At 42.6% G+C, this 72,089-nt stretch overlaps 1 protein-coding gene, 1 long non-coding RNA gene and 1 pseudogene across 2 annotated transcripts; all 3 read left to right on the plus strand.

Annotated features, from left to right (window-relative positions):
• Positions 1-24,870: 24,870 nt before the first annotated feature.
• On the plus strand, positions 24,871-25,559 carry LOC120838224 (annotated as a pseudogene).
• Positions 25,560-38,137: 12,578 nt separating this feature from the next.
• LOC8040822 (pupal cuticle protein G1A) lies at positions 38,138-41,163 on the plus strand. The gene is made up of 3 exons (XM_040208048.3): positions 38,138-38,298; positions 39,491-40,442; positions 41,056-41,163. Coding segments are annotated over exons 1-3 (963 nt in total). The 5' UTR covers positions 38,138-38,289; the 3' UTR covers positions 41,058-41,163.
• Positions 41,164-56,173: 15,010 nt separating this feature from the next.
• On the plus strand, positions 56,174-57,218 carry LOC115309811. Its single transcript, XR_005715052.1, has 4 exons — positions 56,174-56,194; positions 56,316-56,372; positions 56,508-56,562; positions 57,179-57,218. It is a non-coding gene; the product is annotated as an uncharacterized LOC115309811 (long non-coding RNA).
• The last annotated feature ends 14,871 nt before the right edge of the window (positions 57,219-72,089 follow it).

Here is a 72,089-nt window from a genome sequence, read left to right on the forward strand (position 1 = left end):
TTAATTTATACGTTCGAACTTTGTGCACATCTCCAAAATATGAAGAAAAAAAATTGATGTTCGCGACTAAGGTGACAGTACAGTGCCAAAATGCCACGGTATTACATCGCAACAACTGCCGAAAGGATGTGATTGAAATTCCAACAGCAAAATTGTACCGTTTCGCTATGCAAACGAAGCTCTACGACACGTTGGCATCGCAAACAAAGTATGCGAGATACACTGTTTTACGTTATGGTCAGATATTATGGATTAATTTAAGAATTATAGAAATCTTGGATTGATTGTACTCGAAAACGTTGAACAACGTCCATCAGATTTGATTGCAATGTTGAAAAACAACAATTTAAAAAGAGTTGACATACAATCCGTAAATTGGATTCCGTATTTACCTAATCAATTTTACGAGTTTGCATTTGTGGTCAAAATTGGCTAACCGACAAAGCCTTGTGCGACATCATCTATAAACTACCTAATTTAATATGTTTGGAAATCGAAGATGGCTCTAAATTAACGGCTGATGTAGTGAAAATCATATTAAGGAAATGTAGAGATTTGGAACATCTCTATATCGACGCATGCAAAGAAATTAACGACATCGCACTATTTAATTTAGCGAAATCATCTTTACCTATTAAAAGCATATGTCTCATAAGTAATACACCCTTTAGACAGATTGCATTCCAATCTTTAATTCAAAATCAACCAAATATTTTATATGCAAACTGTAACGTGCTATAATTTAATTAAGACGTTGAAACATATCAGGATGATAGACAATATTTTATTTTGTACATTCGAAAATACGAATTCAAAGCAAACATTCTTCAGTTTGGTATAAAACATCCCAACTGAAATTTTACATTCTTCATTTTTCGCATTCATTCCTATATATGTAAAACAATCGTCGACGTTTCCAACTTGAATTATGACCAACCGACGCAACCTGCTGTAAGACGCTACGAAATACCATATTTCTTCTTTGCTAACTTGTGCAACAACGTTGATGTGAAGAGTCTCTAAGTTAGGACAGTGTGTATGAATTTCTTTGAGTGTGTCAAAACCCAGGTCTTTAGTTCCTAGTGAGGTGAAGAAATTTGAATCGCCCACTCAACGATCGAAGTAAGATGTGCATAACACGGTCATCGATGAAGTAGCACCTGTCTATGCTAAGAATACATAGCTGATCCATTGTAGTCAAAAGGATTGCTGCGTCCATTGTCATCACATTCGAAAGGACAGAAAACGACAAAGTTTGTAGTTGAGGAAATCTATCGACTATAAAAGCAATGTCCTTAGCTGATAGATTTGGGAGGTCCGTCAACTTAAGCGCTTTGGCGTCTTCTCATAGGTAAGGGATCCAGGCGATAGAGTCGATATCGATTCTCTTGATACACCAATCATACTTGCGTTAAGTTCCATTTTGACGTGATATAAAAACCTACTGTTCAAGTAACTCCCTTACATACCACAAAAATAAAATGGCTCCGCTGTTTATTTTAATATTAACACTATCAATATGCGAGGGTTATTTTATACACGATGCGTACGTCAACGTTTTGGTGGTTGAATTTTCCGACACACAGGAACTCCTGTCATACCCAGAGCTTTTCAGAACAAGGCCAAACTGTTAAACTTTTTTTTCTAATTCTTTCCAATTGATTCATCATATACGATATCCTTGTGACGTTTTACGAGGTCACAATTTAAAAATATCTTGCTTATGGTTCTATCAGATTCATAATCGATTAAAACGATATCTGAGCATAGTATGCAGTACTTCCGTTAAAGCAATATCTGAAATTTTACATCGTTTTTCATTAGCATCTAACATAGCGAACAATACGGCATCCTTAATAAAATCTCTATCCGATCGCTACCTGCAATGTTATTCATACGACGAAGTAAACGCGTGTCAAGAATTATCTCAATCACTTAATATTACTAGTTGTGAAGACTTATCATTGAAAGCTACTGGAGGTAGAGTGCTCCTTCCTTGCCCATTATTCGTGAATAATACGAGAAAGACTCTGAGCGAAAAGGAAACGTTAGATTGTCGCAAATGGATTAATAATTTATACGAGATACACACGGCAGAGTGTGGATCTGGTGTAATGCAGGAAATAGACGACTGGTTTACCATGGCCGGTAAAAATAAGAACTCACTTGAACGTTATAATCGTCACATTAGAAATTTCGAACTTGAATTGAGTAGATTAGAAGTGGAACTAACCGAAAATAGAACACGTTTATTGCATAATAGTATAAATAATATACCAACGATTAGCTTTATTGGTAGTAAGCAAAACTTTCAAAACAACACGCATATGAGTGCCGTTATCTTACAACAAAGGGAATATTCGCAAAAAGTAAATGAAACCCTACACGACACTTGGTTTCAAACCACTAAAAACATAGCTGAGGAAGCAAATAAGTCTTTATTCCATTCTATAATTCAAGAAGAACGCTATAAAATATTACTACACTTTTACAACAGTACGAATTCGCAATTAAATTGGACAACAGCAAATAATTTAATACGCGAACAAGAGCAGGCACTACCTAGTAGAGATAAATGTACACAGACTATAGCGATGCTTACTGATATATCGAGAAACATTTCATCGCAGTGCGTCTTAGACGAAAGAACTAAAATATATATAGAGGAATGTGAAAGGGAAATAAATTTAAACCGAGACATTTTACATAACAGTATAACACACAGTTTGGCAAATTATACTCAATTAAAAAAATGCAATCATGACTTTAAAGTTTGTAAGTTAGATCTAAAGAGAGTGGCATTTTCATGTAGTGAATGTCACGTAGTTAGCAAAAACTTACATTCTGAATTTGTTTTATCAAACATGAAACTAGATTTATGCAGCACAACAATATTTGAAGCGTGTCACAAAGACACATCCTGTCAAGAATGTTATGTCAAATTGCAGAATATTTACGATGAAAAATACGCTTTACACGAAAATTTACATTCCTGTAATGTCTTGACTAAAGATTATCAAATTTTGAATCGTAAACAAGCTCTTGAATTGGAAGATTTAAATGCCAATTGTGAAGATGTAGTGCGTTATAAGCAAATGTTTCTGGAGTTAAATAAAGTACGCTCAACTAAGCAGCTGGAAATTGACAATGTTACTTGTGATACGAAAATAAAGTGAAGCATTAATCAGGTCTGCAAAGATATACAACAAAAACTTTGATCTCGTGTTTGGTTTAGCACAAACCGTTCAAGAAGAAGATTGTGCCAACGAAATTACTAAAAACGTGACTTTGGCAGAGTTGTATGCACCATCCCTAGAAAATTTGTGTTCTACAGCGAAATGTAGAGCAAACATTTTTCAATGTGACGTGCAACGAGCTGATTGGTGTTTACAATACATGTCTACCAATTTACCCCCGGCGAGTATAGACGTACTGCGCTATTTTAATGTAACTAGAACATCAGTCACCCCTCCTTCATGTGAAAATACTATCAGTAGATTGAATGAGAGCAATCACGTCATGCGTTTACTCACTTATAGATTTTTTGGTCGCGAGGAAAAATACGTCGGTGAAACATTTAATGCATTGGATATTTGTAGAAGCTACCTTGCTAGAGATGCCACGAATATTCAACCGAGGAACAGTAAACATACAAATAAGCCGCAGGATACCCCATATCTACCACTACCAGAATTGCCACAAGTCGTAGATACCCCCGATAGTGATAGTTTGAATGCACTCATTTTTAAAAAGAATCTAGGAAAATGTCAACAAACAGTGAAGGAGTTAGAACTAAGCAACACAGCGTTACTTAATCTAAGTGACATAATTCTAAGGAAGTGGGATGTTGTTACGGATCCGTTAGACTTTACGGAAAACGAAAGGAATATATTGAATGAAAATAATAAGGCTAAAATTAAAATTTCGATCGAAACACCGTCGTATTACGACAAAATTATACATTGGTTTAAAGAAATAATATATGTTTTTGTTGGAATAGCAGTTACGTTTATAATTTTTATCTTGACGGGTAATGCGGTATTGTCAAAACGAAAGAAAAACAATGATGAGTCCACCGATAACAAGTAAATTAATATTGCAGTATATTTCTCGTGGTTAAGGATGGCCAAGCTTTAGGAAGGTCATCGTTGTAGTCGTCGTCGTCGTCGTCGTCGTCGTTTTCATTCTTCTTCGTTTCGATTCGTTGTTTTTCCGCTTTCAAGAGCCTCGTTTCTTCGACCAATTCATATAGCCCATGCCACCAAGCGTACTCACAGATCCAAACAACGTGCCACCTACAGAATAAACTACCTTCTCCAAAGCCGCCGGATCTAAGTTCAAAGTCTTTGCAGTAGATTCAAAAAAGGTGCCGGGAGTCCAATTGTTACAGAGGCGTTTCAAATAACTTTCTGTGTGATTCTTCATTTGAATCTCAATAATTTTCTGAACAGCATTCAATATAATTAGACGGTTTTCTTCAACCGTAGAATGTAACGCAGTTTTCCAAATAGTATCGTTTAAAAAAAAACATCGAATGTACAATTATGAACAGCATGCAATAAAGATTGTGTCATATCGTCAGTCGATTGTGATGAGTCGTACTCTAAATCCATTTCGCCTGCATAACAATGATCTATAATATCGCGTGCCTTGTATGTGTTGTTGTTCGCCAGTTCTACTTCTGTGGCACATTTTTCTATATACGATGCGTATTTATTGTCACACGACGTCTCGAAAGCATCTATTTTATCAATACAATAATTCAAATTCGATTTAACTATATCTAATTCTTTTTCGTATTCGGATATTTGATCACCAAAATTGATGTTATCATACAATCTACTTATACTACACCTGTTTGCGCGTGTTTTTTCTGAAATACTTTTTCGTTTCTTTTTTTTCTCTCCCTTTTGTTTGCATTCTACTTTTTAGCAATATAGATGATGTCTTTCCCGTGCTATAATGAATATGTCAGATGCTAGTGTCTACGTTTATGTTTGTTCTTCCCTGGGCTGCTGTGGGGGGCGGAGGCTAGTCAAGCAGCGTGTCAGTTGCTTTTTTCTCTGCCTCCTTTCTCTGATTCAGGGATCAATAAAGAATTTGATTTAATTTGATTTGATTACTTCATTCTATCCGATTCGATCGCGCTTTGTAAATCGAATCTAACATTTATCGGAATGTTTATTTTTTCTATGTGTATCAATTTATATGATAACATCATCCACGATTCTAATAAGGATGTGTACCGCTTTGACATGTCTAAAATTTATTTCATCATGTACTTTACGCATATATGTAATTTTATTCGTAGTTAAATCTATTTGACTAAATTTATTCTTTGTTATGAGTAATTCGCATTCAATTTTGGCGTTCATTTTAGTGGATTCTACTGATGCATTGCAATGGTTTAATCAAGTTTGTACGAGGCTTTTTTGAGTTTCTACATCTCTTAATAAATCTTCAACCTCTCCTCATAGTGTACTAATTGTCTCTGCAGAAGAATCGTATTGAAGATTAGTGAGATTTAAAAGGGATTGTTTAAGCTCGCTCGTTCCAAAAGACCACGGTTTACCGCCACTATTCTTCCCAACAGACTGGCGTTCAAGGTCTATGGTAGTTTCTAAATTGGCAGTGTTGGTGTTCTCGTTAAAGAGATCGTTTTTATATTTTGTGAGATTACCCTCCACTTTGCTTAACTCTTCGCTGCGAGGTTTACATTCTCTCAGATAATTTTAGACACCTTGAAGCCTATGTTACATGTATCTAGGTTGTTTGTGATAACAACGGTACTATTTTCACACACTTCTAGCCCTTTGGTCGTGGCATTATATTGTTTTTTCAGAAACACTATTTCGTTGTCAGAAGTCTTCTTTGTTGTATCGACTCATTACTTTCTCGAGTTATATTGTGTGCACATTCTTCGCGTAATGTCTTTATATTTAAATCACATTGGTTAGTAAATGATGTGTTACAACTCGTATAATTATCATTTAATAAGTTAGTACATCGTAATCGCTCTGCCGTTGTGGTATTCGTAAAGTTATCATTGAGTGTCTTAGTAAAATTAACGGTTAAATTAAATGTACTATTTTTAATTGCGGTCGCTAAATCTAACTTGTGCCGACTCGATTCTTGTGTAATTAGATGTAACCTCAGATCTTACATTCGTTTTGCGGACATTTACTGTGTTTGTGTAATTCGTTTTGTATTTGTTTTTTTCCTGTGTATAGTTTGCAACAAGTGTCGAATTGCACAAATTTAATAAAGTCGTGTAGTTTCGACTTAAATTATTTTTGCAATAATTTCGTTCGATTGTGTAATTGGAAAGCCAAAAATTTTTGGTATTTGTGTAATTGGCAAGAATATTTTCCTTCATTTCCTGCTGCTTTCGGTAAAATTATTGACTAGTTTAACATTACACACACGGTCTTCTGGAATTCGATTTGCGATAATTGTAGAATTACATTCCTCTAAAAGACGTATTGCAGATTCTCGTGCTGAACAATTATTCATTTCTGCATACATTTGTTTAGCAATGGGGGCCATTTTAACTTCATTTTCATATCTATTCCTCAACCATTTATTTTTTTACAATAAGTCCAATTCTTTCTCTCTAACCTCCTTTTTTTACTTTTTCGCGACAAAGATCCTGAATATTTGGATGTGTTTTTGCTACCACAACTTCCCAATGTTTCTCGATGTTTGTTATATTGTATTGACATTCTAAATTTAAATCGTTATATAAATCGATAGCATTTTGGATATTCTGAGTGTAATTACTTTTTAAATTTATAATTGTACTTTTTAAACTTCTGTGACCCTGTTATATACAATGTTAAGATCTGAATTGCATGTTGTTCTCATAAGTTCTTTTGAATCACTACAATTTTGCCTCAGTTCATTTTTCTCAAATGTACATTTGCCTTTGATATTTTGTTTTTCAGCAGTATAATTGAAATCTACGTCTATCAAGCGCTTCTGATAGAGCTCGAGACTTTGTGTAAGGTTTAAACAATCGCATACTGGAAGTGGCTTTTTCTTTGCATAAATTTAAAGATAAAACGCAATTTTTTTTTCGTTGTAACTAGTATCTATCCAAAGATTGCAAGTACTAGCCATCTCCGTCGTTATCAAATATGATGCAGCCAATATCGTTCTACGCGTTACCTTTGCAGATAGTGTACGATATAATACATCTAGTTGCTCAAACCTTAATCTACTTCTAAGGTATTTCGTATATAAATTGAGTATCATCGATTTCAATTCCATAACTTCAGCAGACGCATTTTGGCTTAATACGTCCACCAATTTAATACCTGCTGTGTTATCGCGATTTATTTTTTTTGCTACAACTGTCGTGACGACTCTATTTATTGGAGCCGCAGTAACTACATTCGTCGATATACAGCGTGGAGCCCAAATATCTGCATGTTTAACCTGATCTATGCGACTGGGATATGGGGGGATGTTTCCCCGTCTGTGAAGATCCGAGTCTAAAGCACATTTGTTTGAATTACAACATTTTGTATATTCATCTAACCTAGCTTCATGTTTATATTCTACGAATCTATTTAAATTCGCTATAAATGTTGTAAATACTGGTGAACAGTCTTGTTTAAAGTCTCCAGTAGAGAAGTAACAGAATGTCTGCCAATGTGGAACATATTGACTTTTATGCCACCCTCGTGAATAATGTAACATTGATAAAGTCGTTGGTGTCATTGCTACGCTATACAGATGACTTACCCATGTAGCACAACTCGCTGGTTTGGGAATGGGGCGGTACCGGTCTGCCGGCAAGATCCTACTGGCCCGACGCTGGAAACGCCCCGTGGGGCGACAACGGGCCAGTAAGATTGCCAGTCACTGGCCAGCGACTGGGACTGACTGGGACGCCCGGCACTGGGCGTCCCAGTGAGTTCCCGGGATGCTGCCAGCACAAACCCCCAGCGTAGTACCAGTAATACGGTAAGATACCAGCAAGACCCCAGGCTAGCGGCCTCAAGCCATACAGTTCCCGGTCTTTTTTCCCAGCGAGTTCCCGGGCTGCTGCCAGCACAAATCCCCGGCATAGTACCAGCAGTACTGCAAGATACCAGCAAGACCCCAGGCTAGCGGGCTAAAACCATACAGTTCACGGTCTTGTTTTCCATGCTAACATTTGGTTTTGTGTGCAATTCACACCTGAATACACTCTAAAAAAAAGGGTGTCATGGGGTACACCCATAGGGGGTGTAAGTGCTTGTCACATATACTACACCCTTTGGGGGAATACATGTGCACCCCAAATATGGGAGTACGTGTACACCCATTGGTGTGGTGCACATGTACACCTTTTTCTACAGAAATCTCACTCCAAGGGAACACAGGTGCACCCCATTCAATGGTGTACGGCTACACCTCTTTTTACACCCAATGAGATGAAAGGGAACACAGATGCACCCCATTCGATGGTGTACCATTGCACCGCTCCATACACCCGCCTCACTCAAAGGGAACACAGATGCACCCCGCTCAATAGTGTACCATTACTCCCCTTTCTACACCTACTGCTCTCAAAGGGAACACAGGAGCACCCCGTTCAATAGTGTACTGTTACACCTCTTTCTACACTCACTGAATTCGGAGAGAACACAGATTCACCCGATTCAAACGTGCATGGTCACACCACTTTATGCACCCGTTTCATAAATTCATAAAACTATTTAAGACATCAAGGAAAACAGTAAAAAATGTATGCGCCCCGGTGATTGCAAAAAGGCAGGAAAACGGACACACGGTATTGTTTTCAAATCTCATAGAAGTTTATTAGACTCTCCATTTCGTAAACAAGTACAAACTTGCAAGCAATCCGTCATATCTGAAGACGTACAAAGAAGCTGTTACACAACTGAAATGATTACTAAGCAAACAAGAACCGGGGGTGACACTTTGGTAGTGTCCATTCTGCTAGCAGCCGGTAAAATTATTTCCACAAAATTCCACCGGCAGTCGCCATTAATTCATCGAACGACGCTTTGTCGACAGCTCAGATTAGCTTTTCTATATTAGCTTCTCTCCTTTCTTTTCTTGTAATGAGCCGCCCCAGAATGTATCCGCGAAGTGACGTGTATGAGTGGCACCGGTGGGTTAACATTTTCGTAATGAGCCGCCGCAGACTCTCGTCACGAAGTAGCGCGAACGGGTGGGCTGGGTTGGTGAGCACGCGCCTCAGAGATACACGCGCGACAAAATGTCCCTACAGCGTGCATTTTGCGTAACGAGTGAAGGACAGTTCACACTCTTGCGACCGAGTTAGACCGAGAGAGACCAGACCGGTTTTTAAGCCTCTTGCGACTTCTTAGGACCAGCTTCGCTGCATCGCATCCGGTCCTAAGAAGTCGCAAAAGGCTAAAAAAACCGGTCTGGTCTCTCTCGGTCGAAGTCGGTCGCAACAGTGTGAACGGGCCTTGACGATGAAACGTTAAGGCCCGTTCACACTCTTGCGACCGAGTACGACTGAGAAATACCAGACCGGTTTTTAAGCCTCCAGCGATCTCTTAGGACCAGCTCGGCAGCATCGCATCCGGTCCTAAGAAGTCGCAAAATGCTTAAAAGCCGGTCTGGTCTCTCTCGGTCTTACTCGGTCGCAAGAGTGTGAACGGCGCTTTAGTGTCGATGAAACGTGTCTACAAAACGTGTATCGGCAAAAACGTGTTTTCACAAAACGCCACGAGAATAAGAAAATCAGTATTCTATCTGCGGTTGTCACATGATTGTAGTCAGCTAATGGCAGGCGACTGCCGATAGAATTTCGGGGAAATTATTTTCCCGGCTGCTAGAAAATAGACACTGCCTAATTCTAGAAGTAATCCGGAACGGAACGGTCAATTGTTGCAAAGGGGTAGGTTGCAGAGAACTTACGATGAAAACGCCGGACTCGAAATATGTAATCCAAAATATATGTCGACACGGGCACTGCAGAACAGCACAAACACAAAAACGAAAGAAAAGGGGTCCGTGAAGATGCAACACAATGTAGCAGAAGCAGTAGTTCGCCGAACCGAACACTAAACTCATCACAAGAATTCCTTGGGCTTTCTGAAGAACTCGCTTGTTGCCGATATACTCGTAGGACTTTTCAAACACTAAAAATCTTGGCACACTCGAATACTTTGTCGCGGACGAAATCTACGGCAGCCCCGCTGGTCGGCACAAGAAACTAGGCCGGGAAGCACCGAGATCAAAAAAAGATACTAAGTCATCCGTGAAACCTTTACCTTCTTCCATGCTTTAACCTTATGGAGAGAAAAAAAAAAAAGAAAGGAGTATGAAAATTGCAGCTCTTTCAAGGCCAAAGGGGGGTGCCCCCGCAAAGGCTTATCTTCAGGGGCAACCCAACAATGAACACAACGAAAGGATTTGTCACTTATAGCTAGGGTTCCGCGTTTTCGGTTTCTATTTTTCCGAAATTCGGCGTACTTTTTTCGGTGTTTATTTGAAAAACGAATTTTCGGTTTTTTTCGGCGTATATTTATGCCCACAAAAGTTTATCGGCTTTTTTCGGTGAATATAAAATAAACACCAACCGACCCTGGATCAGATGATCCTTCTAGCTCTGATATTTGTGATCACTCAAAGAATAACAGCACCGATACACTGAAGAATAAATGGACACTTTATTTGGCAAATGTGTGCAACTGTAAAAGAAACAAGAAAAAAAAAACAAAAAAAAAAAACTCAGAAGTACATACAAGTCAGATACAAAGCCTATGCTAAAAAAAAAAAACATGGAACTTCACCTTCTGTGCATCAGGATTATGTGATCTTATTATAGTGCACACACGTGTACCTTAGCTTTTCCAGGTTCTCCTCGTTGATCCGGACTCTTGTTTCCTGTTAATATGAACCTGAGCTTTGAGAATGCTCACTCAACGCTAACACTGGCCACTGGCAGGCTGATGAGATGAAGCACTGCCTGAGCCCAAATCGCCCAATCAACCAATTGTGACCGCCAAAAGAGACATGCTGCGACGTTTTGAAGCGCAACACAATATGCAGAGCTTCCACGAAGTCAGTCTTCCTTACAACGAGTTCGAAAACACGCTCGTACATGGCGAAGTCATTACGCATTTCAGGCTTCACGTTCCGATCGATGATGCGCACATTAAACCAAAACGTCGTGATGGCATAAGTGTATCCTATACATTCGGACACGTTTCGATAGACACTGTCGTTCCACTTTTTTTGCCACGGCTCTGCGGTACGACTGGAAGGTCAAAGTGACCTTTTCCGGTTAAAACTGAATTTTAGAAAATGAATTCGATGTACTTTTATCGGTTTAAACCGAAAATTACGAACCTAAAAACTGACCTTTTTCGGTTAAAACCGAATTTCCAAAAATGGATTCGGCGTACTTTTATCGGTTTTTATCGGTTTAAACCGAAAACTCCGAACCCTACTTATAGCTCTTGAAAGTTCGACCCAAAGTTAATAGTGCAGTGGATGCTATCCGTGGCCTTGGCCTTCAGGCAGGTGCCGTGCTCTGCCTTATCTCTAGCTTGGAGACTATAGTCACGTGATACTACCCGGAGACCAAATTGGCCTAAAACAAGCATAGCGCCCACTCTACTGTCAATACCGAGTGAACGGGATAGCTCCATACTTCCTAAGAAACTGCCAAACCCAACAAGTGACCCCCAAAGGGGAATCCAAGCACAAGCTGATCGGGACGCGCGGCTAGCGTGGGGGTGCACTTGTACACCTAGAGGTTTTTAAGGGAGAGGAGGATGCTCATTGTCGGTGTACAAGTACACTGGCTGGGAAACGCAGGGTGCATCTTTTAGGAAAAGGGTGCATGTGCGCCCGATGCACCCGACTACACCCTTTTTTCTTAGAGTGTAGGAATGATGTAGTTTATAACAAGGGTTATTTTAACACGTAATGTGTGTAAACAATAAATGAAACATACAAAATTGTTACCGTCATTGTTTATTGTCAGTTGCAGCGAAGCTACAGTCGGCTGGTAATCATGCGCTTGTCGCCAGAGGAGTGCGCTGAATGAAAGAGGCTGCATGTCACGGGCCTAGGAAATTTTCTTCACACTTCTCATGCAGCTTGTGATGCAAGTCGACCATGCACCCGAGAAGGCAAGTCCTTCATTACAGCACCTGTAAAGAGAATCGACACCACAGTAGAATGACAGGGTAAATCAATACCAGCTGGACGTGACAATCCAGAAATTCCAAACTGGGGTGAGGGGCATGAGACAAGCAGCCCATGTAAAAGGAAATTTTTTTGTAGCTAATGCAGTAATTGTCTTTATTTTATTTTCAATCTGGAAACTATATCAAAACAAGAATCCCTAAGGGACACACCTGTAACAACACACTGGATGACCAAGGGGCGAAAATGGTCCAGTTATCTCATAATCAAGGTCAGCTATTTGTATGAAAAAGGCACACTTCAGAGAAAGGCTTGTGGAAATCATCTATTTTAATTCAAAAGGGCCTGTGGAGAGACGGGCGAGCTTGGCAGAGTAGTTGGCATGTTGTTTAACACTGACGTTTGTTACGATAGGTGTGCAGTCCCCGATATCCACATTCAGCATTTTTAGGTAAACATAGCAATTCATTAGCATTACTGAGGCAATGACAAATCATATCCTTGACATATACAGCTCACCGTTGTACACATACTAATGAGATTGGGTAGACACAGGTAAACATGTAATGCATTGCAGAGTATGACACCCCGGTTCCCACATAATGGCAACTTGACGACTAAAAGTCATCTGCAGACTTCATGAAATAAAAAATAGCGACTTACACAAAAACTAGTATATATTATCAGCGTCCACCATCAAACTCACATTGAGTGTTTTCCATCGGCATGCCCTAGCCCTTTAAAATGCCCGCAAGCCTCACTTACTTTACGCATATGACACCTCATGAGATGAAACATTCCCTCGTTATCATCATTAAGATGTCTACAGGTGCGAACAGTTCAGGAATATCAATTCAAAGATACCAAATCAGTAGTGAGGTAGTGTACAGTGTCTGGTAGATGCAGGTTAATATGTATGGGACATCTATTTTCTAAGTGATATTGTTTATCTGGTCAATTTTCTTCACATACCCATCACATACTGGGACAAGGTTCTCAATACAGTGGAAAACAGGAAGGAGTGAGTTCCAGATTTAGTTTTGCACAAGTTATGTGGCAACTGACTTCATCCTCTTAGAATTTATTAGAGTAAATCTGGGTGTAATGATGTCTAGCCCGACAATACTGCCAGGAGCACATGTCCCCAAACCTTCAGAAACGGGTAGAGGAAGTTTTAATCATAACTTCCGTATTGCGATGAGAGCTGCTCACACTGAGAATTGATGTGAGCAGTGTCGGCCATCCCTCTGTCTGAAATATCTAGGCGTCAGCCACCCCCTATCAGAAAAAGTTTTAGCTGAGCGCTTTTTACGGCCCGCTCAGCTCAGCCACTGAGCGGGAAATTAACCAGGCATGCACGTAACGCTCAGTCGGCAGTGGCCATAGGGGTGCAGGAATTGTCTTCTCCATCGGCATCTGCGCTCCGGTTGGTCGTTGCTGACTGAGCGTTGTGTGCATGCAGGTGCTTTCCTTTTGAGGGGAGCGGGTCTAACAATGCTCAGATAAAACTATCTAATGTCTATGTCACAGCCTCAACAGCCAAACGAGCAGTCTTCTTCCTCGCTTGCACAATAGACCAAAATTGCACTGCATACTGCTTTAGAGGCTTGTTGGCATGTTTCCCACTCACTCTCTGCAGACAGCTAGGACTATCGGCAAGCGAGGGAAAAAAAAGTGTGAACACATATCATGCATGCCAAAAGAAAACATCAATGGGACTACGCGAGACTGCATTAAAGTTGCCAATTGGGCGCGTTTTATACTGCACAGCCACTGGCTGAATCACATAAGTGTCACACTTGCCGAGCTTGAAGTACAGTCGTGATCTTTACGAGTGTGAACAAGCGATCGTCGACTGCTCAGTACTGGGAGCATCATGCACCAGCGGACTTGCTTTCCTTTCAAAATGCCTTGCGAACCAAGCATGGTAAGTAATCTGATAAGGAGAGAACGTCACCACGGACAGCACTGAGCAGTTGATAATCACCTGCTTACCTTCATATGGATCAAGTCTCTACTTGGCCAAAGTAGGCAGTATGTGTGCAGCAGAAACGGCTGTACTGAAATCTCAAAAGGATGAAAGATCAGAACAGGCTTGGTAAGGTTTCACTTTGCAAGTATGCCCATGCAAATTTCACTTTCTGAAACATAAACACGCATTTCAAATTGTCATCCAGGACAAGCTGCTATTACACAGCTGTATATATAAGGCAGCTTACCATCAACAACCTTCGCAGACTGCCATGGACCTGATCCTCGGCTTGGCTGATGATGCAGGAACGAATTGGCCTAGTCGATGCTAGCTTCCGTTCGGCAAGGGCTGCACTGAGTATAAAGATGAAAAAAGTGTTGTAGATTATGTGAAACAAACAAAAGCAATCCTAGCATCCACAATTCGCTAGAGGCACTGAAAACAAAAATAAGAGGTTGGGTCAATTATATTAATGCAATATACTTCGGACACATACCATGACTGCAGGTAAGATATTTGCTGCCTTCAATCTAGATCTGCTTGAAAATTTACAAGCCAAATAAATATTTTATAAGCTGAAATATATTTTGCTGGAACTACAAAATCTGAAGACTATCTCTGCAAATATGGTGCTATCTAGTACATCAGAGATGAGTAGAATTGGATTACAGCGTCCCCCTTACAAAGATTGAAGCAAAACAAGTATAGAATCTGCCGTGCCACTACAGTAAAACCTTGTGAATTTGGATCTCATGGGACCGGCAAAAATGTCCGAATTAACCGAAAGTAGAAATATCGAAAGGACAAAGAAAGCTGCGCGAAAACGTTGCCCTGTGACACACCTCTATTTTGAGAAAAAAATCTGTTATTACCGCCTGCTTTCTGGACGACACTTGGGCGAAGACGGCAACTTTCCTTAGCGCGGTCGAGTGCTCCACCGCACTCGCACTGTCGGAGCTACGCATCCCGTGCGCTGACAATGTAGCACAGCAAGGCCTCTTCTAGTTTCGGGTGCACCACCTTCCAAGGCCGCTTTCTTTTCGCGTTGAACTTCTCGCTCTCAAAAGCCCGTAGGATATCGGCCAAAATTTTTACGTACGTGGCCAAAGTGCTTCTCTTGACGTCGTAACTTTCCATAACTTGTCGAAAGACGCCGCCCTCCAAGGCCCTCAGTACTTCCACTTTCGTCGCTAAATTCTTAGCCTAGTACAGCTGCAACGGAAAACGAGTAGCACAACTGACCAGTAATCGGGGCGGCGAAATCGCGACACCCGGCGCCATTTTTCCCGAGCACCGATAGCGAGAGTGCCAGTCACGTTGCATTTTACAATGCGGGGGTGGCCGGCGAAAAATTGAGGGATAGGATAGTTGTTAAAATGGCGGGCTTTAGGATCCCCGCGTTGAGGCATAAAACGTGACTGTCACTCTCGCTATTGGCACGCTCGGGAACAATAGCCCCGCGTGTCTCGATTTTGCCATTCCGGTCGTCGGCCATTCCGGTCGTCGGTCACTTGTGCTACCCTTTTTCCGTTGCAGCAATACTTCTGCCGCTTCCTTGCCAGGAGAGTAACGCGCTGAAGCACGGCAATCCAGAGCAAAACTGGTGCGAAACACGGAGAACCGAAAAACCATGGGAAAACCGGAAAAGTCACGTGCGCACTTCGGATGGATATCGGTTATACCTTTTGGAACAGACGGTAGATAGCGCCACCTGCCGAATTCGTCCGAATTTACGATAGTGCGCTGCGTTCCCTCTGAATTAATGAGCGTTTGCTGCCATTGACTAATACATACGTTTGACGGGACCGAATCGGCAGTTCAAATTATCCAAATTTCCAAATTAGCGGGTTGAATTAACGAGGTTTTACTGTACAACAGAAACGACTCTACTGTGATCTCGTGGGGATCAGAGTTCGGAACAGGCATGAAGGATTTGGCACGAGAAATATGCCAATGTCATTATTCATTTCTGCAACATTAAAATGACTCTGAAAGTGCGACCAGCTGCAGGGTGTATTAACGCAAATCTTGTGAGTGCTGAATTGTAGGCACAGTGCCCTGGTTGTGTTCATGTGCGATATATGACCAAATACCATAGAGACCAATACTGCAAACCTCATCGAAAACCAATGGGTGCGGTGGCGAACGGCGTGAGTGGCGCTGTTCACCTCTCTTGCCGTTCATTTGTGTTTGTGTGTTGCCACTTCCAATGGGAAGGCTTCAGCCATTATTGGGAACACTAAATAAACAAATAAAAATGCAAACACAACACACACAGCAATACTGGCAGCAAGTCGAGACGCACTTCTGTTGTAAACTCAGCATTCCGCTTACGAATGGGATGCGCAATTTCCCTACAGGATTTCATTCCACGTGAATGGCATCGGAATTGCTAAAGGCCAGTCCATAAACACCGTCTGCGTTAAAAACAATCCTATCAGCAATAAGTTTCTATTATATTGCTCAATATATAGAGCACCTTACCATGAACAGCCTTGGCAGTCTTCCATGAAGCCTGGCCTTCAGCAGAGGAAGCTGTCATTCTGTGTCGTCTCAGGACACTCGCATCAGAATGGCGAAAGTGAATGCCAACTTCTACTTGGTAGGACTGCTGTAAGTATAAAGATGAAAACACAGATTAGAATATACGATAAAAAATATCATAGACCAATGTGAAAAAAGTGCACAAAAAGACAAGGACAAAAGGACAGGAACATATAGGACGCAGACTGGTGCACACTCACAACTTGATCTATTGGACATAAAGGAAAAAGGATCAGAGAAATTAGAAAGGCTGTGTTCGGAGAATGCAAGCTTCAGAAACCAGGGCGTGAGCAAAAGATGTCAGGTAGACTGTTTTACAGACACTTTGGAAATAACAAGAGCCTTTCCATGTAATAAGGTGGTGAGTTCATTCTGATTGAACATCCTGAAAAGTAACAAACAAAAAACAAGGAATAAAAGAGAGGAATACATACACTACATACGAGTGTAGACTCCCAACTCACAAATTGGAGAAGAAAAAAAATAAAGAATGCGAAAGGAGCTTTAGCAAAAGTTCGAACAGGTCCAAGTGGAATGTGCTTACTCCCACCCATATGAATAAGACTGTAAACACAATTTTCTTTTCCATTTCGTCGTTTACCCTGAGACTGGGGGTTTTTTTTGAAGAGCAGAAGAAACAGAAAAAACAGACAGGTCTCAATTTGATTTTGACTCTTTTCTCGTTAATCGTACCTGAAGCAGGCTTTTTACCATTTTCTTTTACCGGTTCTTTCGAACCAACGTTTTCGTCGTCGCCGGCCTTTCTAATCAGCCAAGCGTACGTGGCACTGGACAAGATGGGACGTCGGATGGCGGAGTTGGAAGCCGACGTGGCGTTCTTCGGGATGTGTCTGCGGAAAAAGTTTGTGGACCCGCTATTCTTCAAACAACTGGCCGCCTCCGGGATACCGTGGAAGGACAAGAAGAAGGTAACAATTTTCTTGGCAGCTCAGGTAACAGACGGATGTGCGGACACATTGGTCGCCCATACTAAGAATAATAAAGGCCTAAATAATCCCCTTGAATGGTTTTCACAGTATCTGCTAATTATTCACGTTTTCTCTAAAAGCCTCGTCCCACTAGAGCGACAAACACCGATTTTGGTCCGACGACACCACAAAGTTCCATGTCGCCGATGCTGTCCCACTGCAACGGCCAACGCCCGCGACAAATAATAGAGGCGGAGGGCACCGCGCTCTTCCAGACATTCTAGTTTACCAGTGAACAATACGGTGGAGGGAGGCAATCAAACAACCCCCCTTCCCCTTTCCGCCTCCACCCGCCGGCGGGCCGGCCCCCCCGCGCGCCCGCCGCTGCCGCGGTTTCCCCTTCCCCCCCCCCCCCCCCCCCCGCGCGCCCGCCGCTGCCCAAGCGCTGCCACGGTTCCCCTCCGCCTTCCCCCCCCCCCCTCCATCTCCCCAAAAGTTCCGCCGCTACTGATGGACCTCGAGCGAGTATGCAGCCTATTTGTGAGCGAACAAAAACAGCCTCGCATTACCCCATTCGCGCACAATTAGTAATACTTGTAAAAGGAAGCGATCTAGACAATAACAAGGATTTTGAACGGAGGAAAGAATAATCTAGCCCTAACAGACAAAGAAAGGAACTTACTTTGGAACGACCGTACCATGATCTTGGCTGTTGAGCAGATTTGACGTAGTTCCACGGCTCACAGTCGCTTGCTTCTTGTTCAGACACATTTGAAACTAAGATAAACTCCACGCATCACGACTAATCGGTGAATTGACCTGAAGACAGAGGAGATATGAAAACCCACACGCCCGGCCAAACGTGCAAAAAAGGGCTGTGGATTGGATTGGATTGCAATGGTTGGCTCTAATGGATATCTAGCGACTTTACGGAAACTATCTTCAACACGCTTGCAATAAAACGACCAGCAATGCAAATTAAAAAAAAACATTAGTATACACAGTAATAATAACTTATTTAGCATGTAAACATTGCCACAATAATATAAATGCGTCCTGAACACGTAGCAAAAACTTAAATACGAAACTAACCACACAATGTATCCAACCGACTTCAGCAGACGTATAATCTTTTAAAACATCAGATATCCTGTATTTTCGTTTGGCTTTGGTTGTTAACGCGTCCTGCTGGTAACGTAGTGGTCGGTGGTTCGAATCCCACTAGAGACAAAGTTTTTTAATTTTTTTTTTATCAAGTTTTTTTCTTGTTTTTATTATTTTAAATATTTGCTGTGTTTTTTGCAGTCGCCGGCCCCCTACTTTAGGGTAAAAGTCACGCAGAGTGTGAAAATAGAAAGTGCGAGCCCAAATTTGAGTTGATGCAATGCACAAAACGTGGCCCTCCTGTTTGCCGGGATAAATCGCTCCCTCCGTGCTAATAGGTTGGTTGGTGTAGTACGCAAACAGCGCAAGTGCTTTCAACGAAGCTAATAATAATGGGAATATTGAGAGAAAAATGGGAAAATGTGTATGTAAATGGTCAAACTGCCACAGTGATGCAGCCGAAGTTTGTCTGAAGGCGGTCACCTTTAGCCACAATTAAAACAAAAATACCGCTATTTTAAGGCAGTTATTTACCTGAGCTCATAGCGCGCTACGTATTAAGCACATCTCTTAATTTTCTGACTTCCGGAAAGTAGTACTTAATTTTGTTCTGGCACATCAGTGATATCCATCGCCTGCCCCCTGGTTTTACTTATTGAGGTTGTGCTCCGCAATTTTACTTTTTTTTTAGGCCTATAATGTTTTTATTCCTGAGATCGAAGAACAGTGCGGATAAATAAACTAGCTTTCAGAAACGGTATCGTTCTGTGTGATAACATTTATGTTTTGTAGCGCCAAGGGGTCACATTCACAAACCCGGCAGTGTAAACACCCACAACGCCTTTGTGTTTCCCGTTTTATCGTGTTAAAAAAAAAAAAAAAAGTTTTTATATTTACTTTTTTTTGGTGCGGTATGTCGTATAACATAAGCTATCGGGGACAGGTCATCTGGCTATGTGAACATTTGAAATATTTCTGTTAGATGGTCGTAGCTACCACAGAAAATAGTCGATTCTTGCCTGAAATAGCATATTTTCACACTCAATTAAAATCACCAATAACATGATCTCAGGAAAGTTGTGTACATCTCGCAGCGTCATAAGCAAAACACACATCTCTTTCTTGTCCAGATTCTGAAATGTAATGCAAATTATTGTTTTTGTAACTCAAAGCGCGTGCTCAATCATGCCACGTGTTTGTTAATTGTGGTTGTTGTTCTTCACTCGGATTCTCCGCTATACCGTTTTTATTTTATTTTTCTTATCAGTGCCAAACACGTGCGTATACCACCGACCTTAAGTATAGTGCATCAAATTAAACTAGCTTTCTGAAAAGGGTTCATTCGGTGTTGTGTAATTTATTCTTCATAGCGTAGGTGGTCAGAGTCTCGAATCCTGAACTGCAAATGTTCCACGCCGCATTATTTTCTCTCGCGTTTTCGCGAAAAAACACGTCAGCCCTGCCATGCTGGAATCAAATACACCAGCGTCGGCAGTTATTTGCAAAGGATTGATCTACGCAAATATTTCCACTCGCTATTCATGAATTGCCACAGTTCGTCACAATCTGGAGGACTTAACTGCATAGTAAAAACGGAAAAAAAAAAAAAGATAAAACGATGTCGGTCACTAAACGGAACTTCCATGGCGGGGCTCGCCAGCCTGAACAGCAAAGCGCCGATGCCGGCCAGTCACTGAACTTCCGTGTAAATACTGGCCATCAAAGACAGCAAAGTGCCGATGCCGGCCAGTTACTGAACTTCCATGTAAATACTGGCCATCAAAGACAGCAAAATACCAATGCCGGCCAGTTACTGGAACCTCCATAGAAAGACTGGCCAGCAAAGACAGCAAAAACCCGATGCCGGCCAGTCACTGTAACTTCTTCGGCGGAACTGGCCAGTGAGCAAGACGAAACCCCGACGCCGGCCGTGGCCGGTAGCTCACCGGCGCCAATGGCCGGGCGCCGCCATCCTGTTACCGGGACCGGCCGGCGTAGTCCCGATACCGGCCGACGCGGTGTGCTACCTGGGTATTTCCACATTTATCTCCTTGCAATATTTTATAATGATGGCTTTCGCATCTGGTGTTAGATGGCTTCCACGTAAGTCAAAATTTAAAAGCCAGGATAATTTTTGGTACAAATTTTGATAAGGTGATGTTTTTTTGTTAAAAAAAGAATTCGTTATTACGTGTCAATGGGTTAAAAAGGAAATCCGAATCCGGGTGGTCTCCAAAGTAAGGCAACCCTAATGGATACGAAAAGTTGTATTTAGAACCTTTATAAGCTGTTTGACAATCCTTATTGTTATATTTAATAAAATATATTTCCCAAAGGTAATATCCAGTATATTGCAAATGGAAGTGATATCTTTCTATAGCCTGTACATTTTTTTCCAATGAAGTAAATTCCATGATTGATTTAAATCGGGATAAACGCACGGAGTGGTTATTTGAGTTAAAGGGACCATGAAATGATTTTAAAATCGAATTTCATCCACCGCACGTCGTAAAAGGTGTGAAAAGGAACACAAAAACACAAGACTAGGGAGCCAAAAAAAATTATTTGCTATAGAACTTTTAAAAGAAAACTGGACTCTTTTGCGACTTCTTTCCTTCGAAAGCTCTGCCTTTTCACTACGATGCATACGCAGAATCGGTGCACGTCAGCCGAATCCACATCGCCTATTGGGTAAGAGCCTACCTCACCAGCACCGCGATCGTAAACAATAAATAGCCGGCGAATGTTTTCTAAAAGTTTTGTTAAATAATATTCAGATCCACATTTTGTAGCATAATTAGAGATGTGTGGCGAAAATTGCCAAATTTGATAATGCTGAGAGCCAAGCGCCATCTATCGTGTGTGGTAAACGAAGCAACTACTGCGCGTGCGCAGTAGGGCAGGGCGCAGGGCCAAGTTCAGAACGGTTATTTCCTTTGGTTTCCTTCCTCTCAAAACTCTGACTGACTGAACGTTTATTTTTCTACGTGTTCATCTCGCGCGTGCCGACTTCAAGCAGCAAGAAAGAAATGTACTTAAAACAAACCACGACGAACAAGAACGCTGGATCCACAAACACCCGAGAAGAGCGACAACAGCCGCGAATCCCGCTCCGACGAAACTCTCAGAATATAGGCCTAGCAGGCACTCCGACTCGGCGCAGCGTTGCTTCGTCGCAAGACCGTCTGCCTACGACCGGCTGGCGTACTGAATGGATTATGCCCGCGCTACCCTTGTGGACCCTTCCGTATTATAGTTTGATCGCTGACCTCAATTTTAGGTTAAGAGGTGAGGTCAATCTCTTCCCCTTGTTTTCCGAGGCAGTGTTGACGAACACTCGTCGAAAAGGGACCCTCGTCGATCCTCTCCTTGTTTTGTGTGATATAGAGCTGAAATAAACGCTGTATGGATTACCTTCGTAGCACGGTATGTACACTTTGTTATTGGTATGCCATTTTTATTCTGACAGACTGCACGTCACTGTCGAGCTGTAACAGTTCGTGGGAGGTATACGTGCAATACCGGTCCAACCTTTCTTTGCCGAGTGTCGCGTCAGTATCGAGTTGCAATTGTAAAAGATCGGTCCCGAAGCGCTTACCAACAGCGCGAATACAGCACTTCATCAAACGCGCGCGTCCGCTCCGAGTGTGAACAGGTATTTACGTGGCTCTTGCTGACAGTTCAAACGTATCTTTTTTTACGTCGGCTCGCTCCTGCATCTCCGAGACCGCGAAAAACGCCGCGGCAAATTGTTCCCATCTGCACTTCCCAACAGGCATACCGGCGTATGGGACTAGTCCCATGCTGTCGCTGTAGCGCAACGTATCTCATTGAATTTCGTTCAGCTGCGATGCGGCGATGAGAGGCGCCGATTCAGAAAATACGTCGGTGACATCGGCGCAGTAAAACCCACCGGCGCACCCCAACTCGCTAACACTCCCATCTCCTACTATGGTGGCTACTCCTACTGCAGAGAGAACTTCCGGTTCCGGAAACATCGTACGTCACGGCTTGTTTTGCGGTCAAGAAAAAGTCGATATTTCATTAATTTTTTGTGTAGAAGTTAATAAACCGAGACGAAAACGGATGCCTGTTCGGCATTCAGTGAACATTGACGGTTTATTGTAAAAGTTATGTGGAAAAAGTAAAAAAGTCATTTCATGGTCCTTTTAACACCTGCCGAAAAGTACGACATTCTTCGACATCTTGGAATGCCAAAAACATTTTATTTCTCAGTTCTAAAATAACATTACGTAACGTTTTAAAATGTAAAGAAGTATTGACACAAATAGGATGTATACTTGCCACGACGTTTTGCTGGAAAGCGATTTCAATCACCTCCGATGTAATTTCAACGATATCGCGGTTTATCCCTCTGAGAATAACCAAGAGGGGTAATATTTTAAAGATAGATAACATTTCGACTACTCATTGTATGTACTACATAATTTTAATGACGCAGGAGTTTTAATACCGGTTAATTATACGTATGGTATGGTGGATATAGCGTAACTTTTTTTAACGTAGCTGCGTATTTTTTTGCAAATGTGGCATGGAATAACGATTGCCAATGGCTTCTGCAGTCACATTATTAATTGCAGGAACAGTTTCGTTGACATTACTTGAGTTTTTTCGTTTATATTTGGCAACACCACCTACTACAACGGACGTAGACATGAATCCAAAAGATAAATAAAGCAATCGTTCTAATATCTTTGTGTCAATTTGCAGGATTTCTGCCAACCTATTTATAACGTCGTGAGTGCATTCCTTTATAGTAAAACACTTTTCAGATTGAGGTGTTTCGGTAATGACGGTAGTGGAGCTAGGAGATGTAAAACTACCGATATACGGACGTCCTCCTAATATCTTTGACATTTTCTCTTGAAACCTCAACACTGGATTAGCCGAAGTTACTACCTTAGTCGTCGTTGTTAATGATTCACAGAAAAGTAAAGATTGGAGACATTTTTAACAATTCATATTATTCGTGGGTGATATACTATTGGTAATATTTGTAACTACTATCTCATCTTTGGGACAAATTATTTTAGATTTTAAAAGTTGTAATTGACTGTACATTTATCGTATATTATTACGCTTTCGTTGTGCGAACCTTGCACACTCGTTGGTGTACGACTTTCGACAGTACGATTTGACAGAAATTGCAAGACACCGTACACTGTCATGGCCATTTGTCGAAGGTCTTTGCGCAACGAGTCTATCGATGTATTTTTGCTAATCAAATCGAGGAGTATTTTCGTATTTACTCGTGCACGTTCTTGTAGTAAAGCATCGTGACATCGACAATATACGCTAAATGTAAATATAAATGGTATTAGTATCTGTAGAATGTTTTATTTTAATAAGAAATGCATTTCACTGGGCATAAGAAAAATTATAAATGTCACATTAACATATGTCGTTTGGAACGGGGTCTACAAATCATTGAAGTGGACGAATCGTGTCTGGTAAATTTTCAAAATACCATACACTCGCCGAAAGGAGAGGTGAACGTCGATCAGTCTATTGGGAAAAAATATTTAGATGTATTTCGTCGAACAAAAAAATCGATACACCCTTCTAAGGCAAGTCATTCGCACGTTCACATGAACACTATGGCTGTCGTGGTGTCTAACATAATAAGAATTGAATATAAACGTCGTCATAACACGATTCACGTGATTACACGAGACGAAGTCGTGTATGCTCTTTATTTTAAGACTCACAAACAAGCAATTTCATATCGTAAACGCATCATCGAACTAATTGGTACCAATGGCATGGTGGATCATCAACCCAGTATTATTTGGATAAAGGACGATCCCCAGTCTATAATGAGAATTACTAAATAGTTCAGCGAGTCATTAATAAATCTACGATTTGCGAAGTCTTGAAATGGCGAAGGCCGGACATAGACGCAATGTTTCAGATGCTACTTAGACGTCGCGGACAACAAAGGTGTCGGATGCCGTGAAAAACGCCCTACATTCACAATCGATTCACGCAACGAGCGTGGCGATTACTGACGAAGATCGCGCTCTTTTTTGGACGTGTTTAGTAGACGGTGTTTTGGAACAATGTAAATATATTAGAAGTGATTGGTATTTACAGTGCGACGACGAGTCTTTTCGTTAAATTTTGTGTTCGCTGACCATAAAATTTCCTCTCAATTGTATGCAAGTTTACCAAGATATGAATAGACCCTTGCACGAGTATTTCATAAATTCATCGCGCAATACATATATACAGGGACCTCACGAATGGTACGGGTCTGCACCCCTAGATACTTATAAATACGCCATTAAAAACATTGGTTGCAAGTGTGTAGAGGTAGACGTATGGCCCGGACTTTTAGTGTGTCATTCGAATCTCTCTTGTGACACCTCATCTTCAATTAATAGGCGTTTTAAAAGTAATCGAGAAAAATGCCTTTATAAATTCACCATATCCATTAATAATAACTATAGAGAATCATGCAAACGAAGACGACGTGGGTAAAGTCATAGTCAAGGTATTTGGGGATAAATTATTTTATCCACCTCTTAAAAACAATGGCCCGTACGAATTACGTAACAAATGTTTAATTCAAAGTCGTATTACTAATGCAAACAGTGTGTTAGGACGTATTACAAGTATTGTATACGGTATTAATACCGTTAGCGTAGCGGAAAACCATGAACTAAGTGAACATAAATTACAAGCGGCATTAGATTATGAGAGTTTATCCGTGTCGCTCTACGTCTACTAATATGGATCCTATACCAAAATGGAACGCTGGTATACAATTGGTTGCTCTGAACGTGCAGACCACAAATGATCTCGCTTTACGTTACAATCGCGCAGTTTTTCACCACAAAGAGTAGAATTGTCCATAATTACCGGTCTAAACATTAACTTGACACGAGATGTAAATGTCATAATTACATATTTAAAGGATGGCAAACAAGATTTAAAAGTGTATAGCACGAATCGTTATCCAATGCACCGTTGGAACGAAACCTTTAGTTTTAAAATAACAAATCCTGCACTTTGTTTCTTTTCGTTTGACACTGGTAATCACGTAGATTTGACAAACGGTGTCGAAATCGCGAGATGTATAGAAAAAATGTATTATTTAAGCGTAATGACTTGCGGATACTCTCATATACACCTAAGGAATCGTGGAAAGATATTTATTAAATTTATCACTTACGATTATTAAACTAAAAGCAACAATGCAACCTACATATTACACAAACGTGATGCCGAGTATGAATCAAATGTTGATGGACATGTTCATTAACGAAGCGGTGTCAAATCAAATTCGATATAATTTTGACGACGAATACTTCGCAAACTTTTTCCACGACGTTTGTGATTCACGTTCCATGACACAACGCGTAAATGCACAAAATAACAAAGTTTTGAGTATCGTTTCAGCATACAAAGAAGGCGGGTATGACGAAATACCGTACGGTATGCCTTGCAGTCAATCATCAAGAAATAAAAGAAAGCGTATAACCAGTAAGTGGAATGAAAAACGTCTTTAGCAAATAAAGCTTGTGATCGAACAACGTTTTACGTCTTACTCACGCAACCAAACAATCCGTTGGCCTCGATATCTCGAACGACTTTCGTCCACATGCCCAATAGAATTGAGAGTAATAAGAAGTCGAGGACGTGTTCTGGTCAACCAAATTCTGCACAACCGTCCTCTATGACGGTCATCGTACCTAACATCTTACACGATGACGGCATGTGAAGCGCGAAAGTTTTCATGGTAGACCCCCAAAATCAGCGAGAACAATACGAAGCAATGCTTCGTACGCAATCTAGACTTGCTTCTCACACGCATAAACTAATTGGTGATAAGACTATATTTAAACCTAACTCTATTTCACTCGATGGTGTACCAACAGATGTGGTAAACCGTTATCAGAGTAGTAATTTCGGAGAAAAACAAGTCCATTACGATAACGATGCGTGTAATGAGATGATATGCTATAGTAAAGTTTCCACTGCCGAAGAAATTGTGAAGCGTTGTCAGAGCATGTCAAAATACGAAGATCGCAATTCCACGTATACTCATGCTCAACAGATCGCGACATCGATACGTAATCATGAGAATCCACGGACACTCATCGTTAAAGTTTTTCATTTATTAGACCATATGCCTCGTACAGAAATGAATTAAAAAGCGTACGATAGTTTTGTCAACATAACGCGATCCATGGGTTACACACAAGAGGAAGGTATAGATACAATTGTGTCAGACGAGGACGACGATGAAGTTGTCGCAGAACCACGAGCTGCACCACGAGCTGCACCACGAGCTGCGCCACGAGCTGCACCACGAGCTGCACCACGGCCACCACCACGAGGAGGAGATGCAGAAGAAGAATAATTTCTTCTTAACCCGGGTTTAGTGACCAAAAATAAAAACAACACAAACTTCTTCGTCTTTCTTTTTCCACCGCCTCTCTGACTTTATAGTAAACACATAACCACTCGTTGTAATCGTTGTCTCTCATTGCAATGCACGTTGTTTATTCTTGAATATGTAATTTCATCAAATGGAAAATGTGATCCATGTCCTCGAGTAAATTATCGTAGACGTTCATAAAGTCGTCATACCACTGTCGTCTTCGAATGCATCTATATTCACGTATGTGTATATGAATATTGCACGACAGGAGTCCACGATATTTTTGTAAAAGTCGTCTGCTTGAAACGATCCATTCCATTTGATTTTCCATTCTGAGTGTGCTCTCTGATTTTGAAGTTAATTTATATTGTCAATTTAAAAACAATATAGAACACTCCAGCTTCTCCTTTCCGTTCGCAATTGTTTTCGCACAGAAATATATGCAGACGTTCATTCGTTATAGTCATTTTCATATGTAGAGCATTGATGTGGACTTTGCAAGTAGAGATATCGCTTGATTACTTCGTATCTGTAATCCAATTCGTCTTCCTTGGATAGAGCATTGTAGTGTTTCGAATCTGCTTGAACATGCCTGTGGACCGCCAAATGTGTAGATAGTTAGTGCGATATTTCATTAAGATACAGTTCCATCATTCGCGTGCTTAAAAGCGTCCACCTGTCGACAAGCGCAGATTTGCTATCGTGCATGAGGGTCCCAATATACACTATTCTCCGTAAATATTCTCGAACTGTTACGTCTTCTTCTAGATGAATCTCAGAATATGTATATTCTCTCTCTTTGTTTTCGCAACTCGTACTTGAAAGAATGTGTTCCTGGAACCTTTTATATGCAAATTGCTCTTGATGTATACAATAAGAATAATCACCTATCAGATCGATAACGGCCTATTTTGATGCCATATCCATTAGTGTATCGTGAACGAAGTCAATGTAATATAAAGGTATCTTGTCTCGTCGCTCTTGGTCTTTTTCAAAGTCTATACAAATATTATAAGCCGCAGTAACAATATCCTCTAATTCGTTTGTGTCGGACGGTTCCTCTAAATATACTTCTATTAATATTTCCGCTCGTTCAATCCACTTAATGCCCAACTCCTCCATTTATATTCATTTTGATTGTAGAAAAAAAGGACGAAAATTTACATTGAACGAGTTTTTTCCCTTGCCTTACAAATGGCACGACCAACAAACGTAGACATTTTAAACGCCAGACTATACGGCCTCCATTGGTACGTTAAGAAACGGCGAGATGAGAAAACAGACGATTATTTTGACTGTTTCGGGAAGGACTCTGTAACGCGGGAAGATTTGCCTTACCCATATAAGTCTCCCATGCGACAATGTCCATACGGTCGTTATGTTTTTTACAAAGAATGGCTGTGAAATAACATCGTGCCCAACGTATAGACCATTTTCTTCCACGCGGTATATGAAAAACGTGGGTGATGTGCGATTCATAAAGAGAAATAACAGGGTATACTTTACTAAATTTTGTTTTTTAGATGTTTTTGCTATTGAAAACGAAAATGCTAAGCGCATAGTAAGATATACTCCTGGTTCAGAAATAATAATTGAACAGTACAATAATATTCCAGACGTCCAAAAACACATATGGGCGAAATTGAAAAAGACGGATAAACATTACAAATGCTTCGTAGATAACATATACATCAATTACATGGCGTATTTTTATAAAATGGACTTAGTCCTACACGATCCTTTGAATAAAAACAACAATGGCCATTACGATAAACTCTACGATATATACGGCGTAGATCGTCCAATATTGTATGAAACTCCTCTACCTTCTTACAACAAAGACTATTGCGAACATCGTGTAGCTATTTCCTATGACCCAGAAAGTATGGAATGTTACCAAAAAGTTGGTCAGACAATTACAAAAACTTTTTTTCTTGGATCTTTATATAAAGAAATTTGGGTACGCATACACGGATTCAGGAACTGAAAACCCCAGAAAAAAAAAAAACAAATATTAAGAAAGGTATATATAGGTTGCGCAAACAGTATAATCCTTTATTATTCAGATGTTTCTTTCAATAGAAAGACGTAATACTAGTTTATATATTCGTAGTGTTTTAAAGACTACGATAGACGCATATACCATAGAAGTACTTAATAATTATTCACCCATAGACTCTAGTGTTCTGAGTTACGTAGACGACGACTGTGTCATCGAGTGGTGCGACGAAGTTGCGGCAAATATGTCAAAGATCAAAACTTAAGACGACTTGTGCAAATCTTACATTCGTGCTTGTAATCAACCTACAAACGATTCTTCGTTTTTTAAATTATAATAGAATATTAAAACAAGTCATCACACGCAAGATGTTCGAAAGGCGCCTACAAGCAGGCATCACCGATAAAAATAATCCCCTTGGTATGTCATGAGAGTATTAGACTTTTGCAAGTAATTCTTGAATAAATATTGCTGTTTTCCGATTCTCGACGAGAATAAGCAATTGTTGTGTGTTTTTGATCCGCAACTGACCGAACATAGATTGCTACTTTTGTTTTCTAAGAATTCGAACGTGGAAAAGTTACACTTTTCGTTGTACGAATCAGATCGTATATCGATAACCTGCAAAAACGGGCGCGTGTTAATAGACTGTCTCGTTTTGTGCAAAATCTACAAGGACGGAAGTATACGACCGAGTGTCCATGTGGCTAACCTAGAGTACAACGATAGTGTTTTTATACAAAGGTTGTGGGATAAGAAATCATACATATACCGTGAAGATGTGGGACGTGGAAGACATTCACAATCTATTCACCAAGAAGGACAAGGACGCAAGAACGGGGAAAAGAGAGAGGAAGTTAAACCGTCCCAAAATATGTGTCGATTGCTGCAACGTAAAAAAATGACATTACGACGACGAAATCGCCGACCAGGACATGGTGGATTGTTCTCCGAAGCTTGCAGATGCGATTTGTGCACTCGACGACGCTAAAGACGTACCAAAAGAGCTGTATCGTGGCGCTTACGTGCACTCGGCTGTGAAACTCCAGCCGTCGGAATCCGAAAACCAGTCTGTATCGATATCGATAGAGACAAAACCAATCGAAACTTACAAGAAATGTTTTTCAGATATCTCTGATTATAAATACAATCTCTTTAATGTATATGGGAAGTACTTAGGTTGTATTCAATTTGGAAACAGGCCGCCACGAGAATTGGAACAAATGTGTATCGATGAAATTTATAAAGTGTGTGAATGATAATAAATAATTTTATTATAATTCTGTATCGAATTTTCGAAGTGAACGATCGTTTGCTCGAAGCGTTACGTTGTTGGAAACAGCACGTTTCCATCCCACTGTCTGCATCTTCTAATTTCAACGCACTCAGCTTGCTCACGTCTATATCTGCTAATGGGGTGGTCATCTTCACGTATGATTTTCTGCCTACAAATGCACATTCTACAGCGTTCCAATAAGAATTCCAAGCGAATGCTAAAAACGACATATTTAGATTTTTGATGAAAGAATCACAATGAGAACAACTCATGTTCGCACCAAAGGAAGTCATGAGTGCACAATCGGAAAATATTTGTGTCCACCGAAAGATTTGACGCTTTAACGTCTTCTAGTTCAGAAGCGATGTTATCGAATTCCTCTGCGTGTTGCAAAAATTTGGAGAATAAAATCTGAAGCCACTTGGTTAGTGGACTGACCAATTTACAATTGGATACTCTACACAAGATATGAACCACGTACGGTTTATGTCTTATTGACTCTATTCTGAAAAAACTCCGTAGAAAATTGTTTAGCGGTAATATACACTTACTAAACACTCCGTTACAAAAGTCTTCCAAGTCTGTGTTTAAATCAAAAGTGAATACAATACGTAGTACACCTGACACATTTTCTATATTATCACTATTATTGCTGTTTGTTTCGTAGGATCGTAAAGTTAAAAGTAATACATCTAGTGGCGTGAATGACATATTTTTCACTCTATTTTATATAATGTCCACAGACCCTTCAACTTACTCAGAGACTCCCATACTACTGGATCTACGTAAGTTTCTGGGTATACCCAAAGATATTTTAGAAAAGCGAGGTGGTATATTTCCGATGTCATTCGTTATGAAGTTGGATTGTGGTTTGGTCAGTCTAGTTTTAGATATAGTAATATCAAAAGTTTTCGGTTTAGATCCGGAGATGGAAATGATATCCGGTTGTTTTCCGTGGATGCGTGTTCCGTATTCCGTGAGTGAATGCATTTCCAATTATAAAAGTTTTCTAGGATTTGTTCACATACGCGTACCCGCTAGCAATAAGACTACACACGACATCTATCACGGTTCCTATTATTTACCAATCGGATGCTTCAATAAGGATGGATCTCGAGGAGTACTCGGTAGGATAATATTGCGTGGCAAAGATAAATATTTTACTTGTTATGAAAGCATATCCCCAGACATTCCTTGTCTAGGTAGAGATAACATTTTGAGTGTAAGCAAATATTCAAAGTTACTTAATAGAATTTAAAAAAAAGCAAAAGCCGTTTACAACTCCCTGTAACGCCGAATTAGAGCGCAGCTCTTGAGGGGGTGGAGGGAAGGGTACTGGGGGGTGGGTCAAGTGACCTCGGGTGGCGGGGTCACGTGACCTTGGGGTGTCACGTGACCTGGGGGTCAAGTGACGATGACGTCATCAGTGACGATGCGGATACCGATGACGTCATCAGGACGTCACTGATGACGTCATCAGTGATGTGGACGATGACGATGCACATGCCGGTGACGTCATCAGCGACGTCACTGATGACGTCATCAGTGATGATGGCGATGACGATGCGGATGCCGGTGACGTCATCAGTGACGTCACTGATGACGTCATCCGTGGCGATGACGATGACGATGCGGAGGCCGGTGACGTTATCAGTGACGTCCCTTATGACGTCATCAGTGGCGGCGATGACGTCAATGGGGGTCACGTGACCTCGGGGAACGGTCACGTGACCTCAGGAGGTCACGTGACCTCGGGGGGCGATCACGTTACCTCAGGAGGTCACTTGGCCTCGGGGAGGGGTCACGTGACCCCCCCAGGCCACGTGACCCGGGGGGTGGGTCACGTGACCTGGGTAACCATCGTGACCCTCGTGAGGGTAACCCTAGTGACCCTTGTGAGGGTAGCTCTCGTGACCGTCGTGAGGGTAATTCTCGTGACCCTCGTGAGGGTAACTCTTGTGACCCTCATGAGGGTAACTCTCATAACCCTCGTGAGAGTAACTCTCATAACCCTCGTGAGAGTAACTCTCATAACCCTCGTGACCCTCGCGAGGGTAACTTTTTTTAGGGTAACTGACCCTCGTAACCCTCGTGAGGGTTGCGAGGGTTAGGAAGCCTCGTAGCCCTCGTGATCCTCTTAAGGGTAACCCTCGTGAGATTAACCCTCATAACCCTCGTAACCCTCACGAGGGTTACGAGGGTTACTGGCGGTTACGCCGACGGCGACGGCGACGCCGCTCAAGCCGGGAACGGGCACCTAAGAGCTGCGCTCTAAAACGGAAAACGTTGAACCGAATAGTACCACAGTAGTTACCAGTACACAGCACACCAACACAAAATTATTGGGGATTATATACGACGGGTCTTCGGAATTGGCATTATCGGCCATAAAACGCATGGCTTGAACTTATAAGGCTTATAATAGCACGCCTTATGTACCAATAAACGTCGTGCACGCACTCTGTATTTTGGGTAGAGACAAACATGTATTAAGCACGAGAGTTTCAACGTATTAACTGAACGTCGAATATTTACTAGTCAACAACGCGGATTGCGAAGAATTACTGCACAAGAAAAAATCGGTATTTATTGTTTGCGTGTTTGCTAAACGGCAATTTGCAGCGTATGCATCTCGTTTCAAGGGAATAACTAACACCAACGATTATATCAACAAGACTATTAAACAACCGACTCAAATAATGTCTGATCACGTGCATAGATGCGTTAGAAAGAATGAAAGAAATTTAGCGATTCTACCCAAGGAACTGTACACGTCTCTGCCAATGCTTAGACATATGTTACACATCGATCACACCAATATTAACCTGATTACTCCACACTTTAATAGATTCATCCTGAGCGCTACGTGTGAAACTCCGTTCGCAACTGTGGCCAACGAACATCGCACGGTTGTAAATTTCAGGAAAACGAATAAACAAAGTTGTATGAGGCAAGTTCAGACGTCGCAATTCGCCTTCGTATCTTCCACAGCAACTCCCGACGGTGCCGAGATAGGCATGTCGAAACATTTAACCCCCGTAACAAAGTATATGGTAACTCTTCCGGCATATCAGGTGGTACCTGTCAGGAATCTCGTAATCGATATGTTAGGTAATTGCCTAAATACAACTGGCGGTTGACAAAGTGGGTGCGCGGCATCGTCATTGATAATCCCGTGCACGGCGATGGTCGTCTGGCGAATCCCGGATGACATGGCGAAGCAGTCGTGGAAACTCGTCGAGTAGCTCGAGGAGTTATTGTTTCTGCTGTGATGACAGATTTAGATCGACGTCGAGCTCTGGTGGTCTGGTCTTTCTATGTCCGGGTATGTCAGATGCCTCTGCCACTGCAAATTCATTGATCAAGTCGCTGAAATCTTTGGTGGGATATAGCGGCGCACTTGGTTAGATGCTGTGGCTCGTTCCAGAAGCGTGTAACGAGAGCTACGATACGCACGTCCTGATGCGTCAAAAAGCTCCTGATAACGCCTATACCTTTTTCTAGTAGCAAGGAGATGCTTCCTTCGAATAGCGCTCCTCCTCAGGTGATCTCGTTGATCCGGACAAGTACAAGGACTCTTGGCCGAGGTGGCAGGCTCACACGATCGGCAAAACATTCGGACCGCGCCTGGCAATGATTTTTAATCTTCCGGTGACGGAAAGGGCTTTGTAATCTTCCGCTTGTTTTCACAGAGGCTAATGACAGCGCTCTTCTCACACAAAAAAGTACATTCCCAATATAATGTACCTCAAGCACTCCTGCAACGCAATGAACATCACCGTACAGGTTTCAGATAGGTTCATGGTGCGGCAATTAACGCAGCTCTGTGAGTTCAATAAATCAGGCAGCTTAATTTCTATTCTTTACAGATTGTGAAAAGTTACCTGCTATTTGTCACAGACAAATTTGTAATCATAATCCTAGAAAAGACAAATTTATAATCTTAATTTTCTTCTCCTCCGGTCGCTTTATCTATAAAGAGACCTTATAAATATTAAATCATGATGTGCTTTTTAACGCTAATCCCCGATCGCAAAATTGTGTCCGTGCGTCCGTCCGTCCGCCTGTGCGTTTGCCGCTAAATTTAGTGGGGAAATTGATAACACGATTTACGCGATTTCGCTTATACGCGATTTCAGTTTCTCAGCTAAATTTAGCGCGAAAATCGTTGTTACGTGATATGACATCATGTAACCTACAGACCAATTGTTTTCCCGCTAAATTTACAGGAAAAATTGACGTCACGTGATATATATGTGCCGATCCCGTTTCCCGCTCTAAATTTTACGGAAATGGCGTCACGTGACCTAAAATTGATGGCACCTGACTTATACGTCAACTCACCTTCCTTGCTAAATTTAGCGGGGAAGTTTCTGTCTTGTGGCCGAAACATCAATTCAGTTTCCCTGCTAAATTTAGCGCGAGAATGACGTCTGGTATATCTACCAATCCAGTTACCCGCTAAATTTAGAGAGAAAATTCACGTCTTGTGACCTAGACACCAATCGAGTTTCCCTGCTAAATTTAGAGGGAGAAATTGACGTCACGTGACGTGATGTAACGTAACCTTATACACCCATTTAGTTTCCCCGCTACATTTAGCGGCAAAAATATACGTCAGCCGACACACCAATTTAGTGAGACGTGGGTCCTGTCCCCATTCTTTCCGTTCGTCTCCGGTCTTAAAAATGTGCAATCCTTCATCAGTTCCCTGTGATGCCTTTCTTGCAGTGTAGGACTTTGAAAGTAAAAGTAAAGTAAAAGTAAAAGTCGCGGCCATTTTTTTTTACTTCGACTTGACAAAAACCTTAGCCATAGTTAACGTTAGTTTGTTGCTTTATCTTGAAAAAGCGTTTCTGATTTGAAATTAAACGACTCTGTGATGTTGCATATCTACAAATGTTAGATTCTAACGACAGAAGGGAACCTGTCGTTCGACAAATGCTTATCAAGACATTTGCGATTTTATTTTAGTTTCTAGCTTCGATCGCGTTCCGACAGAAATGTGTACTAGCGTTAATATTAACGTTGCCAATCTATAACGTAAGAGGACTTTGTGTGGACTGGTATGTAATATAGAATGTTTAAAGGAGACAGTAATTCTTATAAGTTATATTGTAGGTACGGGCATCTGAAGATAAGATTAGTTTTTGAACCTTACGAAATATTTACTTGTAATCATAACAAACAGCAGCTTAAAAGAGTGGCAATCAAACCCGCTCTTCGACCGTAAGTTGACATTTTATCTCCCCTTTTAAATTTTACAAGGACTCGCTTTAGTAATTTCGCAAGAATGCTTGATTTGTAGTGGCTTTACGTTGCAGTGAGCCGGAATGTTGAGTAATTGAGTGCCCCTAAATGGTTGTAAACAGGATAAACACCCAAATTCATTGCCTGATTATTTAATTGAAACGTAGATTGTATTTACATTAATAAACTGCCTCCACCTTTGAAGGATGAAATTTTCTAATGCAAACGTTTATCGATAAGTGGTCTGAATTAGGATTAGTCTTTAATCTAAAGCCATCTTTACAGAGGTAGTTTCCAGGCAGTTTTATTTAGTTGCAACATTTCTACCTAGTGCGGTAAGGAAATAACTAAAACGCTGCGTTGCGTCCAACTGCGCCCGCGCTGCATTGGGCTGCACTTGCCAGAGAAGCCGCTTGGCGGCTAAAAGCAGACATGTGTCGCTATCGGGCGCCCACAGTACATACCCATTTCGGAATTATGAAGCCATCTTTTGTCGGAGCACCGAACTATTGCAAATGACGGCTCTCTTTTCTTCTCTGTGCAGACGTCACAAAGTACCCGCGCTATTTGCGTGCCCTTTGCGGTCTCTGAAGTTTTGAGGGGTGCATTTTCGAGGCGATATCCTACATTAATGTAATCTGACAATAACTGAGACTTTCTAATAAATAAAAAAGACACTTTGTTATAACTTTCAAGCATCCAAAGTGTTCCTATTTCAAGCTACCATTTCATACCCCCTTATTGACAAGACTTGCACAAATTGCTTAAACTATTATTTTTTAAAGATATTAATGAGATATTAATGTTTAACAATATAAAGTGAAAGACCAATGCTGAAATAAAAAAAAAGTAATCGTAAAAAAATTTCCAAATTATAGCTTTGATGTCTCTGGGCAACACCAGGCAAAAATCCGAAAGTGGCCTTATTCCGTAACCTCAATCAATAATATTTGATTGAGGTTACAGAAAAAAGAAGTTTGGCCTTATTTCGTAACCAAATCAATAATATTTGAGCTAAAGATAGCCTCAAGTAAAACGGTCACCAATCGTAAGATGTTAGTGGCCAGAGAAAAACGCTTCCCCATATTTTTCGTCGTTCAGCCGTTCCCGGTCGCCACCTACTTGACGCCAAACTTCTTTTTATTTTTTTAAGCTGTTGGCATATCTTTTGATTGGATGAAGCTGTAGTATCGATCTTCAAGACCGTTGCCAGAGTACTAGATTTTAAACAAAAAACGTTATAATACAGTAAAAACTATTCAACAAACAAAAAGTATTGCGTGGTGTGTTGCATTTAGGTTGCATTCGTCAACAAAAGTTTAAATTTACCGAGTGGTTGAAAAACTAATTTATGTGCTTGAAACTGAAATATCGCAAAAAACTTATCACGGTTCTAATTAAAGCGCCCCTGGCACAAACGATTCAATAGAACGAGCTCTAAAAAAAGCTGTAGTTGTTGATAGGGTCGCACACACATTCATTTCGAGCTGACACAGCCAACAGTTCCTTCGTAAGGCGCGACCAGTTTTTCAAAGATATCTGGCCAGACTAATTGCTGCTTTAAATCAAGTATAAAAAAAAAACGAATCACATATTTTGCACTTTTATGTCATATATTTATTGATAAAAAAGACGTGCAATATTATACCATTTGAACGACACAGTTGCCTGAAGATAGATTCTGAAGTAGCACATATATATGCCCCCCTGCCCCGTAAAAGAGTTAAAAAGACTGAAAATGTGTAAAACTAAGTTATATTTGTCTAGCGATACTTCTTATAGGGGTATGCTAATCTTACTCGGCTTACATCTTGTTTAAAGGGAATACAAACTATAGAAAAGGACTACACATTTTAGAGATTTCCCATCTTAACTTCTACGGGAATCAATGATGCATTCAATAGATTTTAATGCACCTAAATAACGCGTTCACTCTATAAACGTCTGACCATCTGAATTTAAGCAAAACTATAAGCTCGCACTAAAGCAAAAATCTAGTCGACGAGTTTTTTGCAGGTTTACTTGATGGTCGCAATACTACGTGCTATAGGCCATTCATCGGTAACGTTCTAGCAATGCAAATAGAGGACGACCAATATCACGTCTTTATTTTCTTTTATATTTTAGTGCGGGCAAGTTTTATACGAGTAATGACCATATTCGAAGGTTACACCTTCGAGTATGGTGTAACCTTCGAGGCTACACTATACTCGACGTTGCCCTGTACAACTGTCCTTTATAAAACGAAGCTTATAGCTCGTGATCTGAATTTTCACTTGGAACCTGACGCACGTTTATGGAAATAAAAAAATAACAGGTCATCGCGCGACGTACCTAGATAAAACTAAAATTAAAACTCGACTCGGCGAATCACTGACAGCCTGTTGCTCCAGTTCATTGCAGTGACTGTGATTTTTTTTTTTACTATTGGTTTTATGCATACATTAATTAGCCGCACGTTCACGGGGATGTCCTGTATAAGGTTGCGTTAACTTCATTGTTAAGCGCGATGCGAAAATTCGTTCTCTTTTTTTTACTTTACTCCCTTCGTAGTACTGGTGTTGGGACCAGCGCCGTCTACGAGTCGGGACATTTACATATATAAGGGGCTTCAGGACGGATCCTACTCAGCAGTCGCACCTTCGCAGGCTCGTATACTTCACCATGACCGGAGTAAGTTAAAGTTCAGTGCTCGCAGGAAGTAAGATTTGCCGCCTTAATCTTGAAATGCAATTCGCTTAGGAAAAAAGGATAATTTCAACTTCACGTGAAACATAGAACTGGCTTTAAATTTCAGCAATACGATTAAGACTTCGCGGGTACTAACATAGCTGGGGTTAGAACTCAATGTATTTCTACTAAACTATAGCAAGAATGAAATAGGGACGGCCACTTACAAGTATCTTTTCTTCGATTGCAAAATCCTTATACCCAAACGACTCTCTAATATCCTCAATCAATCTGTACATGTTTGTATCAACCGATATTTAATTATGGCCTTTGAAAGAGTCGATATAAAAATTTTTCTCAACTTAATAGTACATGCATGCGAGTGTTTTACGTGTGCTGGAAAGTTCTCACCTTTTATTTTATATTGCTACTTTTAAATGTCGAGTTCCTGAGGAGTAATTGAGTAGTGGTAAAGATACGCAGTCACCTGGGTGAAATGCATACCCAACTTTTTTAAGGTTCGGGCATTACCATTTCATCCTTATATTTTTTCCCGTCACTACTGATCCATTTAGGAGTAATCAGATTTTGCTGAGCATTTAGATCACGCGTTTTATTGAAACAAAAATTTTAATTTTTTCATTACGCACTTATAATTTCCCCAGTGTTTTAAAGAAAGTAAAAGTGCTTAAACGATTTTCAAAGGACTCGAGAAAAATAAATACGTATTTTCAACTATTTAATTGGACATTGAGAAAGCTATACGCCCAATTTTAGCTGCTTTGAGCAAGCAGCTCCAAGGAAGCGCTAATCTTTAATAATTGGAGGGGCGTGCAACCAAAAATGTACTAACTATAAAAATATTTTAAAGAAGAGAAGGAAAACCTTTTGCTCAGATGCCGCAAAACAAACAGCCTGAAAACTCATCATGTTGCCACTTAAAAGGCAAAGAGAAAGTGCTTTCACATCCGGAGATTAAATTTCACTTGCAACAAATGCAATTACTTTATTGCTACGAGGCATGTGGAGTATTTTTGCTTTTCGAGTTCACTTTACTTTGATCTGAATTGTCTACTTAATCATCACTTATTCACAAAAACGCTTTTATTTCGGATGAACATGTTCTTTGGAAAATAATGATTGAATTAAGGCGTTAATGAAGAATAAGATGTAATTTATGGTTTACATTTTCCAGCTTCGTGCATGCCTTCTTCTAGCCCTGGCCAGCAGCGCCATTGCTGGTCAAATCCATGGCGGCCTTAGCCACGGCCTCGGCCTTTCCGGTGTCGGCTATTCCGGCCTTGGTTACTCTGGACTGGGCTACGGTTCCCTAGGCTACGGTTATGGTCTCGGCTATGGCCAAGCCGTGGGTTTCGGCAACGGCTTTGGCTACTCGGGTCTGACCGGATACACCGTCGCTGCCCCAGCCGTGAGCCGCACCGTGTCCACCTACCACGCTGCTCCGGCCGTCGCCACCTACCACGCTGCTCCAGCTGTCGCCACCTACCAAGCTGCTCCAGTTGCTACCTACCACGCTGCTCCAGCCGTGACTAGGGTGTCTACTATTCAGGCTGCTCCGGCTGTCGCCACTTACGCCGCTGCCCCAGTCGCCACCTACGCCGCTGCCCCAGCTGTCACCAGGGTCACTAGCTACCAGCCAGCTGTCGCCCGTGTCGCTACCTACCAGGCAGCTCCAGCTGTCACCCGTGTCGCTACCTACCAGGCTGCTCCAGCTGTCGCTACCTATGCCGCTGCTCCAGTTGCCACCTACGCCGCTGCTCCAGCTGTGACCAGAGTGTCCACCATCCACGCTGCTCCGGCTGTGGCCAGCTACCAAACCTACCATGCACCAGCTGTTGCCACCGTCGCCCACGCTCCAGCTGTGGCAAGCTTCCAGACCTACCATGCTCCCGCTGTTGCCACTGTGGCTCACGCTCCAGCTGTCGCCAGCTACCAGACCATCCACGCTGCCCCAGCCGTTACCACTTACGCCCACGCTGCTCCAGTGTACGGATACGGCGTTGGATCCCTCGGCTACGGTGTCGGCAACTACGGCTACGGACACGGTCTTGGAAGCTACGGCCTGAACTACGGTTACGGCCTTGGCACCTATGGCGACTACAGCACCCTCCTCCGCAAGAAGAAGTGTAAGTACATACTCATCGGTATAATGATTTCAAATGCTGTCTAAACAATCAGCTTAATTCCCATTTCATCGGAAGTGTTACTAGCAGGAGGCATACTGTTTAGAGAAGCTTGATTTAGAGAACGCCGTCTCACCGACCCCAGTTTATCGAATTCTTTCGTAGAGAAACCCAGTTTAAAGAAAAATTGCTATGACCCTCCTTTTAGAAAATTCAGCCGCCTCGAAGTGGCCTGTAGTGATGAGTCACGTGGATTGACATTTTTGTAATGAGCCGCCACAGACTTTCGCCGCGAAGTGACGTAAACGCGGGAGCTGAGGGGGGATGGAGGGGGGGGGGGGGGGGGGGGGGTGGGGGGGGGGGGGGGGGGGGGGGGCTAACACGCGTTCTACTGTACACGCGCAAAGCAGGGAAGCCTTTTTTTTAAAAAAGCGTTCCTTTTCTATAAACGGCATCTCTCAAAACTGAGGCTCCGCTTTATCCAGAAGCTTCGATAAAACGTGCTCTTTCTCTAAGACGTGCTCCGATGAAATGGCGTGCGGTCAACCGCTGTAAACCCGTTACTAGCTTATCTTTTTATGCATTTGTGCTGTACGCCGCTGTATTTCTTTTTCAGAAACTCTTTTCCGGAGTTAAGCACAAGAAGTCGCCTGGATGCTTGGTTCTCCTGCCAACCACCAAGTACAATAAACATTTTGAAATGAAACAAACTAAAGAAACGACATTTCTTTATTGGACAGCCTTGATTTTGCGTTCAACCCACTTTATAAACGATTTGTTTGAAGAAAGTCACTTTTTGTTTTATGGGGTGCTGTGAGTCATTCTTGCGTGTTCTTTGCCCAAACCGTACAAACCGTCAGCGTCCCTTGAAAAACAGGTGACCCTTTAAGCCTTCGGGTCTTTCTTTTTTTTTTTACATTTTGAAAATCCTTTTGCTTCCTTCTTTCCCCCTAATCCCCAATGTCTTCGTATCCCTATTAAAACAAAAAAGAAAAAGATAAAAAGTTACGATCACGCCATTGTGTCAGCAAACATCGATTGCGCCGTTTTGCTTTTTTTATCTCGTAACGTATTTGTATGCTACAATATCAGCCTTGTGACACAGTTATAAAGACTATGTCAAACTGGATCACTTTCACTGATTTACAATTAAATGTACAAATATTAGTAGACCTCAGTGCAAATGTTGGAGTATTTATTTTCTCGACTTTGCCCAAAAATCTTTTTCGCGGCCCTCTGTCAAGCGTTGCCCCACCAGTCGCCGCGGAGTATGTCCCGACGGGCCCACCGATGTTTTCGCCGCCCAGGCGGCCATATCCAGACATATAAGATTTCGACTCCTGGCAACACCCGGCCTCAGGAACGTCACGCGACACCTGCTTCGACGAATGGCTACATAAGCCCACCACGCACGACGGCCAGTTGGGGCATTGCATGGCTCGAAATACAACGATGCAAAACCTATTTATGGTTTAGGTGTTGCTGACCGCTAACGTTGCACAACGACTTCGCCCGGAACTCACATGCACGGCCCTCAACCAAGGGATCACGAGTCGCCTCGTAGCCTGTCCCGACACGCCCGCCTATGTTTTCGCCACCCAGGCGGCCCTATCCGGACATGTACGATTTCGACACCTGGCAACACCCGGCCTCAGGAACGTCACATGACCCCTGCTTCGATGGATGGCTACATATGCCCACCACGCGGGACGGCCAGTTGGAGCACGGCATGGCTCGAAATGCAACGATGCAAAACCTATTCATGGTTCATGTTAGTTGTCTCTCAAATGTCGCCTGATATCGTAGCAATGATGTGTGTTTGGTCGTGATGTCGTGCCCCTAGGACCTGTCTGACTATAATGCATGTTCTCGCGTTTTTTTTTTTTTTTTTTTTTCTTTAAGAGAAATAGTTTTTTTTACAACCAGCAACATGGTTTTCGTAGGGGATTGCCTTGTGAGACTCAGCTCGTAGAATTCACCCAAGAGTTATAAACTAATTTTGAATCCAACCACCAAACCGATGCCTTATTTTTGGACTTTTCAAATGCCTTCGATCGCGTTCCTTGCTCTCGCCTGCTTCCTAAATATTCAGGTCTCAAAATCGACCCTCTCGTACTCTCCTTTATCTATGATTTTTTATTTCTATCGCACTCAGTCCACTATAGTTAACAGTCCCTCATCCACCCATGTAGAGGTTACCTTGGGAGTCCCCCGAAAGTCGATTCTTTGTCCCCTATTGTTGTTGTCTTTTAATTTGCATTAATGATCTTTTAGACAAAATTTCCTCAAACATCCGTTTCTTTGCTGACGACAGCGTGATATACAGTAAAAATATTTCATTGCAAGACCATCTCCAGCTCTATCGTGCCCCGGAAAACGTCCAGGCATCCCTTACAGAAATGTCATATATGGCCCAGATATGTTTAATATACGGCCGTATATGGGCATATAAGTAGACATATACGGTCATATATTGCCATATAAGGGCCGAAATCAGGGCAGATATGGTAAGGCGACACCATATATGACGACATATAATGCCAGATAAAGTCATATATGGTACCAGTGGCTGCCATATATAACAGTATAGGATGCCTGATACTCCTGTATATGGCACTATATGGTGCCAGTCAACATGTAGATGCAGCTAGCACTCCGCGTCGGCCGGTAGCGGGTCATCGGGACTACGCCGGCCCGCCCATGGTAACAGGATGGCAGCGCCTCCATGGGCACCGGGGAGCTACCGGCCCCGGCCGGCGTCGGGGTTTCGTCTTGCTCATTGGCCAGTCCAGCCGTAGAAATTACAGTGACTGGCCGGCATCGGGTTTTTGCTGTTTTTGCTGGCTAGTCTTTCCATGGAGGTTCCAGTAACTGGCCGGCATCGGTATTTTGTTGTCTTTGATGGCCGGTATTTACGGAAGTTCAGCAACTGGCCGGCACCGGTATTTTGCTGTCTTTGATGGCCAGTATTTACATGGAAGTTCAGTAACTGGCCGGCATCGGTATTTTGCTGTCTTTGATGGGCAGTATTTATATGGAAATTCAGTGACTGGCCGGCATCGGCGCTTTGCTGTTCGCAGGCTGACGAGCCCCGGGAACTTCCGTTTACTGACCGGCATCGTTCTATTTTTTTTTGCCTTTTTCACTATGCAGTCACGTCATTGAGATTCCGACGAAATGCGGCGATTCATATGTAGCGAGTGGAAATGTTTGCGTTGATCAATCCTTCGTAAATGACCGCCGACGCTGGCGTATTTGATCCCACCATGGCAAGGCTGACGTGTTTTATCGCGAAAATGCGAAAGAAAAAACAATGCCGTGAGGAAAATTTGCAGTCCAGGATTTGAGAATCTGACCCCCTACGCCACGAAAATTAAATTTTACAACGCCGAACGACACTTTTCAGGAAGTTAGTTTAATTTGATGTACTATACTTAAGGTCTGGCGTTATACACACGTGTTTGGCTCTGATAAAAAATAAAAACGGTATAGCGGAGCCTCGAATGAAAAAAGAAAAAAGACGTAGCATGATTGAGCACGCGCTCTGAGCTACAAAATAATAATAAACATTACTTTCCAGAAACTAGAAAAGTAAGAGATGTGTTTATTGCTTATGACGCTACGAGAGGTACATAAATCTCTTGAGGGATCATTTTATTGGTGATTTTAATCTAGTGCTAAAATATGCTATTTAGGGCAGGAATCGACTGTTTTATGTGGTAGTTACGATCATCTAAGAGAAATATTTTCAATGTTCACATAGCCAAACGATATCTGTCTCTTTAATAGCTTATGTTATACGACGTACCGTACCAGAGGAACGCGAATATATAAAAACTTTTTTTCGTTAGTAAAAAAAGCGAGAAACACCAATGCGTTGTGGATGTACACACTGCTGGGTTTGTGTATGTGACCCCTTGACACTACGAAAAATAAATGTTACAATGCCGAACGATAGCATTTCTGAAAGCTAGTTTAATTATCCGCGCTGTACTTGAATCTCAGGAATAAAAAAGTGTTTAGGCCTAACAATAAGTAAAACTGTGGAGCGCAACCTGTATAAGTAAGACCTGGCGGCACGCGGGGGATAGCGCTGATCTGCCAGAACAAAATTAAATACAACTTTCCGGAAGTCAGAAAAATCAGAGATGTGCTTATGAGCGATGAGCTCAACTAAATTACTGCCTTAAAACGGCGGTATTTGTGTTTCAATAGTGGGTGAAGATGGACCGCTTTCATGACAAACTTTGGCTTCATCAGTGTGGCAGTGTTACCACTTACATTTTCCCATTTTTCTCTAAATGTACCCATTATTATTAATTTTATTTCTTCGTTGAAAGGACTTGCGCTGTTTGCCTAATACACTGACCCACCTATTAGCACGGAGGGAGCGAATCATCCTGGCAAAACAAGAGGGCCAGGTTTGCTGAATTGCATCAATTCAAATGTGGGCTCGCACTTTTTATTTTCACCTTCTGCGTGATTGTTACCCTGAAGAAGGGTGCCGACGACAGCCTAAACATAGAAAATATTTAACATAATAAAAACTAATACGCAAAGGCGAGAAAATTTCTAAAATAATAAAAATGAATTAAAAAATGTGAGAGAAAAATATTTAAAATAATAAAAAGTAATACGAAAAGATGAGAAAAAAAAATATATTTAAAATGAAAACTGATACAAAGAGGTGAGAAAAAAATAATACAGAATAATACAAAATAATACCTTAAGGTGACGAAAAAAATTAAAAATAAAAACGAATACAAACAGGTGAGAAAAAATATTTAAAATAACGAATACAAAAAGGTGAGAAAAAAGATTTAAATTGAAAAAAAAAAAAGTGTAAAAGCACAAATCGCGTCTGCCGAGATTCGAACCAACGACCACAAGCTCAGAAAACTAGAGCGTCAACCCGCTGCGCTACCGCTGCCCGGATGACCTCTGCTCCCTTTCTAGAATGTTCAATGTCTGCTGAATTTGTTTTTTTACCATCGTAGGCTTGGTTTCGTATTTGTTATTTTGCAACATCTTAGCACTTATTCCTAATATTGTGGCGAAATTGACATTTCCAATATTTTATTATTGCTGTGTTTTTTATAAGTTTTATAATAAGGTAGGCTGATCGTTTTATTTCAAACGTGTTGAAGATACGATTACGATCTCATCGAAGCAACGGCCTATGTTTCCCACGTTTCGCCGGCCGTGTGCGTTTGAATGCCTGTGTTCACGACCGGCTAACGGTCCAATTACCCGATTAGGGGTGATGCGTGGAGTTTGCCTTAGTTTCAAATGTGTCCGACAAAGACGGAAGCGACTGTGGGACGTGGATCTACGTCAAATCTGCTCAACAGCCAAGATCATGGCACGGGATCGAAGTAAGTTCGTGTTTTGTTCGTTTGGGCTAGATTATTTCCTGCGTTCAGAAGGCTTGTTATTGTCTGCAGATCGCTTGCTTTTACCAGTATTACTAATTGTGCGCAAATGGTGTTATGTGAGGCTGTTTTTCTTTTTTCCCCGATGCAGAGGCTGACTACTCGCTTAAGGTCGATCAGTTGCGGCGGAACTCTTTGGGAGACGGATTGGGGGTGGAAGGGGGGGGGGAGGAAGGCAAAGGCGGGTTGATTTCCTCCCTCCGCCGTATTGTTTACTGGTAAGCTAGAATGTCTGGAAGAGCGCGGTGCCCCTCCATTGCCGACGCCACTCTCCGTACTTGCGTGCTGAGAGCTGGACCCGACAAAAACAGCGATTGATTGATCGAGCAAGTCCGTAGCTTTCGCCGCCCCAGTCGTCTGCAGACGCCTTCATTTTCGCAGTTCGTACCCAGAAAAAAATTGCCGAAATTTGGTGCCGCGATGAATTCACCCCATAGTGATTAATGCATAGCATACCACTTCCGATCGCAAGAATTTGTGCCCGCGAAATAATTTTCGACGCTGGCATTTATTCCTCGCGAAATATCGAGCTCTAAAGATCATTTGCTGTACACGTGTTTCGTATGATCCAACGCACGTATAACGAATTTCACACCTCCAGAAACACTCAGGCTGCTTTAAATGGTGAAGCATTTATTCTCTTCCTACTGGTGTTTTTTAGAGGCTTTCAAGTATTAATTACAAGCTTCTAGGGAAATGTACATGCATGTCCTCAATTAAGGTAGTGTCTCGCCAGTTTTTGGTATCAATATTTTGTTCAGTCTAAGTATACAGTGTTAGACATACCTCACCCCATCCTTGTTTTTCGTGTGGTACTTCTGCGTATCACGATCTGGAATGTCCACCTAGACGTTGAAGAGAAGAATGAAGTAGTCGAATACACAAGAGTTATACGTTCAGCGCGTGTGCTTGTCTTTCTGAGTATCTGGTGTGTGATTGTTTCCTTGCACTGTCACCGTAGAATATGCAAAAATGAATAATGACTGTCACAATTTTTCCGAACTGATCTCCACGAGATCACAAATACCATTGTTTCTGTTGTAGTGGCACGGCAGAGTCTATACTTGTTTTGCTCCATTCTTTGTAAGGGGGACGCTGTAATCCGATTCTACTCAGTTATGGTATACTAGATTGCACTATATTTGCAGAGATAGTCTTCGGTTTTTGTAGTTCCATCGAAATGTATTTCAGCTTTTAAGTTACTTGTTATTTAGCATGTAAATTTACAAGCTTATCTAGATTGAAGGCAGCAAATATCTTGCCAGCACTCATGCTACGTGTTTGAAGTATATTGCGTTAACATAATTGACCCTACCTTTGATTTTTATTTGTCAGTGCCTCAAGGGAAGCAAGGAGAAGGAGTGGATCCCCGCCCCTGCCCGTTTCGATCTGGATGAGCATCATACCGGCGTGCGGTTGTGTATCACTACTGCGTGGTGCGCGTTAAAGACCCCAGGCTAGCGGTTGTATACGCGCTGGCAAAATTACTCTACAGCTGAGACAGCAGACGCCCACTGAGGCAAGCTAACTTCTGACTGTATAAACATACAATTTTTTTTTTGAGGAGTGGGATTATGTAGAGAAGCTAGTGGGTTTTTCTGTGGGTACGAAGCTGTCCGAACTAAGGTCAGAATGGAAAAAGTACCACCAAGTTCCGCCTGGTCCCAAACAGCCACAATAATGAACACGGAATTCAGAATAATAGTAATACGAAGGACTTATGCAGGCAGCCACTCTTTGAGTTCGCAATGACATTTGATTATGATCACAAATATTCCTGCTTTGCTCAAGATGGCCTAGTTTACACACCATATTGGTGATCTTTAGCGCAGCAGGAATATTTTTTATCGGAATTAAACGTCATTGTTAACTGAACAAATGTGGCTGTCTGTGTAAGTCTTTCGTGTTTTTATTCTTTTTACTTCTGTGTTCATTATTTCATTTTTTTGTTTCTTATGTGTTCATTATTTTATTTTTTATTTTTATGAGGTTTTAGTTAAAGGTATGAGGCCCTCGTCATTTCCTAGTCCGGGAAACAGTGGTGACCTCGTCGTGTTCAAGGAGCAGTAATGACCTTTTCATCATGTATTGCTTCCGCGGCGAACAACGGTGTCTGTGTGCATGTGTGACGTGTTAATCACACGGGAAGATTTGGCGACCGAACGGAAAAACAAGGCCAGCGAGGAGCGACTGGGGGCTTTGAACGTCACACGGTGCAAGGAAGGTGCTAGCAAGCAAGCCCTTGTCAAAACTGCTGTGCTCGACCGGAGAGTTGAATCAGGACTGTGACTCTGTGAGTAGGAATCAACGCTTAATTGTTGCCTCCGTTTGTTTTATTTTAATAGGTGTCTTTGTGCTATTACATTTTTAGTCCATTTTAATGTTTGTCCGTGCTATATTACAGTTTTGTTTCTTATCATTTTTTCTTGAATGGGGGAAGTACTTGTTTAGAGTTTTGGCGCTTTTATAAATAAAACTTTTTTTGCAAACCATATTCTCGGTCTGCTCCCTCGACAACCAATCCCGCCAAAGGGCTGTTTACTTTCCGACGTCGAATGATACGTTACAATGTTTCCGAGCTAGCGATCGCCTGCATTCTATATTTGTAGCATACATATTTGTCGGAATGACAGATTCCGAACCAGACCAATAAGGATTGGTCAGTGGCCTATTCTGTAGATATATCTACGTAAACACACGTTTGGCAGTGTGGGATAGCAGTAAAATGTATATTATGTGATCCCATGTCTGGACCTGGAAAGTATGGTATCTGCCCCATGGCAATAATTTTCATGTGATGCTAGAAGGAGCATCACATGAAAATTGCTTTATATGGGGTGGATACCCTATTTGCCAGGCCCAAAGACGGGATCATATAAAGCAGTCCATATATTGCATATAAGGAATTGGGCAGATATGGGTATATAAGGAATTGGGCAGATATGGGTTTATAAGGAATTGGGCAGATATGGGTATATAAGGAATTGGGCAGATATGGCTTTATCAGTCCAGATATGGCCTGAGTATGCATATCTGGCCATATCTGCCCAATTCCTTATATATCCATATCTGTATTTTTTAATATAAGTCCAGATATGACATTTCTGTAAGGGATAGTGTACAAGGTGGTTCATGACATTAAATAAATCAAAATATAAGTCAGTCCAGTTCCCACGGAAACGATGGCTATATCAGTTCTCGTACAAATTAGAAAATAACTTTGTCCAGGGCGCCCCACCTTATAATACCCTGGCGTGACCCTGACAAACGATCTTACCTGGAACGCTCGTATGGAGCTTGTCTCGGCTGAGGCGTGTTGTTGCGTCGGCTACATAAGACGAAACCTAAAATCGGCCTCCCTATTCGTGCGTAAAATGGCATATGAGACGTACATTAGACCCAAATTAGAATCTGCTGAGGCCGTTTGGAGCCCTCACCAAATTTACTTATCAAACCATCTTGAGGCAGTCCAGAATCGCGCGGCTACTCTAGAGGACTTAAAGAACGCAAAAAAACACGGACGAAAAAGAAACACATACACTGGTGCTAACTTTCAACTGATTTAATCGATGCAAACCACCCAGCACACGTGCGTGAACACTTTTTTCCATCTTGCCAACCCCATGCGATAAAAGCAACCCATAAACACAAACAACAGATGACAGTGATTTAAGCATTCCTATCAGTTCAACATGACAACTCAAAACCATCTAGAAGAGAAATGCCATTGCCATTTAGTATAATTAAAAGCGTGCTGACGCAGTTGTCACATGAGGGCCTTATAAAATACGCTTCAACTATTTCCTTCTCAGTCTTGTTATTTGCTCTTTTAATAAATTATGTTTATTTAAAGAGGGGATCACACCCGCACCGCATGCAGTGTACTGCAAGGTGTCCCCCGGCTTTGTTACGAACCGCTGTACGATGTTCACGCGTCCTTTAGTTAAAACACCGCCCAGTCTGTCCAATATACACGCTCCCGCACGTTAGTGGAATCTCATAAAAAACATTAGAGGCACAAGCGGTGTACTGAGTGAGGTGCTTCTTCAATAACACGTTTCTGTCTAGTCATCAAAGGACAAGCTTTTGCTAGCTTGAATGAGCGGAGAAAAGAACATTGACATCATTCTTAGTTGCTATTTTCTTAAAGTTATGCGGCACCTTGTTTAAATAATACCTCACTTGATTTTTAACTTTTTCTCGGTGACCGTTCCTTGTGTTGCCTTTACTTTTTATTCCCTGTAGAAGGTCTTCACACACGTTGGTAATCAAGCAGGCGTGGTAGCCCGCCCTGTCTAAACATTCTACCCGAAGTGCAAAGCTAGTTGTCAATGCATGATGGCAATTTCTTGTCAGAGCAGCCTGAAGAGAGGTGAGAGCAATTCCTCGTTTTATAAGCTTAGAATGAGCGCTATCAAAAGACAAGAGGCTCTTTCTTGAACGCGGTTTGTAAATCCAGCACACGTGTTCATCTGTAAAAGTAAGCCGTAGGTCTAAAAACTGAATGCACTTGTCCATATGCAGCTCTTAGGTGAAATTCAATCCGTACAACTTGTTCTTAAACAGTTGGACACCCTTTGTAACAACATCATTAAAACACCCCCCCCCCCCACCCCCCAGGGATCATCCACAATAACCAGAAAATCGTCTAAATATCTTAAGCACATGCATCTCATTAAGGCATTCCAATATGCGCTTATCCATTTATGCTAAGAAAGTATCACACAAAACTGGGGCTACCGAGGAACCAATACTAATCCCCGCTTTTTGCACGGAGAGTTTGTCATTAAAGTTGACGACCGTCGACCGCAGATAAAATCCCATAACAACGCTAAAAAGCGGTCACTGCTGACACCTGTAGAATTTTGAAACTCAATTTCTCCTGATTGATTGATCTTGTCCCGAACAGCATTAAAGAGCCCTCCGTGTGGTTCCGAATAAAATAAATCATCAGATCCGCGCTGCTACACTAAAAAACGAGTTTGATAAATGTGCTTTATTGGTGTCAATGCGATGTCTAGATCGTTGTTGAGTCCTCACGTGCCTTGACCCCACACTCCAATTGGTTCATCGAGTCCACAGCTTCCACTCTTTACCTTGTCACACCGAAACCGCCGAAACTCGCTTATTGGCGTTCTTGCCCTCAAAGCCGGTACGGACGCCGACGGGCCCAGAAGACGTTGGCCGCATGAAGAAACGCATGAGTCGAGTGCATATGCACCTAACCTTCACGACGACGAGCGAAAGGCTTCAAGCTTCCTCGTTTTACTTTTTCTTTCGTTAGTCAGTAGAAAAATGAGGTGTTTTTTTTTTTTTTGCTTTTTTTTTCTTCCTTCGGAACTTTCTCAGTTTTGATAACTGCAAAATTAAAGTCCGATTTATTGAGTGGAAGCTGTATTATATATGCAATGTTATATTGCTTTACGATTGTAATTATAGTTTATTTGTAATTACATTTTATATTGTATTAATGGCAGAACAGTGCCACCACCAGGACAAGATACGTGAAACAGAAACTGCGCACATCGTTCAAGTTATCTCCTTCCTTGTATAGCTGACAGAGGAACTTCAAACACCCAATGAAGTCGATTTCAGTTTGAGATGGAGGAAGCAGGTCGCTATTTTTCCTAAACGGAGTTCCAAAGCGATTATATAAATTGGTGTCGCTAGAACGGCATTGCTAATTCACCGTTCGCTCAAATATACATTCACTAAAGGGTGTCGTTCGCTGAAACTTCATAGGTGGGGCTTCATTCGCTAAAACGTTGTTCGATCAAGTCAGTGCCTCCAACGCCGTACCCAACTGAATGTTAATTACGGCACATGGTAGTGGGTTAATACTTCAAGATTTATAGTTTCTACCATTTTGACGAACTGTATAGAAAAGTACGTGTAAAAAGTAGCTTCACTCAGTTACAAGTTACTGAAAAATGTACCTAAGATACAAACACAGACACCGAGAAATTAAAGTACCTAAATTTGTACCTCAGGTACAATAAAAGTACCTAGATACCGATTTCCAGTTACTTGTACCTACACTCTCAGAAAAAAAGGGTGTATGTGGGTGTATCGCCCACCCTTACACCCCCCTTCGACTGGAGACACCCGGCGAGCGTAATCGCACTCCCATCACGCGGATCCTCCTCTCCCAAAAGAATCGGCGGGCGAGGCGAGGGTGTTGCCAGGTGCACCATTACACCCCCCCCCCCCTCCCCTTTTCCTTTTTCAAAAAGGGGAGAGGGAGTGCTATCAGGAGAGCGCAAGAAAACAAACAAAATGCGCGCGGTAATAGTGTAGAGCGCGCGTCCTGATTAGCGGTCACTGGTTACACGTCATCCGACTGACAACCTATCGCGATAGCGATCACGTTTCGCGCGTTATCTGGCCTTCGTGTTGCTAGGAGACTTGACCTCCTCACCTCCTGCATTCCATCTTGGCTCGCTTCGGTGGCCATGCTTTTGCTTCGGCTGGCGGGTGACATCGCCTTTGTTCATTCGCGCTATTTTGAATTGCGTGTTTTTTTAGAAGGTGGTTGGACAAAGCGGATCGTGTTCACGAAGCGATGCTTGGCACGTAGCTGCACTGCAGTCACAAACCAAGATGTGCCCCCCCCGATAAAGGTAAGTCTGCCGTTTACATGCACTCGTTGGATGCTGCGTTTTCCGAGGCATGGGGCCTGCTAGCTGGGGACGTGCTTTCCTTTTTCTCCTGTTTATGTCAGAGTTTCTTCGCTTTTGTATTTGTGGCATGTGTGCGCGGTGGCGGTGCCCGGTTCTCTGAGTGTACAAACGAGCACGACATCGCCGCTTCGAGACATTATACTTGCGTGTAGAGCTGGCGTCATTCAGAGCGACGGGTCTCTATCGTTTCGCCAAAAAACACTTTTTGTGGACAGATGTTTTATGGACACTCGTTCGTCGACACTACCGTTCCATCGACAGTCGTTACGCGGATTTAGCATTGTAGGGGCATTTCGTCGCGGGTGTATCCTACACGTACTATCCGCTTCGTGGCAACAGTGTGAGGCAGCTTCTTACAGAAAAAAGGTAGTTTGTGCTGTCGATGAAGCATTCTGGCGATGAATCATCGCGTACCTATAAACGATATGTCGGTGAAACGTAGTTCGATTGCAGAGCAACATGCTCGCGCTTGTTACCGGCTTCGCTCGCACGTATGGTTATGCAATGCGATTTTCAGTGGGGATGATGGAACTAAGGTGGCGCTTCGGGACAAAGTGACCTATAAAAGATTTCTTTTATAGGTCACCTATGGGAGTCGGAGTTGCGCGTTCATTTTCGTAGCGCCGTCTTTCCTGCACGGCATGTTGATCCAGCTCCTCGCGCGACTTTTGGACCTCTTGGCGAATATGTGCTGCCACCTCGACACGAGGCTGAGTGTCGAGAAAACAACGCGCGCGCAAGGCTTCTCCCACCCGTTCAACACCCAAAACGTCAGCTACATCCTGTTCAACCATTGAGGCGCTGTGACCTAGATACCATCGTGCGTAATCTTCCGCCCCCGAGGTCGACACAACGAAACCATATTCCCTCCCTGCTCGGCCACTACGAAGAGGGAGAGGGTACTGGAACCATTGACTCTCGAACCGACGAGGCGCGCGGCGCGCTCAAAAGCAGGGGTGCGTACGGCGGGGCGCGTGCAACGTTACTTTCTTGCACGGTACGTGGTCGGATCTCGGCAAATAGCGGCGCGGCGGCACGTAGAAAATAGACGCGCAACTCTGGCTCCCGTAGGGAGCCTATACAGGAACTGGTACTCTAGTACAGCATTCAGATTATAAGCTCCAGCCAGACTTGCGCGTCTGGTTTCCACGTGCCACCGCGCCGCTATTTGCCGATATCCGATCACGTGAGGAGCAGACTCCAAATGCCGTGCAAGAAGGCCACCGGTACGGCGGCTTCGCCGACGGTGCAAGCGCCTCGGTGTGCATACCCCCGCTTTTGCCTCCTCCTGTCCTGTTTTCCCGGAAATGAGGAGGTAGAGCGCCGCGGCCGCTATAGGCTCCTTGCACATGACGTCATTTCCGATACCCTCCAGAGAAGAGGGGGAGAAGGAGCTCCCCTCTTATCAGGACCCTCCTTTGTGCCTTCCGGATTTGCACAGGCGTCGCTATTCTCCTCCCAGAAGATTATAGAAGATTAACCTGTCACTCAAAATTCTTACAAAAGCAGCTTCCCTCTCCTCCTTTTACTTGGTGTGCAAATGTGTGCGATGTGACGTCAATGCAAGGACCCTATTCCCCGAATTCAGTCACGTGAGGAGCAGACTTGAAGTGCAGGAAAGCCGGAGCTACTGGGATGAGCGCGCAACTCCTGACTCCCGTAGGCTGCCTCTGCAGGAACTCTAGGGCAGCATGGAGTTCCTGCGTAGGCACCCTACGGTAGCCAGAGCAGGGTTGCCAGGTATTTGCAGATTAACCCGTCAAAATTTCCTGATATTGTGCCCAAGAATAGCCACATGTCGGGCTATAAAAATAGCCCAACACAAAATTTCATACAAGGTATTTACGTCTCTTTGGAACACGGGTAACATGATACATGACATAAGACAATTATTTACAGAAGAAGGCACTAAGAGGATAAAGCGTCCCCATGTATATTTTAGTGCAGCGAAACGAGGGGGTTCTCAAACATCTGTTAAGCTGCCCCCACTCCTCTTCCTCCCTCCTTCTGGAAACACGTGCCTCCACCCGTGCCTGCGGTATTAAATCGTGCCAAAAAACTTCAGAAAAACGATATTGCACCTCCGCGACCAACACCAATGAGGGTCCACATATTGTATTTGCACGCTTGTGATTTGGATATTTTCCTTTAATAACTTCTTGAGTTGATTGTTTTTCTCTACCCGGCGCAGAAATATCATGTTTACGGCTTTGAAAATTGTTGAATATCGGGTATGAGATAGCTTAATAGCCAACCACCAGATTTTCCTGCCTATTACAAAACTGAGTAGCCCAATTGGGCTGTTTATAGCCCAATCTGCCAACCCTGAGCCAGAGCTGCGCGTTCACCCCGGAGCACCGGCTTTCCTGCAGGGGACGAAATTCTGCTCCTCATCTGACTGGATTGGGCGAACAGCAACGTGCTCCTTCTCCTTTCCTGAAAAACAGGAAAGGAGGAGGAGACAAAAGCAGGGGAACGTACGCTGAGGAGATTGCAACGTCTGCGAAACGGCCGTATCGGCGGCTTTCCTGCACAGTATTTGGATTTTGCTCTCACATGATCGGATCTAGGCGAATAGCGGCGTGTCAGCGTGTGGATAATAGACGCACAACCCTGACTACCGTAGAGAGCCTATGCAGGAACTCTAGGACAGCATGCACCAGCTTCGGTGTGTGTGGTGCTCAGTTTGGCGTTACTTTGAGAGCTCTATTCGGAAACATGTGCAGTGGCTGTACCCGCGGATGCTAACTTTTTCGAAGCTCGAGTTTGGCTAACTTTGAATTGTCATGTTGGTACCCTACTTGTCAGACTCTTTCTTGGGCAAAATTTGTAAAATTAGACTACACGTTTTATTGCATTTTTCATTTGTGAAGCATACACTTTGTGACACTACAGCAACAATTAGGTGTCGCAGTGTTAATGGTTCAAAAACGCGAGTGTCTCCTTGTGCTTGTAGTATGCAAGTCATCTCACGCACCTGTGAAATGTGAGATAACATAAGATGCTTGGTTAGATCACGTGTACTAATGACTCGAATCTCTAAGGCACAGGAGTGAAGCTCTGCTGCTAGCACAGATGTCGCCATAGTCTCGAGGCACCGTCTGGCAAGGTAAGCGATCAACTAGCCTGCTGATTTTTGTTTTCTTGTCAGATTGTTAAGCATATATTGTGAAATTAGGCTAAGTGCTTGCTTAGATCAAGTGTACTAACGACTTTCATCTCTACTGCACAGGCGAGAGGCTCTGCTTGTAGCACTGTCGCTACCATAGTCCCGATGCCCTTTCTGGGTAGGTAAGCAACCAACTATTCTGCACTGTTTTTTTGTTTCTTTTTGTTTGTAATACATGTATTGTGAAATTGGGCTTGGTGCCTAGCTAGGTCACGTTTACTAATGACTATTTGCACCTAGCAGTGATGCCATCATTGTCCCGAGGCACGTTCTGGCAAGGTAAGCAATTCACTACCCTGCGGACCCTATTTTCTTTTTTTCTTCTTCTTTACTTGTCAGGCTGCTAAGTAAAATTGTGTGACTAGGCTAGGTGCTTGTCTAGATCGCGTATACTAATTAGTAATCTAATGCACAGGAGAGAGGCTCTGCTTGTAGCACAGACGCTACCATAGCCCCGAGGCTCTGTCTGGCAAGGTAAGCAATCAACTATGCTGCAGACTGTTTTTCTTTTTCTCAGGTTGTTAGCGTATCTTGTGAAACTAGGCTTGGTGCTTGGATAGATCATGTTTGCTAATGCCTATTCTCTGATGCACAGACCAGAAGCTCTGCACCTAGCAGATGCCGCCATAGTCCCGAGGCACCGTCTGGCAAGGTGAGCAATTTACTATCCGGTGGACCCTGTTTTCTTTTCTTCTTTACTTGTCAGACTGCTAGGCTTATATTGTGTGATTAGGCTTGGTACTTGGTTAGATTACGTGTACTGATGACTCAAATCTCTGATGCACAGGCTGCCCTCACGGCAAAACAGGTTTAATTTTGGCAGACGCCTTTCGTCAAGCATGGTATGCAGTCTTTACCATTTTGTAACTATTTGATTCAACGGGGGCGACATGTTTTCTTTAGCGGCATTAATGATAAATGAAGAGTTTGAAGTAAGAAGGACAGCATATAAAATGGCACAAAAAAGGAGCAAAGCATAGATACCATTCACATGGGCGTACCAACCAGGGGGGGGGGGGGCGGCAAGGGGGGCGCAAGGCGTGTGTTGTCCCCCCCCCCCCTGCCACCCCCCTAAAACAGCCGCCACAGGGCAGGTTAAAGACTGGCCGGCGGCGCCCAAGGGATACCAAGAGCACTCCCCCGCCCCCCCCCCCCCCCCCCTTCCTGACTCGAAAACAAGTTGGAACGCCACTGACCATACATATTCCCCACGAACTAAACCCTCTACAATACAGATACAACTACACATTGTATCTGAATTCCTGAATACTTTTTCACCAGTTTCGCAGAAGTGTCTTGGGGATATAGCATTGCATAAAAGACAATGTATCTCAGTATCTGTATTTTTGGCCTTAAAGCAGATGTATCTCAGTATTCCCGAATACTTTTTTGGAGTGTGTCTGCCCAGCCCTGGTTTATGGCACATTAATTTATTCTATCATTCTTATTATTTTCCAGGTACTTCGGGCAAATCAACCCATCTGAAGTGCGATACAAAAGTGCAACCAGTGGCATTGCACCGAAGTTGCGAACTCTTCAAGTGCTTTGACATCTGTGAGTGTACCGTCCTTCAATTATACTCTGTGTCACTAGTTGTGTGTAGTGCAGGTGAATGCAACGCCATGCGAAGAGAGAAAAGGCGAGCACTAGGAAGGCATATGGGAGGGGAGGGCAGGGCTGGGGGAGAGGTGGAAAGCACTACGAATGTTTGATAGGAGAGGAGGTTACTCTCGAGTCTCCTCACCCGCCTTTCTAGCGCTTGCCCTTTCTCCTCTTCGGGCATTGCCTTAGCCTGTGCTGCGCGCAAGTAGTGACTCGGTATATATTCACCATTGTACAGATTATGATGCACTGGCAGGTAATAGATAACTGGGTAAAATTAACCGTGCTCAGTGCTTGAAGACGCAGCTCGCGACTTGCTTGAACACGGCCCACAGGAAACCAGCTGCTACCTCCCGTTCTCATAACGAGCATTACAAATGGCATGCATTATAATATGTCGCTAATAGACCGATCTCACCAGCTAGTTTGAGTACGCCACCGCTGCCAATATGCATCGTGGGAGCTGTGGTCTTTCTAGACGCGCGACAACCATGCTGGAGGTTTGCGCGAGCAGACCACGAAGCAGCATGAGCTGTCGCGTGAACTGGAGTCTGCCTCCTACGAACTACAGTTATGACGGCGTCACGCAGGCGTGGAACGCTTGGTGGGATCGGTCTATTCATTTACGCTGGAAACGTAGCTATGCTCTTATAACATATCCATATAGTTAATGTAGTTTCGTTTTTATTTTTCAGGTGTTTAGTCTCTATTTTTCCTTCCCGTCTTTTTTTTAGTATTTAGCACCTGCACGACAATTCCGCTGGTAGGCTGCAACCACGAGCTCTTTGCCCAAGGATGCACTTCAACTGCATGAACTCTCGCTTGTCAGAAGCAACCACCAAAGATAAATTCATGAGCTCTGGATTCTCGCCCCCAGAAAATATCACCATTAAAATACAAGTATTCGCTCAGACTGGTGCTATCAGAAATTCTCAGAAAAGCAAAAGGCATTCTTTCAAGACATGTTGAGCTTGAATATATCCTGAGTGAAATAAGCAACGGCAGCAACAGTGTACTTGTTCTCTTGTCCTCTAACAAAATGCCAGTATGTTGGCGGCAGTACCACTTTAATTCTTGTGATTGCATCAGGAAAGGGATAAGGGGAGCACTACAAATGAATCACGGCTAAAAATGTCACTCAAGATTGCAAGTTACAAAATGTGGAGAAAAAAGGTATCTTTAACAAATTTCTTGACCCCCCCGCCTTACAGAAGCCCTCGATCTTTTGGGGGTGGGCTTTCTGGCCTCTACACTCAAATGTGTTTGAGAGCACTGTTTTAGATGGTCCAAAATTTTGTTAAAGGAAGCTTGCATTAGGACATCTCTGATGTTGGCATTCGTTTATCTGGTTAGGCGCCACTGAGTACAAGGTTGCTTATGGCATTTTTTGGCTAATTGTGCATTTTATTAGTAAAAAATAAACACAGTTGCGATAAGAAACAGGCTGGCATTGTTGAAAACTTCCAAAATCAGTTATTTAAGTATATTGAAAACACATGCTTTATATCTGTGTTTTCGGTTTTCCAGCCTTGCACCTGTATTTAAAGTGGTAAACTTTCCACCCAACTATTCTTCAATGGTGTGCAAAATATTTAAGAAGTTGGCTGAGTTCCTGGTTTTGGTAATGCTCATTAAATAAGGTGTGGGGCCTTGACAGTGTCCTGTATGTATCTAATCATGTTATACAACTGGGTTTTGCTTTTCAGGAATGCTCCATGGCTCTTTTTGGTGGTCAACACCCAAGGCACAAGAATAAAAGATAAGACATGCAAAAAGAAGAAGAAAAGAAGCAAGCGACGTTTCTGGTGCATGCATTCAATATGTATTTTTGTAGTATATGTTCCACCCAGTGTTTATGAGCAATAAATATGTAGGAACAGATACCAATTTTCGTACCTTATTTTATAAAATATTGCGTAATCCTGACAATGTTACATTCGCAGGAGTGACACAAAAGCTCTCAATTGTATTTCAGGTTCACAGTTAGGACGTCAAAATGATGCCAGGCCATATAATGAAATGACGATAGAATGTGGGATTGGCAGCTTAATTGTTTTCGGGTTGACAAATGGGACATGAAAATGACACAAACACCGTCGTTTGACAGTTAAAAGCTTGGAAAAGAGCTGCAAAGAAATTTCCTGTCAATTTGATAGAAAATGTTCTAGTGTTAGTTTTGTTGACTTCGCACATGTACACCTAAGAGTGGGGTTTATCGGTTCCCTGTAAGTGAGAAGGGTGTGGAAAACGGTATATAAGTACACCTAAGAATGGGGTGTAACTGCATTCCCAGTAAGTGAGAAACGGAATATCTGTGCACCTAAGAATGGGGTGTATCAGTATTCCCAGTAAGTGAGAAATGGAATATATGTACACCTAAGAATGGGGTGTATGAGTATTCCCAGTAAGTGATAAACGGAATATATGTGCACCTAAAAGAGGGGTGTATCAGTATTCCTAGTAAGTGAGAAACGGAATACACGTACACCTAAGAATGGGGTGTATCAGTATTCCCAGCAAGTGAGAAACGGAATATATGTACACCTAAAAATGGGGTGTATCAGTATTCCCAGTAAGTGAGAAACGGAATATATGTACACCCCGGGGTGGGGTGTGTCTTATGCACCCGCTGAGGTGTACATGTGCACTTCAAAATGAGGTGCATGTATGCACCCCTTTTTGGGGTGTCGCATACATACCCATGGGGGTGTCGTATATGGGACAAGTCACATACACCCCACTGGGTGTAAGTACTACACCCTTTTTTTTTAGAGTGTAGGTACTTTACAGCCCTGCTCCACACGTAAAGAGCCTTCCTACACCGTGGGTCAACCACAACAATAAGACACGCGGGCCGACAAAGAAACCTGGCCAGTGCAGATATCGGTACGGAGAGATGCGTGCCGACACGAAGTGACGCTGACGCGGACGAAGCAGCGCGTGAAAAACGACCCACGTGCGATAAAACGTTTGACAGGTCGACCGACGTGGCGGGTGACCGAATCATGGCCTCGCGATTAAAACTCAAAACCCGTCGAACGGTTTGACGAAAAGCGCGAGGAGAGATACTCGCCAAGGGGAAATAACTGTCAGGATACATTTCTCGAACGCGATTAGACAAATACAGGGCAAGGAAACAAACCAAGGAGATTGAACGGAAGCTTAGGAGGACACAGAGAAAAAAGGCTTACCTTCGAGAAGCACCGACGAATGAGCCAAATGAGCTGTGCCCACGACCTCCCGGGCTCTACATTCCTGCTCGCGTGATGCCTCGCCACTTATTAGTCGCAAATTCCATTCTCGGACGCGGCATATCGGATCGATATGAGTTCTACGTAAAAATAAAAGACACACCAAACCGCAACAAAGCTTCGGCGGCTTCGACGCAAATGAAGTTCAGGGTGTATTGGATTGGCTTGTAAAAGGCTTTTTCGAGGTGCATATTAAATGCGGAAATAAAAAATTAATGTAACATTATTAGTAAAACAGTGGCGAAACGAAACAATAAAACGTTTTAACGAACCTGAAAAAACCAAAACAAATGTATTAAAATAATAGTTTTATATGCGATACGAAACTTCGCTTATAAAGTTTCGTATCGCATATAATATCGCATATTTCGTATCGCATATAAATCGGAGCGCTCCTCGGCACCGACCGCACAGCACCCAGGGGAGAAATAGTGCAACCAGCCCCATTTGGTTCCGCGAGAACAGCGCAGCAGAGGTTGGTTGCACTGTTTCTCCACGGGGTGCGGTGCCGTCGGTGCCGAGAAGCGCTCCGATTGCAAACCGAAACTTAAAAACCCGTCGAATTTGTGCGGTTTTTCAGAAAGTCATAAAATACCTCGCGTGCCTTCTATCGTTCTGCAATTTGTTGATTCAGTGTTTTTCGATTCCTCTCATCAAGATTCTAATAGAGACCATGCCCATAATCTCAATATTTTAAAAATTAATTACGCGAAAATAATTAACAACTTATTTATTTCGAACTTTAATAATTTTCCAAAATAGGCCTCTGGCCTAGGGCCAAGACGACACAAGCCTTTTTTGTTGCAATGCCTAGTTTTCACAATATCAAATTTGTCCACCTTTCGTGAAACATCCAGTATATATGTATATATATATATATATATATATATATATATATATATATATATATATATATATATATATATATATATATATATATATATATATATATATATATATATATTTATTTTTCGAATTGTTTAGCACTCTATATTGCAAAATCAAAATAACTGAAGAGCTGCGCTCTAACTTCGCATTACAGAGATTTGTCAACATCTTTCATGCCACGAATTTAAGATAAAAATGCCGTTACTGATCAAATATTTCGTCTGCGTGACTGAGAAATGTACTTAATACGTACGAATTATTCGTGATATTTGCTCTTAGAAGCAAGTGCAATGAGAAAATGTACTCTCTTATTACCATTGAAATGCATTACCGGAAGTCAATTTCCGCCTGGTTGCTGTCCGCTTCAACTTGGGTAGTAGTTCATTTACATTAATTTAATTACTGTAATTTAATAACTTTCTTTGTAACGTGTAACTATAATTAATTACTTCCGGCTAAACGGAACTGTAATTTAATTATTTTCTAGCGTCAGTAATTGCGAAATTTCAGGCACAATTACAACTACTTCTGCAAGACTTCGGTACCGACGGAACCTCTCTGAAAGCCTCGGCGCTCGCACAACTGGCCTAGCGCTCGGTGACACACTCGCCACACATAGACACGCACTCACACACACGCACAACAAAAATAGCGTCGCGTTGTTTGTTGCTTTGATGCTTATACTGCGGGCTCGGAGAATTCTCTTTGGAGCCTACCTCAACGGCGCCATGTGGCGCTGTCTGTGTTGCGAGTAGAAAACAGTAGCATAAACATGCCAATATATTGAAAGAAACAAAATTGAGGTTCAGCTTTTAGCCGAGGTTGAGGATTTTAATTTTCTATGAAGTCAGTTTTTTTATTTATATGTTTGCGAGTTTTTTGCGCCCCTTTTTGAGTACTGTCGCACTTTTTTGTATTATTTTCAAGTATATTTTTTGTTGGTTTTACCTCGGATATTATGTTCATAAGCATTTTGGAGCCGATTTCGCATCTCTGAATATTGTCATCATTGATTCGGGAGCCCCTATTCAGGAGCTCCCGAATTACTTCATGTAGTAGTAATTGTAATTGTGGTTAAACTACTCTTGGAGCAAAGTAATTGTAATTGCAATTAAATTATATTTTGAAAGTGATTTTCCCATGTATGGCCTATTTCAATTTGCCGCGGCACACTCGCGCCAGTTGAACCTCTAGCCAGACTTGTACGAAATCCGTTACTAGTAACGAAATTACTTGTAATCCGTTACATTTATTTGTAATTTTGTAACGGATTCGTTACATATTTTCTAGGGTAATTGTAAAGAAACTTTAGTTACTTATTTCTGTAAGGAATTACTTGTAATTCGTTACTTTTTTTATTTGCAGCGGAAAAAGCGGGAAATTTGAACGCAGGAAAAAACATCTTCAATTTCTGGAAAAAAGAAGTGTTCCGTAAGCTCAACTGCAAACCTGCCGTCGTTCGCGCGCGCACACCCACATACAAAGAGCTGTCGAAGCTTTTCTTTGCATTGCCTAAACCCTAAAAGCCCTTTTTTATCTTGTTTCTTTAGATTGCTTGCCTACGACGAGGGGAAGCACACTGATGGGAAAAACCGGACTCGGTACGAAAACAAGCCATTCTAAAACCTGCATAAATGCATAAAAAAATGTGAAGAATATATTATTTTTGCCACTTTGCTCACGCTACCGTTTTTTGCTAGTGAAAATCCATCTTCTTTCTACTTCCCTCCAACTAGAGCCACGTCCGCCTTTCCTTCCTTCAATCTTTCTTCGCTATCCTCAATGAAGGGGAGAGGAACACATACTGCCCTCCAGAAGCTGGAGTTTGTACGAACATAATAGACAGCAATTACCAATGTGTCAACGCCGGAGGAGCGAGACGCTCCTTTTTTCGTTCAACCCGGAAATTGACTAAAAGCAATGTTCCAATAACTGGAGGTGTTGCAGTAACAAGCATTCTCGCTCCATGCTGTTTGAAAGATATTAGTGGGGCACTTCCTATCTTTTTATCGAGAAGAGGGTTTTGACTCGTTTTTGTCCTGCGTTTTACGGAATCCTACCGCGACCGAGTGCTTTTAGAAACTTTTCCGTTCTTTTTTAGTTGCCTTTTTAGCGCTGGCTCATATGAGAATAACCACATACGGCCTGTGGGTGCCATGTTGCCTACATCCGTGTGGCATCTTTTTTTATGCATAAGGTTTCTTAGAGCTCTCCGGAGCTCTTTGGTCTTTTTTTTTTTATTTGCTGTTTTTATTATAATAAAGGACAGCCACTTACGCCTGCAGGTGCGATGTTTGCTGCCTACAACGCTCGTGCCTGTTTCTATACGTCAAGTTTCTTAGAGCACTTTGAGAACGTAACAGTACTTTTGTTTTTATTTTTGTATTTCTGCTTCTACAACAAAAAATGCATTATCACTCCAACATGGATCTTAAAGTAAAACTTACCGCTGTTTTTTGTTGTTTTTTTTTTCTAAAAATATCTAACCAGCATATGATGGCTCAAGTAGGCTCGTAAGCTGTGACAATAGGAGTGGAGATTCCGGACTTGAGGCGAGTGGCCTGCTGGTTCTACAGTGAATAACCACCGATGGTATATAAACCGGGGGTGTCGTCATGAACCCTGTCTTTTGCGTTCGCCATGGAGGACCGCTGCCCAAAATCGCCGTGGCCTCAGCTAGTTTCTATGTTTTCAGTAAGCGAAATGAGGAGTGACGGTAACATCACCTTTGAATGTTTGCTTTGCAAACCAAAACCGAAGCTCTTGTCATGCGCGAAGTCGACCAACGCCAACTTGAGGAAACACGTTCAGGTAAGTTCACCTTGATTAGTTTCATAACGAATATACTACACACGCATCTCATTTCCCTTGGGTCAATATTTATTGTAATTTGGAAAGTGTCAGTTTCGCGAATATTTTGGTAGCACTAAATGTTTTCAGGGGGGTGCTATGCAATGTATTCAACATTGTAAACTTGTTTTTTTGTAATCGTTTTTAATTGCGTATTTGCAAAAATTAGGACTTTTTAATATTAATCCTGTAGAAAGTAATCAATTTCCCACCTGCAATTTGTGGTATACGGATGTAGTGTTGTTTTCGTTCTTTCTTTCTTTTTAGCGGCAACACCCTAGCCAGCTGTCTGGCTTTGAAAGTCTCCTAAAAAAGAAGGGAGGCGTCCGAGTCCCCATCGACAGTTCAGAAGCAGCTGACAATTGGTTTTGAGAGAGGTGCAGTGTCGCAAAGCAAGCTTGACGACCTTATCCTGACATTCGTTGTGGATATGTCACAAGCATTTTCAGTTGTTGAAGCACCGAGCTTTGTGAAAATGGTGAAATCACTGGCGCCGAACTGCAGCGTTTTGACTCGAAGGATGCTTATGACGCGAATGGAGGACAGCTGTGACGCAATGAATCTGCGGCTCAAGGCAACTTTGGGAGACGTGACGTGACAGCAGACTGCCGGACGACCTTTCGACGGTAAGGGTTTTGGTCGCCTGCCTGTAGAAAGCGCACATATTTTTATAGCACTGATTCTTGCTGCTGTGTTGTTGGCACACCTTCTCAAAAGACAGTTATTTACTGAACCCTGAATTTTAGTATGCGCTGATCGATTTTTAACAAGCAGTAGCTGCTTTCTAATAACGCCGTATGTCTTCAGCTTGTTTCATAATAGCTTGGAAAACAGTTCAAGCTATCAGCGTGAGCTTAAATAATATGTTTCTCAACTGCCTTTAAAGCAGACGTGACATATGGTGTCTTCCCCAAAGCACCGATCGCTTTCGTCGTTTTCTGAGTCATAGGGGGGGGTGTGCCTTTACAGTGTTTCGCTACTTATTTAAACCGTATTTTGGTTATGCCTGAGCTGCATGCTTTCATTTTGAGGCCTCGTGTAGCTGAAAAGGAACGAGAACGCGGGGCGTTTTATTTTTTTAACCCTTGAGCTCCAGCACTCGCTAGCTGCCTGCAGTAGTGCTTAGGCTGTGCGTGCCAGCTCGAAGGTCACAAGACTCTAAGCGTTACAGGAGGCAGACAGCCCTTGTTGGAGGTTGGGCAGCTGGACGGTCCCCCTGACGTCTTTACCACCAGTTTTCGGCCAACTGGCCTCGTCGTTTTTGACAATTTTTTTTCTTTTTTATTTGTGCTTCTGTAGTTAAATGCTATTAAAACAGGGCGTGTCTGTAATGGACCTGACGGAGCAAAATTTGCGAAATATATGGGTTATCTTCTATACACCATTTCTTCATTACAGGAGCTACCTGGCGGCTACCGTTTCCTGGCTTGAGCCCTCCCTCAGCCGGAAATCCGCCGTTCTCCTCTGCCGTCGCATGACTGGACGAGTCACCTATGACAAAATTGCAGACACCCTCCAGAAATCCTTTGACGACTACGGTCAGCGAGGAGAGGTTACGAAGGTGATAACGGACAACGGTGCAAACTTCGTCAAAGCCTTCAGGTATGTCAATCGCGCTTTAATTTTGTGGGCGCAAGTTCGGTTCAAACATTTCCGTTTACTTTTTCGTGCAGACTTTTTGGCGAAAAGGATGTCGAAGACGCGCATCACGACGAAGATGACGAAGCCTTCACCGAGGCCGTGGAGGTGGCGCCTTTGCTAGACAACGTACCCGCAGGCGAAGCCCGCCTTCCTCCTCATCATCGGTGCTCTGCACACACCTTGAACTTGGTAGCGACGGCGGATGCGTCGGAGGCTGAGCGGCACGAGATTTTTCAAGGCCCCTTAGATCGGTCCTCGGCACGTGTCGTGCATTATGGTGCAAGCAAGGGCAGTCGGCCATCGCAGCGGAAACCATCATGAAGTACTGCGGGAAGAGCCTCCTGAGACCAGCCTCTACGCGGTGGAATTCATTTTTTGACGCCCTAGACTGCCTTACTGCTCTGGACTGCGATGGGAAGGACATCGACGGACTGTGCAGGGCGCTGCATGTGCCGCAGTTCCAGCGACCGCGAGACCTTCTGTTCATGAAGGAATACTGTGAGGTAAGAAAAATATTCTTATTTAATTTTTACCAGTCTACGACATAGAAATTCATTGTACTACATCGGTGTGCCACTTGAAAGCACGTGTTTTCAGCCCACGTATGTTTGAATGCGCAGGTTAGCCATAGCGATCAGTTACGTTTCGTTTGTGCGCAAACGCCTCTCAAAGCGTTTACAAGGGAAATCGGTGGCCGAGTGGGTTAGCGCACCTCAGCTCGGAATACGTAGTGAAAACTCTCGCTGCAGAATTTCTACTCCTGCCCGTTTCGATTTGGATAGCATCGTGCCGGCGAACGGTCGTGTATCACTACTGCGAGGTGCACGTTAAAGACCCTAGGCTAACAGCTGTACTGCACTGGCTAAATTTCTTATCTACAGCTGATACACCAGACGTCCATTATAATGACTAACTTCCGACTGCATAAGGATACATACAAGACAAGCAGGCACGTAGCCAGGATTTTGTTTCGGCGGGTGGGGGGGCTCGCCCATGACAAAATGCTGTATGAGGGGGAGGGGGGAGAGGAGGTCCCAGCAAAATGGAAGATTTCCGGGGGAGGGGGGGGGGGGGGGCGGGACCCATGGGCCTTTCCCCTGGCTGCGTGCCTGAACACAAGTATTATTTTCAAGGCACCTTGAAATGCTGCCATACAATATGTCTAAGCAAATCCAAATGCGCGTTTACGTCCGCTGGTGCGAAGGAAACCGCGGTGTTGCATTCTTGCGTCTGGCGCGTCTATTGCATGAGAGCTAAGCGTGCATAATTGAGCTGTGAAATATTAATGATCAGAACCGCTCAAGGCTGCATGCTCACAATAGAAGCCCGAATCTCAGAGCATATTTTTATAACAGACCGTAATCTCGATTATGCAATATATAGGGACCTTTAAATATATTTTTTCGGTGGAAAGTTAACCGGAAATATTCATCTCGGCATCCAGTGCAGGTTCCCTTGAATACTAATTTTCGTGAACGCTAGGTTTTATTAACAAAAAATTGCAATGCGAAAACTAGAATAAATATATTGTGGTCACGGAAACAATTCGACATGCACTTATGAATAATCTATATGTGGTTTAAACTTATTACTTAATATTTGGTACTCTTGGGAAATGGCGTTACCCCAATGTCTGCTCAAATTGTGAAGATGTATTTATTTGTGTATTCCTACGGAGTAAACAGGTCCTGAAAGTAATGCGGATTGAATCTGTATCGCATAATGCAAAATAAAACAGCGCAACAACTAAGAAACTGAGACAAAATTAACAAAAAGGCCGAGACACAGGGCTGTGCCTGCTTGTGCCTTCCTTGTTTCTCCTGTCTCTTTTTTTATTTTTTTTTTGCCGTGTTTTGATTTGTAAGACGATCAACCAACCCGCACAACTTTCTGCCTCGCTGCCGTATGGCATGCTTAATAATCTGTTTTTTACTGCTACGTAACTCGTGCAGGTCATGAAACCTCTGGCGTGCGCCATAGACGTGATACAGAAAGACGAGAGCATGTACATCGGGTATTTGCTCCCAACAATAACCGTCTTACAACTGCGTCTTCGCCATCTGGATAACACTGGACTGCAGTTCTGCCGGCCCCTGGTCCATGCGCTTTTAAACGGCATTAAGAAGCGGTAAGTATGGCATACGTGCGCCTACATTTACTTGTTTTAACATTCGTTTTTATTAGTCTATATGTGGGAGCGCCCTGATGTTTGCATTGGTTGTGTGTAATAATATAAAAATCAGATTTTTTTTTTCACATTTGCAACGCACATTTTGAAAACAGCTTAGCCACCGACGTCTTGACCGAGGTTCATTCTCTTCAAATTGGCGATATTTGTGAAATGATTTATATGTAGATTCCCATATTGGTCTTCCAGGTTTGATCACTTGCACGGCGACCGGGAGCTCCTGCTGGCCTCAGCGCTCATCCCGCTCTTCAAAGCGAACTGGGTCACCGACCTCGCGAGGCGTGAAGCTCTCGCCGAGCAGCTGACGGACGAGCTGAGTCGCCCTTGCTATAGGAGCACAACTGTGATTGGCACGCCATCTACCCAGGAAGACGGCGCGGACCACTCCACCGGCGATTACTTCAGCTTTGCAATGACAACGGTGTCAAGTTCCATCTCCCAGAATGAAGCTTCGCGTTTCCTCCAGGACGCAGATGCACTTCCATCGCCTCACGTCAGAGGTACGATGCCGTGCGTCAAGCATTTGTGCGCTATGATACTGCGCTCCCATCCAGGGCCTCAGTGGAGAGAGTATTCAGCGTGGTGGCTGACATCTTTACAAAGAAGCGGGGAAAGCTGTCGGATGCAACTTTTAAGAGTCAGCTACTGCTGAAGATCAACAAAGTGTGACTTGATCAAACAATAAACAATTTTATAATCTATAATGTTCTTCGTTTGTTTCCTATTAATAGTGCAGAAAGTAACGCCGCGAAAGTAACGGATTACTTTTCGGAGTAACGGTCACTTACTTTTACGGAAGGGTAATTGTATTTGTAATAAATTACATTTCAGACCTAAGTAACTGTAACTGTAATTCCTTACTTTTTTTTAGTAACGTGTAGAAGTCTGCCTCTAGCGTACATTAGTTGAAGTTTGCTTCACTTGCAGCAGAGCTTGGCCGGTATTCCACTACCTCCGGGGGCGCTAGATTGACGATAGGATGACTATAAAATGACGACATACAAGTATTGTATGGACACTTGTCAATAAAAAGACGCTAAAAGGTTTCTTGCCATTTGATTGTCATTTTAGCGCCTACCGCGTCAGTTCCCAAAGTCGAGAAAGGGGCGATAAAGTGTCCATAATATTCAAGCGAGGGCGATAGAATGACGACAGGGGCGATAGAACTTCGGTCAAATATCTATAGAATAGCGGTAGCCATTTTTATAGGGCAACGCTGGCTGATGTGGCAGATGTTCTAGTAAACAAGGTGATACGAAGCCAAACACCAGCCTTTTAGCGACCCGAACTGAGACATTCTATCCTTTCATACATGCACTTTGTTTCTCACATACCAAAGAAAGGTGATCAGCGTTTTCATGTCCCTGTTGTGTGTTCGGCTCCCAACAAAATAGGACGTTTCTACCGTAAAGTCAACACACCTCAGCCAACAAGTGATTTGTGTCGCGAAAAACACCGGAATACATTCTTTTAATGCGACACTGAAGTCTAGGTTATATTGGCTAAACGAGTAGCATGCGGCGACTACGCGAGCGAGCCCGTCTGGCATCCTTGCTATTTCTTACAAAAGACGCTCATGTGCCCCACCATTTTATCAAGATATTAGCAGAGTACAAGAGCAAAAGTTCCAGGCAACTACACGATGTATATAAATTAAAAGTAAAAGCGCAGACTGTCTATTGACCTTCTCACTTAAAACAAATGGAAGGTTTGCTTCATGTTTATACACCGCGCGAAGTAGCTCTTACAAGATTAGGTGGTCGGAAGCAGAAGCGATGCTTTTCACATTTGAAACGTGTACTTCCTGATAAGAGAACATATATCTAACCTAAAATGCACCTTTATATATCTCCATTCTCAGCATAAAGAGGGAAATTAGTAATGCTAATTTCCCTCTCAAGAACCGTAGTAAAGCCGTGCTTTTTACTACGGTTCTTGAGGTGAAACGATTGTAAGCAAAGCGTGCGTAGCACGTGCTAAAAAAGAATGCGATTATATACAGCAGGGATTACACATAGGTGACTAGCAGCTTTTATTAGGCATTTAGGCCAAGTATGCGCTGGTGTATGCCCGAAGGCGGCCGGTTAATCAACCAACGATGACCCATAGCAGACGTGACGGCGTACTCAAATAAAACCCGAAGAGAAATCTCTAACGAGCTTACACTTTTTAATATATTTATTAAGTATCCAAAAGTACATATGAAGATTTCGGATCATAAACTCAATTGAAGGCGAACATAAAAAAAATTATCCCTGACGGCAATTAAAAAAAAAGCACAAAAAACAAACAAACAACAAAGTCCCAGACGGCTCTCCAAATGCCCGGGCAGAGCGTAGCAGACGAACCGGTAGTAGTAAGCGGCGAAGCGAAAGAAAGGAAGTAAAAACTAAGCCGAACAAGGCAAAGTAAAATACGCGATGGTTCGAACGTCCAGTAAAAAAAAAGGAAACAAAAAACGTAAACGCAGGAGGAAGGAGACCGCGGCGGCGTAGCGTCACCTCAAACATAAAAAGAAAGACTGAAAAATGGAAGGAGGTGCACGACTGTCCAAGGAGTGTTTTTTTCTTCTTGTAACTCCGCTTTTATTAGTTTTAGTATAGCGTCAGATTTGCATGTGCACAATCGACTTCTTCGAGAGCATACATCGCAGTAACGTACGTGGTTTGAAATATTCTTTTGCTGCTTCATCCGGAGGCGATCGGGATTAGCCAGCTCGCGTATTCGACGAAACGGTTTTAAGCAATACATTCATGAGAAATTGAAATTGCAACAACAAAAAGAATTGCTCGATATGAACAGTAAAGTTGAAAAGTAGCAATGTTCCAAAAAACTTTTACGTTGCCTTTTTTCAAGAAACAGGGCGAAGGTATATACGTGTTTTGCCTGGCTTACGTAAGCTCGGACAGAGTGTTATTTTCTTCAGGAGAGCCCGAAAATTGCAGTCTACGCTCTAAAATATGCTGCGCGCCTACTTACCCGCAAACCACTCAAAGGGCCAATTTCTGCGATCTTCGAAATAAGCTCAATGAATTATGAGGCGGAACGTCCGTTTAGACCTAAAAAGGAAATCTGCGCTATGGCATTACGCAATGCAAGCATGACGTTTTGCATTGCGTAATGCCACAGCCCAGACTTCATTGGTGTTGTTGTTTGGAGCTTCGTGACCATGCGTATTTTACGTTCGTCCAATCTGTGATATGTGCGAAGGTTTTTATAAAAAAAAAAAAAAAAAAAAAACCGCAGTCGTGCAAAAAGCGCAGCTCTCATACCGTGTCATGGCGCCGGCATAAACAAACTCTGGTCTGTAGCACGAACGGTCCTTAAGTCAATTCACCAGGCAACAAGGTTACGCCGGCGTAAACTAGAGATTGTGTACCTCTCTCCTGTGTAACGCCCTCCAGGCTATACTTCGGGTTTCAGGGAACTCCAGTAAAATGTTTTATGTGAACACTTATTATCTGACAAAATTGTGATAGCTACTGCATTTGTCACTGCCACTTGGCCTAGTTAATCAGCTACATAGCATATTTACGCTTGTAATTATATCTGAAAAAGTATGGAAAATAACGCGAAAGTTTAATGGGATCCTTGATGGGCATCACAGAACACCAACAAACCACCCAATTTTAGAGATAAATTAGAAGCGTGTGCCTCGTTTTTCGGGGCCGCGGAAATACCTAGTAAAACTTCGAGGTGCCCGCGCAGTTTTTCAGTTACTTATCCAGCGCATTTTGGCTCCGCCAGTCAGGCGCATGTATTATGTGCAAGCTGAAACTTTCGCGTCCTACTACGCTTCCCGCGCTTTCTGTGTTTTGTGTATCCTCAGATTTACATATTTATGTGTTTTGGATGACGCAGACTAGCTTTCTAATTTGATCCCTATCGTTATACTAAATTGCCAAATAGGATTTTTGATCTTCAATGTTTAGTGAAACAGCCGGTATTT

Source organism: Ixodes scapularis, unplaced genomic scaffold (assembly GCF_016920785.2).
Source record: "Ixodes scapularis isolate PalLabHiFi unplaced genomic scaffold, ASM1692078v2 PGA_scaffold1__304_contigs__length_218370807, whole genome shotgun sequence".
In the NCBI taxonomy this organism is placed as follows: Eukaryota; Metazoa; Arthropoda; class Arachnida; order Ixodida; family Ixodidae; genus Ixodes; species Ixodes scapularis.